Source organism: Nansenia antarctica (assembly GCF_963989245.1).
Source record: "Nansenia antarctica genome assembly, chromosome: 13".
In the NCBI taxonomy this organism is placed as follows: Eukaryota; Metazoa; Chordata; class Actinopteri; order Argentiniformes; family Microstomatidae; genus Nansenia; species Nansenia antarctica.
In genome coordinates, this window is record NC_137683.1 from 4,298,997 (window position 1) to 4,371,085 (window position 72,089).

Here is a 72,089-nt window from a genome sequence, read left to right on the forward strand (position 1 = left end):
CCCACCCTCAAAACTCAAAGGCTTCGGTCACCGTGCCTTTTCACGAGCTGCACCCCGCCTCTGGAACTCTCTCCCTCAACCACTCAGAGACTCACCCTCACTCCTCACTTTTAAATCCCACCTCAAAACCTACCTGTTCTCCCATGCCTACAGCCTCCCCTACCCCATCCCGGCCACCCTACCCCTAGCCATCTCCCCCATCCCGGCCACCCCCCCCCCCCCCTGGACACGCATAGAACCTCCCCTACCCCTACCCATTTCCCATAACCCTGCCACCCCCCTGATATGCATACAGCCTCCCCTACCCCTAACCACCTCCCCCCCCCTGGTGGGTCCTGGTAGGAGGAGGGTCCTGGTAGGAGGAGGGTCCTGGTAGGAGGGAGGAGGGTCCTGGTAGGAGGGAGGAGGGTCCTGGTAGGAGGAGGGTCCTGGTAGGAGGGAGGAGGGTCCTGGTAGGAGGGGGGTCCTGGTAGGAGGGAGGAGGGTCCTGGTAGGAGGGAGGAGGGTCCTGGTAGGAGGAGGGTCCTGGTAGGAGGGAGGAGGGTCCTGGTAGGAGGGAGGAGGGTCCTGGTAGGAGGAGGGTCCTGGTAGGAGGGAGGAGGGTCCTGGTAGGAGGGAGGAGGGTCCTGGTAGGAGGAGGGTCCTGGTAGGAGGGAGGAGGGTCCTGGTAGGAGGAGGGTCCTGGTAGGAGGAGGGTCCTGGTAGGAGGGAGGAGGGTCCTGGTAGGAGGGAGGTCCTGGTAGGAGGGAGGAGGGTCCTGGTAGGAGGGAGGAGGGTCCTGGTAGGAGGGAGGAGGGTCCTGGTAGGAGGGAGGAGGGTCCTGGTAGGAGGAGGGTCCTGGTAGGAGGAGGGTCCTGGTAGGAGGGAGGAGGGTCCTGGTAGGAGGGAGGAGGGTCCTGGTAGGAGGAGGGTCCTGGTAGGAGGGAGGAGGGTCCTGGTAGGAGGAGGGTCCTGGTAGGAGGGAGGAGGGTCCTGGTAGGAGGGAGGAGGGTCCTGGTAGGAGGAGGGTCCTGGTAGGAGGGAGGAGGGTCCTGGTAGGAGGAGGGTCCTGGTAGGAGGGAGGAGGGTCCTGGTAGGAGGGAGGAGGGTCCTGGTAGGAGGGAGGAGGGTCCTGGTAGGAGGGAGGAGGGTCCTGGTAGGAGGGAGGAGGGTCCTGGTAGGAGGGAGGAGGGTCCTGGTAGGAGGAGGGTCCTGGTAGGAGGGAGGAGGGTCCTGGTAGGAGGGAGGAGGGTCCTGGTAGGAGGGAGGAGGGTCCTGGTAGGAGGGAGGAGGGTCCTGGTAGGAGGGAGGAGGGTCCTGGTAGGAGGAGGGTCCTGGTAGGAGGGAGGAGGGTCCTGGTAGGAGGGGGGTCCTGGTAGGAGGATGGTCCTGGTAGGAGCGGGGATGGTCCTGGTAGGAAAGGCAGTAATCCTGGTTGTTTCGGTGTTGGACCAGCTGAGGTCCCTCTGGGCCATGGTGCTGACCTGCCCTGGCCCTGCTACTGCACAACCTAACACACACAGAGGACTAAGAGGTTACATCCTTACGTTTGACATCTAACTCTGTCTAGTCCTGCAGAGCTACAGTACTGGCCTTTTTGTCCAGCCCAGCTTCAACTTACCTAAATATTCAATGTATCATGCTCCAGACTAAAGACCACTGTCATAAATTGAATCTTGAATCAGAAAATGGACTCAGATGGAACAAAAGCCAACACATCTTGCTGTCCATGACCAGACTTGGAGAGCCATGGTATTGTGATACTTGGTAGAGATTCTCCAAACAAGTAATTCAGAATAGCACAATAAATGATGTGAATTATATTTTGGAGCCTATTGAACTTCTGTAAAAGTACCCAACTACGACTACTGTAAAAGTCCCAGATTCCAGAAAAAACCCTAATAACCGTTGTCGCCTTGAGTCAGCGGTAGACTTTACATGGTTATTTTACAGGCATGTCGAGGTCAATGAGAGGTTGACCACTCCCTCCTCCCTTCATCTCCATAATCTGCCCGGTCACACAGCTCAGTCAAAGATGTATGCAAACCTCCATTAACCAGCACTCTGCATGAAACAGTTGAAGATAGGAACATGTATTGGTCATGCGTAGCCTAGCCTGTTCTATGGGTTTACAAGTGTGACCTTTTCCATCCCTCTTTTATTACACAGACCTTAAAGGATCATATGGCGCTTTTCCACTACAGGGCCAGCCCGGGTCAGCCTGGGCTGGCCCTGTTCTTTGGCGCTTTTCCATTTGTCGGCTCGGGTCAGCTCGGCACGGCACGGCACGGTTTTATAGTTCTTGTTCGGGATGGGTAGCGAAAGGTACCTTTTTGCCAGGCTGCGTGTGACGTGTGACGCTGCACACCGTTGATTGGTCAATGGAAATCGTCATCCCATGTTCATAGATTTCTTCGCTAACCGCCATCTTTAAATACCACAACAGATTTAGCTCTCGGAAAATGTCACTTACTGTTTCTGTAATTACTTATTAATAAAGATTAGAAAAATTATGATAACCATCGTATTATCTTAGTTTAATGTAATTTCAATGCATCATAGAACTTTTATTTACAACAAGTATAACAAAAAAATTGCTATTATGGCGATGTGCTGTGCCTATGCTGTTCCTCAGTCCAGCGGCAGTCAAATGCCGGTAGACTTTCCCTGGTTGCGAGATCTAAACTATTAGAACTGAAAGCGGCAGGTAACAGGCACGTAACATCCATATGCTGTATATATAAATAAATATATTTGACAGTGCTGCATTATGTTGATCTATTTATATCGATCTATTCTTGCCAATTCCTTATTACCAGTGGAAAGGGGGAAGACTAAAACACTTTGAATGGGATAGATAGGACTTTCCGTTCAATGGAGGAAGCATGATACTCGCGAGTTCATCTCGCTTTTCCCCCGTTGATGTATTAAACAATCTAAGCAATCTAATCAGAGCAGTTGTTATTATGTAATATTATTGATGGATTGAGATTGAGATTGAGATTGAGATTGAGATTGAGATTGAGATAACGTTTATTGCCACTATGCATTACACATATAGGAATTTGCTTCGTCACCACAGCAAGTGCGTTTATACTTTTTTCATATATCAAAAAACAGGACAACACAACAACAACACAGGACAGACAACAGTGCATTGAATAGTGCGGTATAAAGTAAAGTGCAGTGCAGAGTTTTTTTTACAGTGAGTCCAGTTCAGTCCTGGGCAGACTTGGGGGCGGGGGGGGGGGGAAGCCAGAGTCATTTAACAGCCTGGCGGCTGAGGGGTAGAAGCTGAGCCTGTGGCGGGCCTTAAGTGCCTTAGGCAGCCGCAACCTTCTTCCAGAGGGAAGCAGGGTGAGGAGGCCGTGGCCGGGGTGGAAGGGGTCAGCCATGATCTTCCTTGCCCTCCTCAGAGCCCTGGTGTCATGCAGGGAGTTGAGGGAGGGCAAGGGACAGCCGATCACCCTCTCTGCTGAACGTCGCACCCGCTGCAACTTGGCCTTGTCCTTGGTCGTTGCAGCAGGGAACCAGGTGATGATGGAGTGGGTGAGGATGGATTCTATGATGGCCGTGTAGAACTGGACCATCATGGACCTCGGCAGCCTGAGTTTCCTCAGCTGCCGGAGGAAGAACATCCTCTTCTGGGCCTTCTTTGTGAGGACCTCGGTGTTCTGCTCCCACTTTAGGTCCCGGGAGATGGTCATGCCTAGAAAGCGGCATGACTCCACGGAGGCCACCGGGGTACCTCCCAGCGTGATGGGAGGGGGCAGGGCTGCTTTCCTTCGGAAGTCCACCACCATCTCCACTGTTTTTAGAGCATTTAGCTCCAGATTGTTTAAACTGCACCATCTCTGCAGCCCCTCGATCTCACCCCTGTAGGCAGATTCGTCCCCCCCGGAGATGAGGCCCACCAGGGTGGTGTCGTCTGCAAACTTCAGGAGCTTGACCGAGGGGTGGCGGGAGACACAGCTGTTGGTGTAGAGGGAGAATAGTGCTGGAGACAGGACGCAGCCCTGCGGGGAGCCCGTGCTGGTGGTCCTGGAGCTGGAAATGCTCTTCCCCAGCTTCACCCGCTGAGACCTGTCAGTCAGGAAGTCCGTGATCCACCTGCAGGTGGAGACCGGCACCTGCAGCAGGGATAGCTGGTGCTCCAGGATGTGTGGGAGGATCGTATTGAAGGCCGAGCTGAAGTCCACGAACAGGATCCTGGCGTAGTTGCCTGCAGTGTCTAGGTGTTCTAGTACGTAGTGCAGAGCCATGTTCACGGCGTCCTCCGTGGATCTATTGGCTCTGTACGCGAACTGCAGGGGGTCCAGCACAGGATCCGTGATGAGCTTCAGGTAGGCCAGGACAAGGCGCTCCAGGACCTTCATGACGACGGAGGTCAGAGCGACGGGTCTGTAGTCGTTGAGGCCTGTGACCTTGGCCTTCTTGGGGACGGGGATGATGGTTGATGCCTTGAAGCACGCTGGGACGTGACACAGCTCCAGCGAGGCGTTGAAGATGTTGGTGAACACCGGGGCCAGCTGGTCGGCGCAGTGCTTCAAGACAGAGGGAGAGACGGAATCCGGACCAGCTGCCTTCCGGGGATTCTGCCTCTTAAACAGTCTGTTTACCTCTCGCACTGTGACAGAGAGAGGGGGTGGGGAAAGGGGGGTGGGGGTGGGCGGGGCGGGTGAGGAGGGGGGAGGGAGGGGGGGGGGAGGGGGGAGGGTGGGGGTAGCAGGAGGGACATTGGCCCCCCTGGGGGACGGGGGTGGTGGTTGTAGCCGGAGCATGTATTTGACTAATGCCGATAGATTCGCGTCTTGCTCCGAAACCGGAGCTGTCGGCAGACAGGATTTTACAGCGTTCCTTCAAACTATCGTAATTCATGAACTATATGCCCAATCCAAAAAAATCAAACAGTTTCTGAAAGCAGAGAAGTTGCACTTTTTGAACAGTTGAACTTTTTTAGGCTTATTACGGTAGTTCACCAACAAAAAAAAGCACAGTGCTCAACGTGTCAGGAGAAATAAAAATAAAATCGTGTCGCATTTCATGTCGGCATTTCCCTGGTTGCGAGATCTAAACTAGTCTACTAGAACTGAAAGCGGCAAGTAACAGGCACTTAACGTTACATGTTGTAAGGCTGATCTGTGCACGATAGTGCTGCATTTTGACATAATTCTTATCGCATTTCCCCCGCTGATCTGTATAGCGGGGGGAATCTTATGACACGTAACTCCTCCTACAGTCCCGGGTCGTTCCTGTATAGTGGAAAACGTCTCGTACCCAGAACTGTTCAAAAGCGTGCCGAGGCGAGCCGTGCTGAGCCGTGCCGGTCAATGGAAAAGCGCCAATAGTGTATACAACCCAGACCAAGATAGAAATATCATAGTGTATGCATACAACCCAGACCAAGATAGAAATATCATAGTGTATGCATACAACCCAGACCAAGATAGAAATATCATAGTGTATGCATACAACCCAGACCAAGATAGAAATATCATAGTGTATGCATACAACCCAGACCAAGATAGAAATATCATAGTGTATGCATACAACCCAGACCAAGATAGAAATATCATAGTGTATGCATACAACCCAGACCAAGATAGAGATCGACACAACAGTTTGACAATTAATAATGTCATAATTGCTTTATAAAGTATAAATAAATAAAGTTGTACCATTTATAAAAGCTATTCTCTACCAGCCTGTGAGTGTAAAAATTCAGCAAAGTGGAAACAGGATCAGTGGGTTCAATGTCTCTGGAGGACACAACCTGGCTAGTCCACATTCATTTTCAATTCAGTTTTGAATTATTACATAAGAAATGATACAAGAATATTTTTTTTCAATCTGAAACTCCATGGCCTTGGCTTATTTTCTATGAAAAACATGTATAAGGAAAAGAAAATGTGAGCACATGCTACAATACCCCAACAAATTGATTTGACCCGCATACACAGAGACACACAGAAACATGCACACACTCAAACATTACATTTTCTTGCACTATACAGAACGTATGCAGCAACTGCAAAAAGTACATTTGAGGTACACGCACTGTCACATTCTGTGCTTCATGTGTTGTGTAGACAGGCATACCCATGCACACACAATTGTAACCAGTGTTATTTCAGAATTATTTTGGATTTTTCAGACATAATACTGTATTTCGACAGTGACAGTGAAAACAGTGTACATTCCGTTCATGTTTTGTGATTCATTTGCAGACATTTTTGAGAGATGTTTTTCATAGCTAGTGACAAAAACAATCTTAGTTTGGTTCTTGCATTTCTATTCTATTCCATTCTCATCTGTATTTTCTTTACAGCTTTGATTATAATTACAGTAGATAAATGTGAAAGTCAATTGAAAATATAAGTTGGTGAAAGTCAATGAAAACATTGTTTCATTTAAAGATTTCCTAGATAAGTATGATTTATGACACACAAGTCTTTATTATAGTGGATTTAGCATTTTCAAAGTTAGGAGCATCATGTGCGTAAAAGCGCTTCTACTCATCATGCTGTCGTTCGGCCCCACCTATTCCCAGGGGTCTGACACTTTGTGGGTTGTTACTAAGCATCCCCAAAGGGCAGCCCCCTCGATCCACCAGAACAAAAGATATACCGGTACACTTTTGAATGTGTACCCAGTACCTATTGTGCATTATTGGGTACAGTACCTGTTTGTGCCCACAATTTACTATCATGGGCTATTTTGAGCGCCCTGAGCATCACACAAGGGTTAACTGCCATATAATACTGTTAGAACTGAATCAATTCAAATATAATAAGACTAGATGAGGTGATGATTAAAACTATTACTCCTGGCATTGCTATTCCATGAAGAGATTAACTATGCACACACACGCGCGGACACTGAAAATGGGTTGTGGATGGGTCTGGATCTGCTAAAGAAAATGCACATTAAGGTCATGGAGTGGCCTAGCCAGTTTCCGGACCTTAATCCTATAGCAAATCTGTGGAGGATCTGAAGCTTCGAGTTGCCAAGCGACAACCTCCAAACCTTAAGGATTTGGAGAGGATCTGCAAAGAGGAGTGGGTCAAAATCCTTCCTGGGATCTGCACAAACTTGGTGACCAACTACAGGAAACGTCTGACCTCTGTGCTTGCCAACAAGGGTTTCTCCACCAAGTACTGAGTCATGTTATTTCCCTCGATCAAATGCAAATCAATTTATAACTTTCATATAATGTGTTTTTCTGGATCTTTTTGTTGATATTCAGTCTCTCACTATTAAAATAAACTTACCATTACAATTATAGAGCGTTAATTTCTTGTAAGTGGGCAAACTTACAAAATCAGCAGGGGATCAAATACTTATACTGAAACCACACACACACACACACACACACACACACACACACACACACACACACACCACATAATATAAGAATACTGTGTCATGTACAGTGTTCTCTGTAGCTGTCCTCTGAAGAGTAAATATGACATTGAGAAAGAGAAGTTCCCTTTGATAATCATGTCTGTGTGTGTAGTTCATGTGTGTGTAGTGTGTAGTTCGTGTGTGTGTAGTTCATGTGTGTGTAGTGTGTGTGTAGTTCGTGTGTATGTAGTTCATGTGTGTGTAGTTCATGTGTGTGTGTAGTTCATGTGTGTGTAGTTCCATTTAAGTATTTCTGGGAATTCAAGGGGCAATTTAAGTTATAACGCTGGAACTAACTTTACAATAGAATGGAGATCTGCTTTCTTGGTTAGTTCTTCACAATGTCACAAAAACTACTTAAATTACAGTACCAGTCAAAAGTTTGGACACACTTTCCCATGTTGAATCATACACATTGTCTCATTATGTATTAATATAATAATAATAATAATAACAATAATAATAATCCAAAACCTTTCTTTGTATATAACATGATTAATTGCTGCGCAGAGAGAGGAAGGGAGAAAAGAAGAGAGGAGGGAGGAGAAGGAAAAGAAGAATAAAAGTTTGGCCCCGGGACACTTACAGGAGGTCCTGACCCAGTCTGGCCCAGATTCCCTCCATCAGCACATTTCACCACTAATACACAACAACTAATACACAACAACTGCCCCCAGTGGGAGGCATCTTGGATCAAGATAAATTGTAAATCTGGTGAATTAACAAACAGCAAACCCATCATACAAGACTGAAGACTAATGTTAACGTTCTGTTTCTATTTGGGTCCTGTTCAAAGCTGCTTCTGCAGCGAAGGTCATGTCTTAATAAACTGGATAATCAACAACACAAGCACTGTAGATAGAGTATGGTTCACAATCCACTGCTTAGAATTTAGTTAAATCAAGAGGTGGGTAATTTGAATACTGGATCCACATATTAGACTTCTGCCAGTGGAAAAAACTAAACTATCTCATGACATAGACATGAGCACACTGTAATTCACTCTAGAAACAATTGCATCCATGATTCTTGAAAATAACAAAAAGTTAACGTTGAGGGGTGACTCATGACATTTGCATCCCACATGTCAGGAAGAGGCTAATCAACTCCAAATGTCTCTGGGCTGTCAATGCACTACCACTACCAGGATGATTCTGCATCCAAATTCACGACTAGACACTGAACACTCAGAAGGAAACAGTTCTGACAGTGAGAAATCGTTTTCATACACAACAACAGGTCAGAAGTACAACGATGGACAGGACAAAAGGTATTGGATGCCAAGAACGTCATCCGTATAGGCTCAAAGCAATGACTGGCACAGTGTCCATAAGCCATGATTGACTGTTGTCCTCAGATTCAACATAAAGTTAATCTCAAACATTGTTTTCTAATACCCTCTATTGATGAGAACTTCAGATGTTGAAATGTGTTCGATTTGCAGACAAGACAGATATTCTGTTTTAATCACAAATTGATTCAAATCATGTTTCTATGTATCCAGTGCATACATGCAATCTTTTTCTTAAGAAAAAAGCCCCGTCCTGAAGACAACATAATAGAATAGACAGAATTAATTGAAGTGCTCCATCTAGTGGTGATTTGCGGAAAAGCAGGGCACACCAGGTTGTGGTTTATGACGTGAAAATGAGAACATCTCAGGTTCGATAACAACGAGTATAGAAATGTTTTAGTTTCACCGTGTGTGAGCACTATCAGTAGTTATTAGTAGTAGTCTGATTTTTATAACTACAGAATTATTCTCAGCTGAGTGCACTGTATCAGTTTGATAGTGAATTCAAATAATATTTTACACACTTCTACCAGATCAACCAAACAAGATTTACCATAATATTTTTCAACGAAAAAGCCACTTGTTAATTCAATGTCTTAGCCTGTTCACTCTTATCTACATCCCATCCCAGATCACAGTTACAACACAGAGACTGCTAGAGACAGGATGGGATTTCACTTAACATGGATTTTGGGTATGAAAATGAATGAACCAATATCTCATATCTTACTGAGGACTACTTGGTCAGTCTTTGCATGCTAACAGTTCCACGTGTGACACACAGAGCTGGAACAGAGGAGAGAAGACCAGTGGAAATGATGATTACTCAACACACCATGTCTGAGACAATAAGCTTCGGGGAGCCCCTTCATGCCAACAAACAGAGTAGACGTAGACGTAGGGAATGGAACATCTCTCTCTGTATCCTCTTCTCTGGAACCGGGGCCAACTGGCCCTGTGGCCATGTGGATAATAGTGGCTGACTGTGATAGGAAAACAACACAGTCATGTCCCATTAGACAGAAGGGTGCCAGTGGTTACAGTAAAAGTATCCAGCAGTAATATCCCTTTACTGGGAGAGGGTTGAGGTCATTGTCTGAGAGTCATCATCTAACAGCTGCAAAAGACTGAAAAAATGTGTGTGTCATATTTGTCAGAATGAAAAACGAACTCATCCGCAGATCAATGTGCATGGTTTAATAATGTAAAAGAGCAATTACATTTCTATCATCAGACTAATACGCTACTTTTAAAAATACACAATATAACAATGACCTACAATTTAAAAGTCAGACAGACATTAGTTACACCAGCTACAGAAGGTGACACGCAGTAAAAAATAAAGTAAAACGCAGTAAAATAGCAAAAGACCCCCCCCCCCAAAAAAAATGTTTTTCCCTTTTGCTGTCCTCTCACAAACCAATCAGAATTCCTCCAACATCATCAGTGCATGCTGGTCCGTCTCAACCACAGTCCGTTGGCTTTCATCTGTCACATTCATAAAGACATAGATAGGTCGTATCTCTCACCCTCTCACTCTCCATCTAGTCCTAGATATACCCTACATTGCTTTGTCTCCCTTTACTCTGTTTCTCCCTCCTTACTCCTAGTGTCAGCAGTAGGCATCACTTTGTGACCGCTTTGTGGCCGCACATCACTTTGTGCTCTGTCTGAAAGGAGCAGTGCGCTGGGCGTGGGGTGCGCCGCCAATCACTGTCCCCTTCCACCCTGGCTCCGTAGGGGCGGTCCCCCTGGGGGTGGGTCTCCCTGGGGGGGGGGGGGGGGGGGTCTGGGCTTTAGCTGCAGTGTCCTCCCACACTACCGAGGAGTGCTCTGGGACACTGGCGTCCAGGAGAGTTACCTCACTCACCCTGGGCTAGGGCGACCTCTGACCTCTAGTTTACCTGGAAGTAAAATGAAGTCACATTTCTATAGCACCTATCCCAGACCAGGGGTCACAAAGTGCTTTACATATACAATAACATAATAAAAGAGCGAAAGTCATAGCAGGTTAAAATAGGCAAACAAGTGAAAATAAGAACAAATAACAAAACAACAAGTGTACAACAATATCAACAGGACACAGAAAGACAGGCTTTAGCTGTTTTTTTAAAAGCCTCGACCGAGACTGCTGATCTAAGATCCAAGGGAAGAGCATTCCAAAGCCTGGGAGCCACGGTTTAGAATGCTCTATCACCCTTGGTCTTCAATCTGGCACGGGGGACAACCAACAAACCCTGGTCAGAGGACCTGAGAGACCTAGTTTACCTGTAATGGTCATCCTCCAGCAGCAGCGGGTCACCATCTATTACCTCTTGTTGGAGCTACGCACCTGGTGTCTCACCCAGGCAGTAGGAGCTTTAGAACAGAGAATGAAGTGAATGTTTGAATACCATTGTTGCTAAAGCCTGGTACACACATAAAGATAATCTGGCCGATTTTGGCCCAATTTCCCCCCTTCCGACCAAGGACAGCAAATGCCCGATTATCGGATGGCTCTAAAGATTATCCGACAAGATTATCCTGTGGTGTGAGGTGTGTTAAGAGTCCATTTCTCCCGACAATCTGCTCGGAAAATGGTCGGGGGCCGCCGATCGTAAATATTAAACGTGTTCAATATTTACGATCAAAAGTCCTCTTGTGTGTGGGCAACTCCCGACAACTCCCGACGTGGATGGAATGTAGCCAATCAAGAAACGAGCTGACTTCTTCTTTTCGTTCTTCGGCACTTTATTTGCCATGTAGCACATGGCTGCCTCGTACAGGTCAGTCAGGGTACTACTACCCTGATCACGCGAGATTTCTGGCTTGGGGGACGAGACTCTAGACTGTCATAGGACAGATCTTTATGTATGTGTGCACACCACACACAATACGATCAAAACTGTTCAATCCGTAATTTTTTATCTTCTCTCAGATAAAAAAATCTGTTAAGATTTAGAAAATCTTTATGTGTGTACCAGGCTTAAGACATAGGTTTTGTTAGATTTGAACATGGGTGAGACTGGATTCTGGGTTTCATGAGGACTCACAGCGTGGGTGTCCAGGAGGCCTGGGGTTGCTGGCACTACTCCCAAATGAGGACTGGAAGTTATGGATGGTCTCCTGTAGAATCTGCCTCTCTCTACCCTGTGGGAACAATCACACTGGGTAGGTTTGGATTCCCCTAAATAAATGTTCTTCAATTAATTACATTACATTTACATTTTGGACATTTAGCAGACGCTTTTATCCAAAAGCTTTGTCTTTGACATTTTGTCCAAAATAAGTGAATCATCTCGATCCTGATCATACTGTACATGTGAATACATCTACATGTATTCATCTACATACTGTACATGGAGCACTTTGAGCTGCAACGTTTGCAGGAAAAGCGCTATATAAATAAAAAGTTATTATTATTATTATTATTATTATTATTATCTGATTCTACTGATCCACCAATGATCAAGCCTTTGATTAGGTGAATCGTGTGTTTTTTCTAAAACAGATACACATAAATAGTTGATCCTCCGTAAGGTTTTCAAACATCTAAAAGACACCGGAGAGGCTACACAGGAGGCTACTAGAACAGGTCAAGTCCAGGAGGCTTCTAGAACAGGTCAAGGTGTCAACAGTCTTTGGTGAACTAAATACAACAAAGGCATAGAACAGTAAAAAGTCTATATTGAATAAAGTGTAAAAAACCCACTTTTCCAGCATTCAGTTCAGAGATGGCAGCCAGGATCTGCTGTCTAGGTCCATCTGTCTTGATGCCTAGTTCCTTTAAGTCTCCATCGGTCAGAGTCAGGAACGCCTCCATATCCACCTACAGCAGATGGAGATAGATTGCTTGAGATGACAGAGAGATATTAGAGATATGCATTGTTAAGAGAATGAATACTATTGGATTCAAGTCAGAGTTATGGATATATTACAGGTAGTAAAAGCAGAGTGTAGAACGCACCTCTTGCTCTTCAAATATGGGCTGGTATTTCTCCAGTGAGAGTTTCTTCAGGATGCCTGACAGCTCATCTGTGTGTACGAGACAGAAGGTCAGGTCAGATGGCTCCGTTACGTGGAGGTAAACCAACTCCATACTCGAAATAAAGTTTATTATTGTCAACATGTGACACGTTTTAGTGTTTTGGTCCGCATGCCGGCATCCGATTTAATGTTCTGACTTTCTTTTCGGAAAAATGTGAATCCATTTCCGCGTTGTTGAAAATCAATGACACGTAGCTAGTCAACTAACACAGCTTGTTTTGTGAGCCTGCTAACAATGTAAAGTAGTGTTCTAGTTAGCTAGGTACCAGTGGAGATTACTCACCCAATGCATTGCATTGCAGTATTTTAGCTTGACTAGCGTGTTGTGATTCTTAACAACGTTGAAACGTATTTCCGTGTTTCCAAAATAAAAGTCAGAACATTTTGATTGGTTGCCGACATGCGGACTAAACGCTCGAACGTGCCACATGTCAGAGACCCTTAAGACTCACCCTCATCTGTGATGGTGCCACTGCTGGAGCCTCCACTGCTCTTGGAGCGTGGGTGGGAGGAGGCGGAGGACAGGGAGTCCCCGGGGGGAGGCTTTGGGGTGGGAGACGGTGACGGGGTCAGGGTGGGAGAAGTGCTCTTGGAGGTGGAAGAGTTCCCAGAATGTGGTCTCTTCTTCAGGTCAATCTTCTGTGAGAGAATAGAGAATGTGTTGATCCCTAGCTAAATCAATAATGCTGTGAGGTTTATATACAGTTGCCCTCTAAAAAAAGAAGACAAAACACTTTGAATGGCACTGTTAGTACCACAAGCAAAAACAAAAACAAACAGCCTTTATTTCAGCGTGAGTCTGACCCGTCTGGAGTGGACGTCGCTGGCCACCAGACTGGGGGTGCTGTGGATGTCAGGCAGGCAGATGTCGGGCACAGGAGCGTGTGCAGGAGCAGCAGCAGGAGTGGGGGTCGTGCTAGGCACCTCTGTGGCCTGGGCCTTGGGGTCCAGCAAGCCTGCAGCTCTCTTCCTCTGGGCTGCGATCTGAGACAGGACACTGTCAGCACTGCCCCCTTGAAAGATAGACGGAAGCACAGCCCGGTGGTCAGGGTGTGTGTGTGTGTGTGTGTGTGTACCTGAGCGGTTGTGAGAGTCTGCCCCATGGTGGTCAGGGTGTGTGTGTGTACCTGAGCGGTTGTGAGTGTCTGCTCCATGCCGGTTAACCCCTGCCAGGCCGTTGGAGCCTCCTGAGGAGTGGGGGGAGTGGTAGTTGCCAGAGTTGGAGGGTGAGGAGGACGAGGGGCCTTTGGCGATGCTGGGGAACTTGATGGACCTGCTGACCACCCGGCTGACAGACGTCTGAGACACGGAGCAGAACAAACATGTTCAACATGTTTCAAGACAACCTCCTCACCCTTCCAACTGCACGTGCGCACACACACACACACACACACACACAAACAAACACGCACGCACACACACGCACACGCACGCACACTAACAATGTCAGAGTTGCCGCTGCTGTTGAAGTTGGCCTTGCCAGGTCTTTGTGGAAGACGGGGGGCGTCACTCTTGCCTTCCTTGAGGATGCGGGAGCGGTCCGAGTTCCAGGGCTCAAAGTTAGACGGGGGCAGGAAGGGGGGGATGACCGCCTTCAGCTTGTCATTGGGCAGGCGCGTCAAAGGGGCACCGTTCCTCAGCTGGAGGAGGGACGGAGAAGATTAGTAATAATAATAATAATGATAATTATATTAATAATAATAATAATAATAATAATACATTGGACTTATATAGCGCTTTTCTAGACACTCAAATACGCTTTACAAACTGAAAAGATCGAGTAGTAATAATAAAAAGAAACAAAAAAGAAATAAAAGAAAGTATAGGGGCCTAATTGAGGTAGTGCTGGGGACACATGGGAAGGGGAGGGAGAGAGGGTTAACTGGTGAAGGCGAGCTTGAAGAGGTGGGTTTTGAGGGCCTGTTTAAATGTTGGCAGGGTGTTGGCCTGTCTGATGTGGTTGGGGAGGGCGTTCCAGAGGGGTTAGAGACAGTAGAGGGCCTATAGCTCAAGCTCAATTCTATCAAATCTGCATTCAAGTATTTGAATAACAATAACAATAACATTATCATTTGCTGCAGTTTGCCAATGAACTCAACATTATTATTCAGCCAGCGTGAGACCTTTTGATGTACAGGGCAATTTAGTCACAAACCTTAAAGCTTAGCAGCTTAAGCTGCTGCTTTAAAGCTTACAGGTAAGCTTGAAAACCACTTTTATCCAAATAGTCCTACCATTGTGGTTATTAGAAAGTCATCATTATCTGTGCCGGTTCTGCCAAGACCTATAAAACAGACACAGAAACATTTACATCTCAAATTAAAAAATACAGTACTTAGCTCAGTAAAGTCCTACTCACATTCTCTCATGTCCCTTCATTCTCTCATGTCCCTTCATTCTCTCATGTCCCTTCATTCAAAGGCCAACAGTGTAGATCATTGACCATGGCCACATTTACCACCAAGATGGTCTGCTGAACTCTGTACAGTAAATCCCTCAGATATGGAACCTCAGATATGGCCATTTTGAAATATAGAATGTTACGGTATTTGAGAATATGGTTGCCCTCTAGGAAATACCGCTCACATCCCATTTTGTTGCCATGGTAAAAAGCCTACCTCATTCTATAACCAATAAGACTGAATGTTAATGGACTGTATCTGAATGGTAATTCTGAAGCTTTACACAAGAGAGAAGCTGTATCTGAATCCATTCATATATATAGTAGAGTTTGTGCTTACAATGCATAACATATCATGCTTTGAAGATAGGCACAATGTTTGCCCCTTTAAGAGCTGTGATGGGTCACGGTGACCCTGTGAGTAAAAAAAAAATCTAGCTTTGCACTCGATCAAATATCAGGACCCTCCTTTCATGACTTTTCCTAGATATGTGCGTTCTACCACCCAGTATCTTTACATTTTCAAAAATCACTTCAGGATAAGATAGTATAAAGCTGTTTTGCAGTTTTTCTGTGTAGGAGGCAGGCTAAAAAAAGAAGCGCCCTCTAGTGATCTCTGTGTGTAAATAGCAGATTTACATTCTAAAAAGGGGGTCTATTTGACCCCCAAGGCGGCTCTACTAGTAGGTAAAATAGGCAAGGCTGTTCTAGTGTTAATAGCAGTCTATTTCCTGGCTAGGTCTCACCACTGTCTTTGCTCTTGGCTGTCCAGGCGGTGCTGATGTCCGCGCCCCCCAGGGCAGCAGGGGGAGCCACTGCTCCGTTAGAGGCGGCAGACTTGCGGTCGGCCTTCATGGTGGCGTCCAGCGGCGCCTCGGGCTGGTCTGGGAACGGCCCCAGGCGGTTGGAGGACAGGCCGTGTCTCAGGGTGTGGGTCAGCTTCAGTCTGCGGAACCTGTTGGACATCCTGTTCCACCATGACTGGAAGGGAAAGGAAAAACCAGCCGTGTGATTCATCGCCATGGAAACGAACTGTAGCGGTGTGTCTATGGCTAAGGCGAATGGCTTTGAGGTTTTTTTCACAATATATCACAGGTCCAAACAGGACCAACAGAGAACAAACTGAAATAACCCCCCCATCCCCCAAATACCAGACATATACATATATAAACACTATACACAGCCGGACACCCATAAAAGTAAAATAAATAGTACAAACAAAATGAAATGATATTACATTATCATGCTGTCAGGTTCTTAAAAAAAAGGTTAGGAAAGGTTGCCAAATAGTGAGGAATATCTTAGTGGATCCTCTAACAGTAGGCCTATATCTCATTTTCTCTAACAATTTAATATGGTACATGACCTCCTTGATCCAATGGCTCTACGTAGGTGGAATAGGATCTACGTAGGAGGAATAGGATCTACGTAGGTGGAATAGGATCTACGTAGATGGAATAGGATCTACGTAGATGGAATATGATCTACGTAGGAGGAATAGGATCTACGTAGGTGGAATAGGATCCTTCCATTTAAACAGCCAGGAAGCAGCAGAAGGCCAACATGCTGCTCTATGGATCTGACTTTTGACTTCTTTTCTTCTTCTTTTTTATTGTTATTTGTATACTTCTTTATATACTACACCTCACCTTTACACACCTCACCTTTACACACCTCACCTTTACACCTCACCTTTACGGCCAAGCTCCACCTGCTGCATTGCGTCAACTCGCCATCGGCGTTGCGTCAACTTCCCATTGTCCAAACTCCACCTGCTGCGTTGCGTCAACGTTGCGTCAACGTCAACGTTCTACTCTAGCTCCACTGGCATTTTTTGTATACGGGAGTAATTTCACCCTTGACTGCAATATGTCCACAACAATAACAACATCATACAGAACATTTTCCAATCAGGGTAATATTTTATCTACATATTCCCAAATAGATAGTTGCTAGTTCAGTAGATGTTCAACTAACTGTCAACAACATTTCAACTAACTAACCACTAATCCTAAACCTTGCCCTAACCTTAAATCTAACCCTATCCTTAACCATAAATCTAGTTACATATCAACAGAGTTGCAGTTGATAGTTTGAGCAGCTGTGGATCATCTATAAGGGAATAAAGTGTGACCCCAGTCAAGTATGAATTGTCATACTGTCATATGCTCCACCGAGCGCGAGGAGCCCGCGAAGCGCGAGGTTATTAACAGAGACGTTCATAGCGGGAATTTCTGGATCAGGAGAGCACCTACATTCTCTTACATCATCTCTTTCATCAATTATGGGTACGTATAGCTTAATTTATCCACATCTGCTAGCGGTTTTAATAAACTTATTGAGGACACAAGTTGGGTTGTATTGACATAGAGCTGAATGTCGTACTTGGAGCTGTCCGTGGTACCACGTGGTACAATTGGTCTCATTGTGACGTCTGCGTCCACCGTCAAAAATCTAACTTTTTTGAATGTCTACTTTGGACGCAGCCATCGGACGCAACGTTGACGCAACGCAACGCTGACGCAACGCAGCAGGTGGAGCACCTTTCATTGATTACAATGCATTTGATCCCAATTTCGGACGCAACGCACATTAGACGCAACGCTGACGCAACGCTCGATGGCCATGGTGGAGCTTGGCCGTTACACACCTCACATTTACACATGTCACCTTTACACCCCTCACCTTTACACCTCACCTTTACACACCTCACCTTTACACCTCACCTTTACACACCTCACCTTTACACACCTCACCTTTACACCTCACCTTTACACACCTCACCTTTACACACCTCACCTTTACACCTCACATTTACACACCGTACCTTTACACCTCACCTTTATACACCTCACCTTTACACCTCACCTTTACACACCCCACCTTTACACCCCTCACCTTTACACCTCACCTTTACACCTCACCTTTACACACCTCACCTTTACACCTCACCTTTACACCCCTCACCTTTAGACCTCACCTTTACACATCTCACCTTTACACCCCTCACCTTTACACCCCTCACCTTTACACACCTCACCTTTACACACCTCACCTTTACACACCTCACCTTTACACACCTCACCTTTACACCGCACCTTTACACACGTCACCTTTAAACACGTCACCTTTACACCCCTCACCTTTACACCTCACCTTTACACCTCACCTTTACACACCTCACCTTTACACACCTCACCTTTACACCTCACCTTTACACACCTCACCTTTACACACCTCACCTTTACACCTCACCTTTAAACCTCACCTTTACACCCCTCACCTTTACACACCTCACCTTTACACCGCACCTTTACACACGTCACCTTTAAACACGTCACCTTTACACCCCTCACCTTTACACCTCACCTTTACACCTCACCTTTACACACCTCACCTTTACACCTCACCTTTACACACCTCACCTTTACACCTCACCTTTACACCTCACCTTTACACACCTCACCTTTACACCTCACCTTTAAACCTCACCTTTACACCCCTCACCTTTACACCCCTCACCTTTACACACCTCACCTTTACACCTCACCTTTACCTCACCTTTACACTAGGGCTGCAACAACGAATCGATGAAATCGATAAAAATCGATAATGAAATTCGTTGGCGACGAATGCCATTATCGATTTGTGGTTTATTTATTTATTTATTTTTTGTCGGGTTTTGTTTCCATAACAAACCTACTTCCTGTTGACGCACGCCACGCTGTCTTGCGGCCGGTGTAGGCATCGCGAATCATAGCGAATCATAGCGCTACCTATGGCCGGAAAGGGCAGAACCTATGACCGGAACCGGAAAAGTGGGAAAATCCGGTACCTACACCGGCGGGGCGGCTACATTTAAATCATGCTACTCAAAAGCCTTGAGAGTGAAGCTGTCTGCTGTCTGCTGTCAGGACATGCTAGTGAGTTAGCTAGCAGGGTTAGCTCGCTGCTGCCGCTAGCTGACTGTCACTACGCTGCTCGTCCAGCTGTAGTCTGCGTAGCTGTGCTGAGAACCAGAGCACTAACTATGTTTCTATAGAGGAGGGTTACACTAACTATGTTTCTATAGAGGAGGGTTACACTAACTATGTTTCTATAGAGGAGGGTTACACTAACTATGTTTCTATAGAGGAGGGTTACACTAACTATGTTTCTATAGAGGAGGGTTACAGCTAACTACGTATGTTTCTATAGAGGAGGGTTACACTAACTATGTTTCTATAGAGGAGGGTTACACTAACTATGTTCCTATAGAGGAGGGTTACACTAACTATGTTTCTATAGAGGAGGGTTATACTAACTATGTTTCTATAGAGGAGGGTTACACTAACTATGTTTCTATAGAGGAGGGTTACACTAACTATGTTTCTATAGAGGAGGGTTACACTAACTATGTTTCTATAGAGGAGGGTTACAGCTAACTTCCTATTGTTTTATTATAAGTCCTGCTGGGCTCAGCCCTTCCATGGTCTCCTGCTCTCCATGCAAATGCGTTAGTGTGAGTTCTGGCGAAGCGTCAGCTAAATGACTAATGTAATGCGATAGCCAGTGAGTGTTTGCTCGCATTCATGAATTCAATATTGCATGACAAGTGTGACGATCCACACTGGTACCACCAGTGGGCGCCAATCATCTGTTGTCTTGTTGACCCTCTCTCTTGGTTCCTGATGGGCACAGGTGAAGGTGATCATCCTGATTGTCCCAGGAACTTTAAGAGGGGGTCAACTTGATGGACTCGCTCTCTTCCTTGTCGACCAGCAGCCTTTTTGTTTGTTGTTACTATTTACTTTATCATTATTTCCATTTAACATATTATTCTTTAATAAATCTCCTATTATTGTTCTCCATGTGTCGTCTCCCTTTTTGTCACCTTGTCCTGAGCCAGGCAAGCGTAACAAATTGGGGGCTCGTCCGGGATTGAATTTGGTGAGAGCAATATTCTCTCCCTTTTCATAGTTGATATTCGGGATTGGATTGTTGGATTTGTCCAACTCTATATTGGGAGACCCGCATGGTTATTGTTTATAGTTATTGGGTTTTTGTTGGATTGGATGTAATGTATTGTTTAGTATATTTGGTACGTTGGTTTGGGTGCTGGTGACGAGGGGGAGCTGGCCGTCCGACTGTGCTGACAAGGACGTAACTCTTGGTATTGGCTGTGATCTTCGGCTGGAGTTTGGTGAGTGCTGTGTTCTATGCAAAGCAGAGAAGGATAGGTAGGGCGGGTGGTTTAGATACCATCAGAGCTATACGTGAACCCCCGTGCTAGGAGTAGAAGCGCTTAACGCTTGTTTATTGTTTTCGTTTGTTATTTTTGGTGTGTTGAACGCGGGGGCGCCACCAGGCATTTGCTTGGTGGAAGAGTTGCATGTGAACGCACTGAAGACTAGCTGAGTGGTTAGTCAGTCATTACTGAGTTAGATGCGGGGCAGCTCTTACGAAGTATGTTAGTTACTTTTCTGTTTTGTATGTGTGCACAGTTACTCGCTTTAAATGGGCTGAAGATTATGGCTGATATGGGAGTAGTTTATAGGAGGAGTTTGTAATAGGAGGGGAGATTCCCGTTTGTTAGGGTTGGTTAATATTGGTTATTTGATTATATTGAGTTATGGATGTTTTTGAGGAGTTTGTGGCAGCTCCGTCGGTCGATGGATTGTTACAGTTAACGAAGGAACAACTGTGGAAGGTTGTGGAACATTATGAGGTTAAGCTTGAGGTGGTGAAAGGCCGAGCAAAGAAACAGGACGTAGTGGAGGCTTTACAGACTACGTTAATTAATAGGGGCATACTAAAGGGTAAATTGTCTGTCCCTAAAATATCCGTTGGGGTTGCATCTGGGTCCACTGAGTTAACATTTGATCAACAGAAGGAATTGTTAGCATTACAGATGGAATCACAGACGCGAGAGCGTGAATTTCAGATGCAAGAGCGTGAATTTCAGACGCGAGAGCAGACGCGAGAGCGTGAGTTTCAGGCACAAGAGCGTGCGAGGGACAGGGAATTGGAGTTGGATAAATTGGCTCTTGAACGGGAGCGCCTTAGGTTGATTGCTGAGGGAAAGTTATCTGACGGTGGAGGTGGCGATTCGAGTAATTCAAAGAGGGATAATATGTCTGTCATGGTTAGACTGTTGCCAAAGTTTAATGAAAAAGATCCTGATATATTCTTTTCACTGTTTGAGAGTGTTGCCGACGATAGGGACTGGTCTACTTCAGACCGCACCGCATTACTACAGAGTGTGCTTATTGGCCGAGCTCAGGAAGCTTATATTGCTCTTAATGGTAGAGAGAGGAAAGATTATGATACAGTTAAGGCCGCTATCCTTAGGGCATATGAACTTGTTCCTGAAGCTTACAGACAGCGGTTTAGACAATGGAAGAAACATGACAAACAAACTCATGTTGAGGTTGTAAGAGAACTAACCAGCCATTTCAATCGTTGGTGCGTGGCGGTAGAGGTGAATACTCTGGAGGATCTGTCAAATTTGATTATTCTGGAACAGTTTAAAACCATTGTCCCTGATCGCATTGCCACTTACGTTAACGAACACAAGGTGAAAACAGCAGGTCAAGCCGCGGTGTTGGCAGATGAATTTGTACTGACTAATAAGAGTCAGTTTGGTGAACATCGTTTTCGTAGCGAGGGGAGCCGTAGACAAAATCCGACCGTGACTGACCTATTGGTAAATCGTACACAATTCCCTAACGAAGGTCCTGGTTATTCTGTCCCCTTTTCAAAGTCGGAGCATGGCAGTCAGAGTAGAGTAGATCCTAACTCGACATGCAATTATTGCCTTGAGAAGGGTCACTGGAAACAGGAGTGTCCTGTCCTAAAAGGAAAGAAAACCTACAGTGGGAAGGGGGGCTCTGTTAGACCGTTGGCTCTTGCAGTGCATGCTTGTGGGGCAGGAGTAAGAGTGTCTGGGGTTGCCGAGGGGTCTCCCTTTAAACCAGGGGTGATGGCATCCTCAGTATCCAGCCCACCTGCGGCTACTGAGTTGACGGGGGCATTACAGGGCTCTGCCTCCATACAGATTAGCGAGGAGGATCCTGATTTTGGCCCGTTTATTACTACAGGTTTCGTTTCTCTGGTGGGAAGCCCACAGAAAGTGCCTGTCCAGATACTTCGTGATACAGGGGCTTCAGAATCGTTTATATTGGAATCGGTTTTAACATTCTCTCAGGAGTCAAGTGTGGGGACCAGCGTTTTGATTAGAGGGATGGGGATGCAGACTTTGTCTGTCCCCTTGCATGAAATTGAGCTTTGCTCTGATCTGGTCCAGGGGGTAGTGACCATTGGTGTTCGACCCTCTCTGCCTGTGGTGGGTGTGGCAGTCATTTTAGGAAATAACCTGGCTGGAGGAAGAGTGTGGAGTGATGTGCCCCCACCTCTGGTAGTTAGTTCTGGGTTTACACGACCAACAGGACCCGACCTAAGTGTGAAGGAGTTTCCTGAGGTTTTTACTGCCTGCGCCATGACTCGTGCTATGAGTTGCATGGACCCTAAAATTGATGATGGTAAAGAGTCTGATAAGTTCACTCCTGACAATTCTGTTTTTCAGTTTCCTGACCTGCCGCCGCCTTTGTCTCGGAGTGAGTTGATTTTAGCCCAACAGGAGGATCCTGAGCTGAAGCTACTGCTCAGTGGGATTCAGCCTAAGAATGAGCTGGAGAGCTCTGAAAGTGGTTGTTTTCTCTGGGAGGATGTGTTGGTTCGTCAATGGCTTCCTCATAATGATTGTTCTGTGAGTGACCCAGTTTTCCAGGCAAAATTTACTGGTCCCTACTCTGTTGTACGACAGGTGTCCAGACAGAATTATTTGATCGATGCCCCTAGCCGTAGAGGGTCTACACAGACCACAGTGCATGGGGTGTCTCCATCTCCGTCCACTCCTGTGGTGGCAGCAGGGGGGGAGGAGGATGTGAGTGGGCCTGGAGACGGTGTTTTGCGTCCTCGGCTTAAGACCATGAGACATTGGCTGAGTTATGTGTTATTGTTTGAGAACTGTTTGGTTTCTGTTTGGCACTGGTTTGGGCTCTGCAGCACTTTGATGTTTATGTGGGAAGGGGGGGGTCTCATCCAGTGGTTGTTTGTTCAGATCATAACCCCCTGACCTTTTTGCATACTTTGCAGAGTCCGAGCCAGCGCCTTACCAGGTGAATCAATGCTGCCGGTCTAAAATTCTTGTCCTTAATCTCTCTTTCTCTTGCTCCTCCCTCCTTAAATAGAGCTTTTCCAGGTACCAGGAATTGCTGGAGGGTGGGCAGGTTGTAGGGGAGGTTGGGATTTGACGTTTAGGCTGTGTGTGGCAGAGATCACCGTTTTTTTGTTGCCATAGACTCTTGTTATTATTTGTATTATTTGTAATCTGGGAAACAAATTAGCAGAGACCTTTTTAGTAGGCCTCTGTTTTAAGGGGGGGGATGTGACGATCCACACTGGTACCACCAGTGGGCGCCAATCATCTGTTGTCTTGTTGACCCTCTCTCTTGGTTCCTGATGGGCACAGGTGAAGGTGATCATCCTGATTGTCCCAGGAACTTTAAGAGGGGGTCAACTTGATGGACTCGCTCTCTTCCTTGTCGACCAGCAGCCTTTTTGTTTGTTGTTACTATTTACTTTATCATTATTTCCATTTAACATATTATTCTTTAATAAATCTCCTATTATTGTTCTCCATGTGTCGTCTCCCTTTTTGTCACCTTGTCCTGAGCCAGGCAAGCGTAACACAAGTGTATTTAGCTAGCTGGCTAACGTCAGTGGTAGAGCAGAGGTGCTAAGCTAAAGGCTAGCTAGTGGTAGCCTACCAAGCTACCCGTGAGTTAGAGTGAGGCACTGACTGTCGCCTAGCCTATTGTATGGAGTGAGAGGACACATTGCATTGTTTTGGAGCATATCTGTTATATAAAAACATTAGTGTCTTGTCTGTAGCCTATATTGCACTTTGGGTTACTGACCTTTACATTAAGCAAAGTTATTACCTAAAACAATGCATGTATTGAGCTAGAGTTCAACTACTTTATTGAAACAATCTACCGCCATAGTCCATGGCCTGTTGTTAAACCTATTTGATGTAGCAACGCCTTTTTTATTTATATTATTTTTTATTTTTTATTAATACTTATTCATTTTGCACATGTATATGTATAGGCCTGGCTGATTTAGAAAACATAAAATAACATTTGCAAAAGAAATCTTTTTTAATAAAAATAAAATAAATCCAAATTATTATTCTTTTAATCTTTTCCCCCCGCTTTTTTGTATCCGATTAATCGATTAATATCAAAATAATCGTTAGTTGCAGCCCTACTTTACACACCTCACCTTTACACACCTCACCTTTACACACCTCACCTTTACACCTCACCTTTACACCCCTCACCTTTACACCCCTCACCTTTACACCCCTCACCTTTACACACCTCACCTTTACACTAGGGCTGCAACTAACGATTATTTTGGTAGTCGACTAATCTGACGATTATTTTTTCGGTTAGTCGCGATTAGTCGTGTGGCTTTTCGCTGCGCGTAAATGGCGACGCAGAAGCATAAATCCGGCTTAACTAGCTATCTAACCTAACGTTACGCCAAGCTACAGCTGCTCACAGAGCTAGTTGATTGGCTAGCTAGCATTGCTGGCTAGACTACAGACAGCTCACGTTAGTAGGCTACGCTTGGCGCTGTTTATCTTACAGACAGCTCGCTGGTGGACTCAACATAATTGAAATAGCATTCACTTATCAAGCATCATTCATGATCATCCACCATGACTACCTGGTATTTTAATAGCGACCACCCCTCACTTCATTTCATCTCGCGTTCTCCTGGCTTCAACATGGAAAACCCCTGCTACGTAACGTTACATACAAGCGCCTCTGTCTGTCACACGCGTGCCACAGGGCAAATAAATTAATAGCACAAACGCTCATAGCATGTACAGCCCTGTCCATGAGACGTTGTTTTCCAACATGTAACAGTAAAGCTAACATAAACATTACGACCCTAACAATATAACGTTAGCCAGTTGGCTAACAACGTTAGCTAAAACTTACCCAGCTGATTCTTGCATGGCTCCCGTATTTTATTTTTATTTATTTTTTTCGGTTTTTTGGGGGGGTTTTTCCCCGTTTTTAAATTTTTTATACGATGCGTTGACATTAAAATTCCACGTCGACAAGTTTTTATGATCGACGTCGCCGATTATGTCGACTAATCGTTGCAGCCCTACTTTACACACCTCACCTTTACACCCCTCACCTTTACACACCTCACCTTTACACCTCACCTTTACACCTCACCTTTACACACCTCACCTTTACACACCGGTCACACCTCACCTTTAGCCCTCCCTTGTCATCTGGTGGCACAGGGACGTTGTTGAGGGACTGTCTGCTCTTGGAGCGTGTGAGGGGGGGTCTACCGCGGTGTTTCCCCTTCTCTTTGTCCACCTGCATGCAGACAGACGCCAGCAGCCTCACCAGCTCTGTATCTGAGGGAACATGAAGACATAGACTACATGTATAGTAGGACAATAGAATATGTATACATATATAATAATAATAATAATAATAATAATAATAATAATAATAATAATAATAATAATACATTTTATTTATGGGCGCCTTTCAAGGCTCTCAAGGACACCTTACAAGACAGTTTAAAACCACATATCAAAACATTAAAATCAACAAAGCAAAATGAGATAAAAACAGCTAAATCAGATATAACAACAAACAAAATACAGGAGATCAAACCAAGTAAGCCATTGTGAAAAGGTGTGTTTTAAGACTGGATTTGAAAGTGGTGAGAGTGTCAATATTGCGTATGTTAGGTGGCAGAGAGTTCCAGAATGTTAGGTGGCAGAGAGTTCCAGAGGCGGAGAGCAGAACGGCTGAAGGCTCTAGATCCCATAGTAGTCAGGCGGGCAGAAGGGATGACAAGTTGGTTGGCAAAGGAGGATCTGAGACTACGGGAGGGAGTGTGAGTAAGAAGGAGTTCAGAGAGGTATGAGGGTGCTAGGTTATGGAGAGCCTTAAAGGTGAGAAGGAGAATCTTGTGAATACGGAATTTGATGGGGAGCCAATGAAGTTGTTGGAGAACTGGAGTGAATGGAGGGAGTTCTAGTAATGAGTGTGCAGCTGAGTTCTGGACCAGTTGGAGTTTATGGAGACATTTGTGTGGGAGACCAAAGAGGATGGCATTACAATAGTCTAAACGGGATGTGACCAGGGCATGGACAAGAATGGCGATGCTGGAGGGTGTAAGTGATGGACGGAGACGATTAATGTTGCGTAGGTGGAAATATGCAGACAGAGTGACATTGTTGATGTGAGATTGGAAGGATAATGTGCTGTCCAGGATGACACCCAGACTCTTAACCTGAGGGGAAGGGAAGACTGGAGTTGTCAATGGTAAGTGAGAAGCTGTGAGGTTTAGCCAAGGTGGATTTAGTGCCAACGAAGAGAACCTCTGTTTTATCACTGTTTAGTTTTAGGAAGTTGATTGAGAACCAGGATTTAATTACCAGCAAACAGTCGGAGAGGGCAGTGGGTGGGAGGGTGGAATTTGGCTTAGTGGAGAGGTAGAGCTGGGTGTCATCTGCGTAGCAATGAAACTGAAGTCCACATTTCCTGAAGATATTGCCAAGGGGTAGGAGGTAGATTATGAATAGGAGGGGGCCCAGAACAGATCCCTGGGGAACACCGGTGGTGACGGGAGTGAGCTGTGATTTTAGATTTTTGAGCTGGACAAACTGAGTGCGGCCAGAGAGGTATGATGTAAACCAGTCGTGGGGGGTGCCAGTGATTCCAATGGAAGCTAATCTATCTAGGAGGATGTTATGTGAGATGGTTCAAAGGCTGCAGACAGATCGAGAAGCACACGTATGGTTAGGAGCCAGGAGTCGGCTGCTATATAGGACCTGGGGTGATGGGGCCTTTTCAGCCGCAGCCCCGTCCCTCTGGAACACCCTCCCCAACCACATCAGACAGGCCAACACCCTCCCAACATTTAAACAGGCCCTCAAAACCCACCTCTTCAAGCTCGCCTTCACCAGTTAACCCTCTCCCCCTCCCCTTCCCATGTGTCCCCAGCACTACCTTAATTTGGCCCCTATACTTTCTTTCTCTATTTATTTGTTGTTTCTTTTCATTATTACTACTCGATCTTTTCAGTTTGTAAAGCGTTTTGAGTGTCTAGAAAAGCGCTATATAAGTCTATTGTATTATTATTATTATTATTATTATTATTATTATTATTATTATTACATGAATGAAGACACATCTCGTCACTTGTCTGAGCGATGGTGACCATCAAGGTTTGGGTCAGCTCCATGTTAAATAGGATAATCATGAATTGAAAACTGATGTTTATTATTTTCAATGAAGATGTTTTGCTTCCTCTCTGAATGTGGGTGTTACCTGGGTCGTTCAGCAGCATGACGAGGTCGAAGGCTGTGTATCCGTTCTTCGCTCGCAGGTTGACGTCTGCCCCCTGGTTCAGCAGATACTTCACTACGTCTTTATTCCTGTAAGAGAAACTTACTTCACTTAGCACAGTCCACGTCTGTGTTGACTGTTTCAGTCCATATGTCCTGTGTTGACTGTTACAGCCCATGTGTCTGTGTTGACTGTTTCAGCCCATGTGTCCTGTGTTGACTGTTTCAGCCCATGTGTCTGTGTTGACTGTTTCAGTCCATATGTCCTGTGTTGACTGTTTCAGTCCATATGTCCTGTGTTGACTGTTTCAGCCCATGTGTCCTGTGTTGACTGTTACAGCCCATGTGTCCTGTGTTGACTGTTTCAGCCCATGCGTCTGTGTTGACTGTTTCAGTCCATGTGTCCTGTGTTGACTGTTTCAGCCCATGTGTCTGTGTTGACTGTTTCAGTCCATGTGTCCTGTGTTGACTGTTTCAGTACATGTGTCTGTGTTGACTGTTTCAGTCCATGTGTCTGTGTTGACTGTTTCAGTCCATATGTCCTGTGTTGACTGTTTCAGTACATGTGTCTGTGTTGACTGTTTCAGTCCATGTGTCTGTGTTGACTGTTTCAGTCCATATGTCCTGTGTTGACTGTTTCAGTCCATATGTCCTGTGTTGACTGTTTCAGTCCATGTGTCTGTGTTGACTGTTTCAGTCCATGTGTCCTGTGTTGACTGTTTCAGTACATGTGTCTGTGTTGACTGTTTCAGTCCATATGTCCTGTGTTGACTGTTTCAGTACATGTGTCTGTGTTGACTGTTTCAGTCCATGTGTCCTGTGTTGACTGTTTCAGCCCATGTGTCCTGTGTTGACTGTTTCAGTCCATGTGTCCTGTGTTGACTGTTTCAGCCCATATGTCCTGTGTTGACTGTTTCAGTCCATATGTCCTGTGTTGACTGTTTCAGTCCATATGTCCTGTGTTGACTGTTTCAGTCCATGTGTCCTGTGTTGACTGTTTCAGTCCATGTGTCCTGTGTTGACTGTTTCAGTCCATATGTCCTGTGTTGACTGTTTCAGCCCATGTGTCCTGTGTTGACTGTTTCAGTCCATGTGTCCTGTGTTGACTGTTTCAGTCCATGTGTCCTGTGTTGACTGTTTCAGTCCATATGTCCTGTGTTGACTGTTTCAGCCCATGTGTCCTGTGTTGACTGTTACAGCCCATGTGTCTGTGTTGACTGTTTCAGTACATGTGTCCTGTGTTGACTGTTTCAGTCCATGTGTCCTGTGTTGACTGTTTCAGCCCATGTGTCTGTGTTGACTGTTTCAGTCCATGTGTCCTGTGTTGACTGTTTCAGCCCATGTGTCCTGTGTTGACTGTTACAGCCCATGTGTCTGTGTTGACTGTTTCAGCCCATGTGTCTGTGTTGACTGTTTCAGCCCATGTGTCCTGTGTTGACTGTTTCAGTCCATGTGTCCTGTGTTGACTGTTTCAGCCCATGTGTCTGTGTTGACTGTTTCAGTCCATGTGTCTGTGTTGACTGTTTCAGCCCATGTGTCTGTGTTGACTGTTTCAGTCCATGTGTCTGTGTTGACTGTTTCAGTCCATGTGTCTGTGTTGACTGTTTCAGTCCATGTGTCTGTGTTGACTGTTTCAGCCCATGTGTCCTGTGTTGACTGTTTCAGCCCATGTGTCTGTGTTGACTGTTTCAGTACATGTGTCTGTGTTGACTGTTTCAGCCCATGTGTCTGTGTTGACTGTTTCAGTCCATGTGTCTGTGTTGACTGTTTCAGCCCATGTGTCCTGTGTTGACTGTTTCAGCCCATGTGTCTGTGTTGACTGTTTCAGTACATGTGTCTGTGTTGACTGTTTCAGTCCATGTGTCCTGTGTTGACTGTTTCAGTCCATGTGTCCTGTGTTGACTGTTTCAGTCCATATGTCCTGTGTTGACTGTTACAGTCCATGTGTCCTGTGTTGACTGTTTCAGTCCATGTGTCCTGTGTTGACTGTTTCAGTCCATGTGTCCTGTGTTGACTGTTTCAGTCCATATGTCCTGTGTTGACTGTTTCAGTCCATGTGTCCTGTGTTGACTGTTACAGTCCATGTGTCCTGTGTTGACTGTTTCAGTCCATGTGTCCTGTGTTGACTGTTTCAGTACATGTGTCCTGTGTTGACTGTTACAGTCCATGTGTCCTGTGTTGACTGTTTCAGTCCATGTGTCCTGTGTTGACTGTTTCAGCCCATGTGTCCTGTGTTGACTGTTTCAGTACATGTGTCCTGTGTTGACTGTTTCAGTCCATGTGTCCTGTGTTGACTGTTACAGCCCATGTGTCCTGTGTTGACTGTTTCAGTCCATGTGTCCTGTGTTGACTGTTTCAGTACATATGTCCTGTGTTGACTGTTACAGCCCATGTGTCTGTGTTGACTGTTTCAGTCCATGTGTCCTGTGTTGACTGTTACAGCCCATGTGTCTGTGTTGACTGTTTCAGTCCATGTGTCTGTGTTGACTGTTACAGTCCATGTGTCTATGTTGACTGTTACAGTCACTGTGGGTTTTGTGAAGGTGTGGGAGCGAAAGTCCCCATTTGAGTGCCAACCCATTTAGACAGACAGCCAGATACAAAGTCATTAATGTGGTTATTACATAAATGAAAACCCCCCAAAAGACAGCATAGGCGTAGCCAGAACACCCATCATACAGCGTTTACCCATGGTATGTGGCCTGCATGAGAGCGGTCCAGCCATGGACTCCATCTTGTTTGTCTACATCAGCACTCTTCTCCACCAATAACTGCACCACCTCCAGCTGTCCACTCACAGCCGCAATCATCAGAGGAGACGCTCCGTCCTGATTGGCCATGTTCACCTGGACAGGATCCTCCTCCAGGATCTCCTTCACTAGCTGAGAGTTACCTGGACGGACACACGGACACGCACACACACACGGACACACACACGGACACAAACACACACACACACACACACACACACCTTCAGAATGTGCATCAGCCAGACAGCATGGAGCAACCATGACAACTGCACATCCCATGGTAGATTCTGTACTGGAATCATTGAGAAAGAATGCAAGTCAATCTGTAGTTTTGTTAAGATTACAATACTGTACATCAACAACAACAGTTTTTTCTCTAGAGAATAGAGTCTATAGAGTATGTCCCTTCAAGGCACACAACACCAAAGATCATGTATGTTGATAATAATGTATGTTCGGTCAGAGACAGGTAAACTTACCTAACTTCAGGGCACTGAAGACATCTGGTCTTCTTTTCTCATCATCTGTGAAGGGTTGAAATAACATCAAGTGAGTGTACAGTACACAAGAAGAACTGGATGAGAACACTTCCTGTGGAGGGAGCGACCTATCTGACTAGGGGGCGGCTGTGTCTCAGGAGGTAGAGGCTGTGTCTCAGGAGGTAGAGGCTGTGTCTCAGGAGGTAGAGTGCCGCCTAATGATCACAAGGTTGGCAGATCAGCGGTTCGAGCCCCGGCTGGCCACATGTCGAAGTGTCCTTGGGCAAGACACTGAACCCCAAAATTGCTCCCAGTGAGCGGGCCGGTGCCTTGCATGGTAGCTTGCCGCTAGCCAGGGCTCGAACCGCTGATCTGCCAACCTTGCGATCATTAGATGGCGGCTCTACCTCCTGAGACACAGCCACCACTAGTATGGAGCTTCGTGCGCCATTCACTTGGCGTTGCAGCAGGACAGATGAAGCAGGACAGAGGCGTTGCAGCAGGACAGATCGACACCACAGGTTGGTGCGGAAGGTGGACACAACTTCAGACCATTTTTGAGTTGTGAAAGTATCTGACAAACTGTTGGGCGAGCTTCTCTCTCTCTCTCTCTCTCTCTCCTTTTAAGATGGCATCCTGAGCTTTCCTTTTAAGATGGCATCGCATTCCTGCTGCTATAATAACAACAGTTCAAGAAAATCTGAGATTACACTTGACGGAGGGCCAAGTTTCAAACCACAGTTCTCTCCTGTGCTTCTTGTACAAACAATAGAAACACATCAAAGAGAGAAGAGGGAGGAAGCCAGGGGTAACAATACCTGTTTCACCTGAGTGTCAATTGCAGAGCAACAAAGAGACTTTGAACCCAGCTGTGGCTTAGAAAACATGTACACCCACCAGGACGAGAACTAACTAATAAGTATCAGATGTTTTGGTAAACAGTTAAAATAACACAAATTCTGTCTGTGTCCAAATACTGTATATGGACCTACGGTAACTGTATTTGGACACAGACAGAATTTCTGTTATTTTAGCTGTTTACCAAAACATCTTCAAGTTACAGTTATATAATGAATATGGGCTTAAAGTGCAGACTCTCAGCTTTAGGGTAAGGGCAGTGTTTCCTCTACATGCATTTCATCGTGGCGGACCGCCACGATGGAATTTCCTCCGCCACCATTCAGATTTCTCAACGCAAAAAAAAAAAAAAGATTTAGGCCGCTTTTCAGACCTTTACAGCGCTAGACACACCCACAAGCGCTGAAACTGGACCAGTCCGTGTGTGTCGCGAGTATTGAACTTGAGGCTGCGTTCGTAAATTCGCTCTGAGAGCCCCGGAGCGCACACTGGGTTCAACGTCATAAAGGGACCAAGTCATTTGATTGGACAAGAGGCATTCCGTGAGTGCTGATCAGATTTCCAGAGCGTATTTACGAACGCGCCCTGGCTGTCACCCGAACACCGCGAGCTAGCGTAGTGTAGTGTAGTATAAGATGCGTAGTGTAGTGTAGTGTAGGATGGAGAGAGAGAGGAGAAGCCTCTCTATGTGTTACCTATGTCCAGTGTACTAGAACCACTCTAACAGGAGTGTTTGTCCGTGAATAACACCGGCTATGCCCGGGGTAGAAACACAAGACTATAGCTGGATAAGGTCTACAGGTCTACACGGTCATTTTAAGCCGTCGACCAGCCCTCTACGACCACGGGAAGTCATGTTAAAAGTGAAGATACTTCTGTTAAACTAAGCTAAGCTAAACATCGCTAATCGCTAACTCCCTCCTGGGCTTAAAGTGACAAGTAATAACGTTGTGGAAAAAAACGTCAGATCAGTGTTTTTGTTTTTATTGACAACGGAATTACATGCTGGAAAAACATGCAGACACAGACAATAAGAGACACACGGGAGAAGTACAGGAAAACATTTTATTTTTTTGGGCCATCCTCGAGTTTTGGCTGGCTGAAATTACGTCGTTGTTTTGAGCGCGCGTGCGCGTTTCATGCGCGTGCACGCGGAAAAATCGCGAGCGGTCAGCACTACCCGCCACCATTGTAAAAATTCCTGGAGGAAACACTGTAAGGGTATTCACATCCAAATTGAAGGAAGGGTTTAGGAATTACAGCTCTTTAATATGTAGCTCCCTCTTTTTCAAGGGACCAAAAGTAATTGGACAATTGATTCAAAAGCTGTTTCATGGGCCAGTGTGGGCTATTCCTTCATTATGTCTATCAATTAAACAGGTAAAAGGTCTGAGTGGATTCCAAGTGTGGCATTTGCATTTGGAAGCTGTTGCTGTATACACACAACATGCAGTCAACGGAGCTCTCAATGCAAGTGAAACAGGCCATCCCTAGGCTGCAAAAACAACAAAGAAATCCATCAGAGAGGTAGCGGGAACATTAATGGTGGCCAAATTAACTGTTTGGTACATTCTGTTAAGTTGAGTGGTGGATGATCACAGGATCCTTTACATGCAGGGTTTTTCCTGCATAGAGAATTATGAGGCGGCCGCCTCCGTCATATTTCTAGCCGCCTCCAGCTCTCTACAAAACTCTGACGGTCGTATTTTCTACAAGCGTTGCACTCGGTGGATTTCTGTCATTTCTGACTGCAATTGCGGCATTGCACAGACGTGGTGGCGGGGGCGATGTTTCGCAAATAAGTTAGCTTTCGTTTTTGCTAGCGAAATAGCTGATAGTTGATGTTGACTGCTCAAGCCGGAGAATACATATTTGAATGTACAGAATGCCTGAGAGCCTTATATTGCATTATATTTTGATTGGTCATCTGGTGCCTGAATATTGTGTTTTCCTTTACATAAATAATGACATTTCCACCAGGGGCGGGGCTAAGGGGTGGCTACTTGGGCTCAAGCCCCGGATGTTTTCTGAAAAGCCCCGAATGTTTTACTTTCAAAAAAATAAAAAAATAAAAATAAAGCTCTCGTGAGTAACGTGCAGTACCGGAGTCCAACAGAGAGGCAGCAGCTGCGCGACATTAGCCTGTGTACTGCGTAGCCTGCCCTGCCCTGAAGAAGAAGTGATCTCAATCAGTGCCTGACTTGCAAAATTGTAAGGATGGATATCCGAAAGTTTTTTTCAACAAAACAAGCGCCAAGAACTGTTGCAGCAGCAGTATCAGCAGCTGACAACAATGACATCACCAGCAGTGATGACATAGATGATGTTTCAGGTTTGTGAATCTTATTAGAAAGGTGACTGACTCACTGACACTACTTTTCCGGTTTGCTAATGCTAGCTGGGTATCATAACATAACGTTATGTTATAATGAAAATGAAACATAGCAAGGTACTGTTACGGTACATGATAAGAAATCAAACAAAGGATAATACTTATACAAATAAAGTGAATAACAGGCTGATAGTCTTTGATATCTGCACTCTTGTTGACTGAGTAACAAGTGAAAAAGAATGATGTAACGTTAATGTTACAGCTAGTAAACATGGAGTAACCACATTAAGTATGCCCTTATGGTAGTATGTATGTATACAGAACATGACTCAAATCTATCCTAAGATGTAACGCTAACTAACTAAGTTTGTTTAATGTCCCAGGGGGAATTTGATTTCACAGTACTATACATACACAGGCCAACAATACATGTAATATATCGTCATATAACACAGGACAAGACTCTAAATACAATATAAGTGGTGAGCACAGTGTCTGCCCTGATATACATACTGTAACATAACTAGCCTCAGCCCATCACAGTGTTTCCTCTATATGCATTTATTGGTGGCGGGCCGCCACGAATGAATTTCCTCCGCCACCAAATGATTCAGACAGTCCACTTTGATTCAGGCTGCGCAGAAAGGCAGCGAGTTATTATGACCAGAGAACAGATAAAAAGCATGTGTCCCTGAACGCTCCGCCAATCACTATGAGTAAACTGACTCTGGGAATGTCCTCACGTCACATTTTACCGTAATACCCTATATGTTGGTTGAAGTGCAACATCTCAGCTTTCAGGGAAAGTTGGATTTTTTTCGATAGCACAAACCGTTTAGAAATTACGGTAATTACAATGTCGGGTGCGGATTTGTGCCGCGGGCGGTACATTCGGCGCAGAAGTGGTATCTATACCAGATAAATAATAACCATTTGCTTACGTAATTTTTCGTTTGTTTACATAGTCTGAAACTACAGATGGTAAGCTTTCAAATGATGCGTCAAACATTGAAATCGGAAAAAAAATCAAGACGACACGAGTATTTGAATGTTTGTTTGTATCATGTTTTGCTCAAGAATGGTGACTGCTAAAAACGCTGCTAGCGGCTAACGTTTCGTTCTAAAACGAAAGTATTGTAACGTCCCCACTTGGACAGTGGTTGAAATAATGACAGATAGCTTCTCTCATGTAATCTGTGGGTTAAAAAAACGTATAAATCGTATAAAAAAACGATTCTTATGTGCCGTCACTTTAGCAACGACACAGTATTGTCAAGGGGAAAAGAAGGGGAGACAATTTTTTAATTGACAACGGAATTACATGCTGGAAAAACATGCAGCTAAAATTCAGGGAACATTTGGACAATAAGAGACACACGGGAGAAATACGGGAAAACAGGGCTCATGTATGTGTCATCAAAGGTAAGAGTTTGTTTTCTTTAACTCAGCTGATACTCAGCTGTTTACCGAATGCTCCATCTGACTGTGATTTTACTTCTGTAATGTGGTGGGTTGACATAATTCACGCACGGAACTATAGGTTGAGAGTATTGTTCCATCCGCAGTTGAGTGCGTAGTACCCAAGTTGTTTAGTCTGTTCTATTTACTGCTTGAGTGTGTTGTTGACAATCGTTCATGTCCTTCATTAAACATTTAGCTTTGTCATTTGATACGCCGCCTACGACTACCATCTCTCTGCACTACAGTAAACAGTTAATCAGTAACGTTAGCCGCTTTTGTGCTCATGTAGGCCTACTTCGTATTATATTATAGCTGATGATCTTTGTGTGTGTGTATGTGACTGTCAGTCACAAGTTTATATTCTGTATATTATTTTTTATTTTTTTGGCCATCCTCTAGTTTTGGCTGAAATTAGGTCGTTGTTTTGAGCGAGCGTGCGCGTTTCATGCGCGTGCACGCGGGAAAAAAAATGCGCGCACTGCGCGCGGCGGTCAGGGCTATCCGCCGCCAATGTAAAAATTCCTGGAGGAAACACTGCATTATGTAATTCTATACAAATATAAATGATGGTGACTGACGTGTGTGTGTGTGTGTGTGTTTACTGTCTATTTTGTAATACAGGTCAGCTGCTATCCAATGGCGCGTTCTGGCCTGCAGGGGGAGCTACGTGTGCTGACCTCCCTCTGTGCCCAGAACCACCACAATTAGTTTGCTTCATAAAAGGGTGTGAATGTATATGTGTTCTCCAGTGCCTTTTGTCCGCTTTAAGGTGGTGGTAAGTTGAAGGTTGAAGGCAAATTTTTCCACCGCGCTCCGCGCACACATTATATTCTCCCTCTGGGCTAAACCCCGGATCTCCTACAATCCTATATCCGCCCTTGATTTCCACCATAAATTGATGCAGAAAGGGCACAAATTGGTGCATAAAAATTCACCAGAATTGACAGCCCTGCTTCATGGGTCCCCCCCAATGTCAAACACCACTGGTACCACCTCCGCCTCATTTTGAGCCAGGAAAAACCCTGACATGGTAAAGAAAAACCCCTTCCCAAATCCAGCCAAGTGAAGAACAGTCTCCAGGAGGTAGGCATATCATTATCGTTGCAATTCCTAAACGTTTCATACAATATTTTTTGTTCAACCCCTTGAATTAATGCCGAAAGCCTGCACTTCAATTACTTCTTGATTGTTTCATTTCAAATCCATTGTGGTGGTATACAGAGACAGAATTATGGAAATTGTGTCACTGTCCAAATACTTCCGGACCTAACTGTATATGGACCTAACTGTATATAGATTTTTAGAGAGAGAGAGAGAGAGAGAGAGAGAGAGAGAGAGAGAGAGAGAGAGAGAGAGAGAGAGAGAGAGAGAGAGAGAGAGGGGAATTCAAGCACTTTCAATGACCCATGTCTATTTTCTAAAACTTTTAAGACCTTGATTTTTTTTCTCAAATTCACAAACTGTCAAGGGCCCGTGGGAACACTGGTAGTAATACAACGTTAATACCTGGCTGAGGTCTCACAGTAGTGATGGAGTCCAAGTAGGCCTTGACCTCTCTCTGTTTGAGTTGCAGGGCTAGCTCGAAGGCTGTCTTAGCAAGGACGTTCACCTGGTCCGGGTCCGCCCCCCGCTCGACCAGCTGCTGGGCTATGCCCACCTTCCCGCTCAGCGTGGCTAGCATCAGGGCGCCCCACCCCGTGGTCTTTTGGGAGAAGTTCACCTCCGCCCCCCACTCTAGCAGCAGACGCACAGCCCCTTCATGTCCGTGCTGGGACGCCACAAGGAGCGCTGTGATGTCCATGAACTCCCTCCCACCGCAGCACTCGCCCCCGCCGACACCGCCACCAAAGCTGTTGTGGTTGGAAAGTAAGATACTTACATACTGTCATCACACACTTATTTAGATGATCTCAGATAGTTCCTTGGTTAGATGACGTTGCTCACTTTTCATTGCCCTCGTCCTATGTGCTGCAGTCATAGATTCAGAACACATAGAACTTGTTCTATCCCTGTGGCTGAACCTACGCAACTATGCTGGGTGTCAGTGGCGTACACAGCACTCGAGTTGAGGGGGGATGAGCATCCCCCCTGAAATAAAAACGGTCAAAATCATCCCCCTTCTAAAACTGCCATCCCCCCTTTTCCATCCCATTTTTGTCATTTTAGGGTTAGGGTTAGGGCTATTTCAACATTGAGTTTTGCGCATATTGAGTAAAATACTGTGGGCGAGGGGAGGGGGGGCACGCACACACGCAATGACATTTTTACCAAGTCACTGACACTGAAGACACTGACGCTGTGGGGATGCTAAAATTGTCCCCATATGATGAAATCCACCACCTCCCCCGATTTTCTTTTACAACTTGAGTACTGGGCGTACACTACCTGCAGCGGTTATTGTTGTTGCCGTTGGCAACGCCCTCGGAAATGGCGAGGTGGTCGTAGTCGTCCACGAAGGCACCGCTCTCCAGGAGGAGCTTGGCCACGTGGGTGTGGCCTCCCCTGGCGGCCATGGTCAGCACGCTGGCCCCCATCCTGTTCCTGCCGTTGATCTCTGCTCCGTTCTCCAGCAGGATGTGAGCAACACTCAGGTGACCAAACCTGGGGGGATACAAGGTGGATCAGAGATGGCAAATGTGGCTTGGGGCTCGAAGACCTCCGCTTAATTACTGGTGTGTTTACAGGGGAATTAGTGGGTTAGCTTCAGCAAGTCCAACTATTGTTCTTCCTATGACGTATTATTATGAGTGGGCTAGCTTCAGCAATCTACAACCAATGAACACTTTATTAGGAACACTACACTAATCCATTTGCTCTCAAAACAGCCTCAATTCTTCAGGGCACTGATTCCATAAGATGTTGGAAACATTCCTTTGAGATGCTGGTCCATGATGACATGATTGCATCATGCAATTCCTGATTTTTCAGGTGCACTTTCAGGTTGTAAATCTCCCATTCTGCCATATCCCAATTCCCAAATGTGTTCTATTGGATTCCGATCGGGTGACTGGGAAGGCCACTGAAGAACATTGTCCTGTTCATGAAACAAGTTTGAGACGACTTTTGCTTTGTGACATGGCGCATTATCATGCTGGAAGTAGCCATTAGAAAGTGTGCCCAGAAAACATTCCCCACACCCTGACATCACCTGAATGAATGAGAAGGTGTACAGGTCTTCCTAATAAAGTGCTTAGTGCACACACACACACACACACACACACACACACACACAACAAATTAAATTAAATGTATATTAAACAATTCTGCCTGTTCTCCATCACTACAAAAAGACACTTACACCCATATAACAGCATACAGTGTAAACTACCCACACCTCGCAGCCTGCATGAGCGGGGTCCAGCCATAGTTGTTACAGCTGATAGACAGACAGACAGACAGACAGACAGACAGACAGACAGACAGACAGATAGATAGATAGATAGATAGATAGATAGATAGATAGATAGATAGATAGATAGACACCTCGCAGCCTGCATTAGAGGGGTCCAGCCATAGTTGTTGCGGCTGTCCACCGAAGCCCCCTTCCGCAGTAGGAACCGGACCAGGTTCTCATGTCCACTCGCAGAGGCGAACTGTAGCGCAGTGTTGCCCTCTTCGTCTGTGCAGTCCACGGGCACCAGAGACAGAGACAGAGATAGTCCTGGGTTATAACCCAGTCTGTTGATGTCCACCACGGTGCATTCCGAGCCCGCCTCTGACCGCAGCCTGCTCTGCCTCCCGGACTCTCTCTCTCTCCCTGGCTCCAGCCTGCTCTGCCTCCCGGACTCTCTCTCTCTCCCCGGCTCCAGAACCCCTCTGGCGGTCTCCAGGTCTCTCTGCCTCCCGGACTCTCTCTCTCTCCCCGGCTCCAGGATCCCTCTGGCGGACTCTCTCTCTCTCCCTGGCTCCAGGATCCCTCTGGCGGTCTCCAGGTCTCTCTGCCTCCCGGACTCTCTCTCTCTCCCCGGCTCCAGGATCCCTCTGGCCCCGGACTCTCTCTCTCTCCCCGGCTCCAGAATCCCTCTGGCGGTCTCCAGGTCTCCCTCCTCACAGGCTCGGAACAACAGCAGCGAGTTGGCTGGAACACCCAAATTCATTTTGCCAATTGTTCTAGTCTGCTATTGTGTTGTTCTAAAAGTTGACCCCTACTTTTTATATAAGCATGACGTAGCCCTACTTTAGACAATGGTCAAATTCAGCCCTCGTATGATATTATGATAACATTTCAACTCTATTGAAGTCCTATTCCTAACTGTCCCATTTTCAACCTCTGAAAGAAATCTTTTCTCCAGTACCCAATCTGCGCGTGCGCAACATGAAGCGGCGGCCCTTCTACAGACCTTCCAGGACCTTCTACAGACCTTCCAGGACCTTCTACAGACCTTCCAGGATGTCCAGATACAGCCGGAGACTTTATTAAAGTAGTTTCAAGCCGTTTCAAGGACCATATTTGGATCGTGACGTCACCATACCGCGCTTTACTACGGTGGCCGAGGAAGACAAAGATTCACGTAAATCGCCGCCCACTATGCGTTTACTATGCATTTCGAGATAAATATTTTTCGTATTTATGGATAGCTATGTATCATTTTCGTCCTATTCGCTTAACTATGTGTTTCCAGATATGAGATCATTTTCGTATTTCAAGACAGTGTTCATGGATATGACAGATAATTTTCATCCTATTCGCTTAACCCTAGCTCCAGCCCTAACCCTAGCTCCAGCCCTAACCCTAGCTCCAGCCTTAACCCTAGCTCCAGCCCTAACCCTAGCTCCAGCCCTAACCCTAGCTCCAGCCCTAACCCTAGCTCCAGACTTAACCCTAGCTCCAGCCCTAACCCTAGCTCCAGACCTAACCCTAGCTCCAGCCTTAACCCTAGCTCCAGCCTTAACCCTAGCTCCAGACTTAACCCTAGCTCCAGCCCTAACCCTAGCTCCAGACCTAACCCTAGCTCCAGCCTTAACCCTAGCTCCAGCCTTAACCCTAGCTCCAGCCCTAACCCTAGCTCCAGACCTAACCCTAGCTCCAGACCTAACCCTAGCTCCAGCCCTAACCCTAGCTCCAGCCTTAACCCTAGCTCCAGTCCTAACCCTAGCTCCAGTCCTAACCCTAGCTCCAGACCTAACCCTAGCTCCAGACCTAACCCTAGCTCCAGCCTTAACCCTAGCTCCAGCCCTAACCCTAGCTCCAGTCCTAACCCTAGCTCCAGACCTAGTCCTAGCTCCAGACCTAGTCCTAGCTCCAGACTTAACCCTAGCTCCAGACTTAACCCTTGCTCCAGCCCCAACCCTAGCTCCAGACCTAACCCTAGCTCCAGACTTAACCCTAGCTCCAGACCTAACCCTAGCTCCAGCCCTAACCCTAGCTCCAGCCTGCCCGGTTCTAGCTCCTCCCATCCGCCAGACGTCTCTACATCCAGTCCCCACACCATAGCCAAAGCACAGCCCCAGCAACAACAATATCACCCCACCATATATAAGGCCCGTCCGCAAAAGAAGGTGCTGGATTGGACATTTACAGCCACGAAACCAATACTCATCCTAGGAGACTCCAATGTAGCACGCATCCCCCTCCACACACTCACGCAGACATACAGATTGACAGTTTCCCTGGAGCCAACTTTTATCACTTCCGTAAAGTCCTTGAAAAATCCCCACCAACACACACACACACAGACAGTCATACTTTCTGTCAGAATAAATAACATAAATCATGACCTCTATAGGACCTCCCTGAAACAAATAACACCAATGTACAGGGAGGCCCAGAACACATTCCCCAACGCCACCCTTTACATGCCCATCATTAGTTTCTCCCCATATCTCACTGGGAGCCAACAACAAAATCTCAAAACAATTAACAAATACATTGCCACACACTGCACCCCTCTGTTAGAAATTCACAGAGATTATTTCAACACCCACCCAGACAATACACTGGACAACAAGCACAGCACATAGAATATTCACACACTGGTGTGAACAGTTACATTTATAAATACACACAGCCACAATCTGGACCCCCTTCCCCCCACTCTAACAGACACCCTCACTTCATCCAACATAATAAACCTCTCAAAAACCTTCAAACCCACCCCAGCACAAACAACACTCTTAGAGAGAGGGTTGACTTTTATTCCACAGCCCACCACTTTTCATGTAGAACACTTCAGAAGGGACATACACCAGTATCACCGCCGTTTAAAACTTTTAGATTGTTTTGATTTCGTAGCCAATCCCAACCCCATTCCATTTACCCTCCCCTCTAAATGGGAACCCAAGTTGGAGGACACTCATCCCAAAATACAGGCACTCATCACACAGGACAATAGGACCATCAGTAATTTCACACACACATACAATACAAATAAAAACAACATCACCACAGCAGAAAGACAGGCAATTAAGGAACTCAAACATAACAACAACATTATAATAAAGGAAGCCGATAAAGGAGGCAAAATTGTAATACTCAACACATATCAATACTTACATGAGGCAAACAGACAATTATCAGACACCAAAACATACAAACCCAGATCAATCATGGATAACAATCCTGACCCCACCAGACCAGACGCAGAACTGTTAGACCTTTTAGAGATCTCCCTCACACACAACGATTTCACCTTCGACAATAAATACTACAGGCAGGATATGGGGGTTGCGATGGGGAAAAGTTTGCCCCGGCGTATGCCAACATTTACATGGCTCTGTGGGAAAAGACAGTATTAACCAAATGCCCACAGAAACCTTTACTGTACCGGAGGTTTTTAGATGACATGTTTGGGGTGTGGACTCACAATTGCACAGATTTTCACCATTTCATTGATATGCTCAACACTCACCACCCTTCCATCACGGTCAAAAATATCCTTCATCCCATAGAGGTGAACTTCCTGGACACAACAGTGTTTTTCTCCCCCCCACATCAGAACCAGAAAGTTTTCTTTAAACCCACAGACAGTCACACCCTCCTACACAAACACAGTTACCACCCCAAGCACACATTTACAGGCATAGTCAAGTCCCAACACCTTAGGTACCACAGACTGTGCACATACCCCCCAGGATGCGGAGGATGCCACTCGGATCCTTTCGGGGCCCTCAGAAAGAGGGGTTAACCCTAACCCTAAGCCTAATCACAGTCCTAACCCCAACCCCAAGCCTAGCCCTAACCCTAACCCCAGCCCTAACCCTAAACCCAACCCTAACCCCAACCTTAACCCCACTTCTAACACTAATCCCAACTTTTCTTCCTTGCCTAACCTCAACCCTAACCTTCCTTGTGTGCCTAAACTTAACCCTAACCTGAAGCCTCCAGGCCTGGGCCTTAAGCCTAGCCCTGGTCCTGTCCATAACACCAAACCTAAGCCTAATCACAGTCCTAACCCCAACCCCATGCCTAGCCCTAACCCTAACCCCAACCTTAACCCCAAGCCTAGCCCTAACCCTAACCCCAGCCCTAACCCTAACCCTAACCCTAACCTTAACCCTAACCCCAACCTTAACCCCACTTCTAACCCTAACCCTTACCCTAACCCTAATCTTAACCCTAACCCTAACCTTAAGCTTCCAGGTCTGGGCCCTAACCCTAACCTTAGCCCTGACCCTGCCACTAACCTTAAGCCTAACCCCAACCCTAGCCCCAATCATAGCCCCAACCCTGGCCCTATCCCTGATCCGGACCCCAACCCTAACCCTAACACTAGCCCCAACACTACTTTCAACCCTCTTTCTATCCCCAATACTAACCCTGCTTCTAGTCCTAATCCAACCCTCATTCACAGCCACACTCCAAAGACATCATCCCTATAATCAGCACCTTTTCCCACAGCACCAGGAACCTGCATTTCACCTTAAAACGCCATTTCACTGATACCCAACAGCCCTATCCCCCTCTTCAACCGTACAGAATTATTTCAGCATTTAGACGGAATAAAAATCTCAAAGATCTTCTCATAAATTCACAATTCACCAGAACTCCCCTAGAAGCAGCCCCCCTCCACACCACCCACTTAAGGTCCAGGAAGTTCATCTCAAATCCTCACAGTCACACTTGGCCATTTCAGACACCTTCACCATCCAGTCTTCCAACATCATTTACATCATCACCTGCACACTCTGTCATCACCATTACATAGGGGAAACAGGGCACACATTACAAACACGGTTAAAACAACACATATACAATATAAAACGGGCACACTGATGTGGCATACAGACATTTTAGATACCTAGTCGTAACACAGTAATAACTGTTTGACAACGCCACCCTCACACTGTAGGGGTGAGGGACCCTCAAGTTCGTTAAGGCTAAGTTCCCCACTAGGACGGGTCCGGAATTAACTGAACCAGAGGCTGGTGTACCCAAAATACAATTAGTTTATTACAAGATTATAACAATAAACCAAGGCACAATAATCACTCTCAAATGGTGAAGGCCTATAAAAATAGGGCTACTAAAAAGGGGAAGGGGGGGGGGACCTGTGGGTGGACTCTATCCTTAAAGGCAGACAAACATGAACCGTTGCTTAAAAGGTGCATGCAAACACAGCAAATAGTGTAGGCTAGGAATTCTTAGTGGGCAATACACGGCACACAGTGAGTTCAAAAGACAACCATAAAATGAGGGCTCTAAGTATCACGGCACACAAGCAACCTTTAGTATAAAAGCACAGCAAACTGGGAAAAGTAGATAAGGGAACACGTCCGCTCTACACTCCAACAGGTCAGGGATAGTTCAATATCAAACTGCTCTAAAACCACTGCAAGACTAAAAACATAATGGCACAAGGGTAGGAAAAAAACTATGGATTGGACAAGGTAGCGTGGACCTCAGTGGCGGGCGGTGCATTTCACACCTAGGCCTTCAGTGATGTCCGACACATTCCTACCTGAATTATTCTACCTCTTAATACCATCGTTATGACGCCATGGCTCTAGAAACTAGACAGAAACACAGTATAACCGGGCGTTGCATCACCTTAACATAGTCAGACAAGTACAACAGAGTTATATTAATATTTCCGAAGCATTTTTAATCAATAAATCCGCATTTACAATGAAGAGTGTTAAACTAACATCTTTAAGATCGCTACATTACCCACGTCTGTCGTCTCGTCCACCATAATAGCGACAAAGGGTGCCTTTTTAATCTCCATTTTGATCTCTTCTTCCATCACTTCAGCAATAGCAAAAATCAGGTCGTTTTGTATTTTGCCTGACGTCCCAGTAAACACTTTGTTTGTGGACAGGTGGTAATGTAAATCTGGGTTGTTTTCAGCCAGAAAAGAAAGAAGCTCAACGTAGTTTCCTCTGTTTGTGGACTTGGCGCTTTCATTGTGTCCCCTAAATGAAAGTTATTGTTTACCCAAAAACAGGACACAATCGATCAGTATTATCGATCAGTCAACGAAAGCTTTCGTTGTGAGGCTCCGTTTCCCTGCGCCCTTTCAAAAGTTTCACATCTACCGGCATAGTTCCGCATCTCAATAGTGAATATCAATAGTGCGTAGCAATAGTGCGTAGCAATAGTGCGTATCCAATCAAAAGACGTGCTGGGTGCTGACATCATTGAGCCTTACAGCAGGCGCCGTTGTTGCGTTTGCTCGCATCTACGTAGGTTTACTAGGTACGCCACAGGTTTTCTCGTTCCAATGTTAAGTTACAGGTCGAATCCGCAGCACCGTTTAATGTGAAGGCGGGCAGATTTTTGAGCCCCCTAGCAACACATTTTGATTGGATAAAAGCTCTAACATAAAGGCCAGCCCTCCAAATCTCAATCGGAGACTGGAAGCAGCGCAACCAAGAGGAAAGCTATGAAATGAAGAGAATAGACTATGGGGAATCATTAATACATATTTGTGGAAAATATATATTAAAATAAAATGTATATTCTGATGATGTTTAGGCCAGCAGAGAAGGCCTTGCTGGCCCTGACGGCACACCACTGGTGGACCTCCTATAGAAAGCATAATATTACATTAGTCACATTAGTTAAACCCACAGAATATTACAATAACAATGGACTATAATTATACCTTTGAATTTAAACATACCTTGATACTCTGAGGCTCTATGCCTGAAGCATCAATAAAAGTTTGGCTGAGTGACCATGTGGCTTCCAAACAAATGGGTGCAGAGAATCCTTCCTCACCAACCACGACTAGGTCTGTGGGAAATACATTAGCACTTTAGACAGGATTCCTCCTCTAGTCATCAAACATTGTGTGAAAGGTTTGGATTAAAACATACCGCAATAATCTGGAAACAATGCTTGAAGCAGTGACCATGTGGCTTCCAAACAACAGGTGCAGAGAATGGAATGGAATGGACTTTATTTGTCATTGCTACAGTACAGGTACCAAACAACGAAATTTAGGAGGGGTGGCTCCCCTGGTGTTAGGAAAGGAAAAAGAAAACACATTTTAGAAAAAGCATAGATGCATAAAATCACAAGAAGGTAAGGAGCTGGTTTACATCAATAAAGGCTATGTACACAATCCACTGTACTATACTGCACAGATAGTCAACTAGGGTTGTCATTATTGCACAAAGAGTATTTTTTCACATTATTTTAAAGTGTCACAGTTTGCAGGCTTGAAAATGTACATGTTTGTGCCTCAGCACTAGCTGCCATACAATCCGTCCGGACTGTCCTGGGCCCAGAACTTAGGCCTTTTCTGTGTTCAGGGCCTTGACGGCCCTGTGGTAGAAGCAGTCCTTCAGTCTGTTTGTCTTAGCGGCCGGGGTCCTGTACCTCCTGTTCGAGGGCAGCTTGACAAAGTGTACGTGCCCAGGGTGGGTCGGGTCCCTGGAGATCTTGGAGGCCCTCCTGAGACAGCGTGTGTTGTACAGCTCCTCCAGAGAGGGGAGGGGGGCGCCGGTGATCTTCTGTGCTGTTCTCACGACTGTCTGTAGCTCGTTTCTCTCCGCTGTTGTGCAGCTGTGGAACCAGTTGGAGATGCCGAAGGTGAGGATGCTCTCCACTGCGCCGTGGTAGAAGGCCACCAGTATCTCCTGCTTGTTGTGTTGTTTCCTGAGGCATCTCAGGGTGTATAGCCGCTGTTGTGCCCTCTTGATGGTGCCTTTAGTGTTGTCCTTCCAGGCCAGGTCATCCCGCATGTTGTGTCCCAGGAATCGGAGGGTTGAGACTCTCTCCACGCTCTCTCCGTCGATGAGCAGGGGCTGGATCTCGGACTTTTTCCTCCTGAAGTCTACGATGAATTCCTGGGTCTTTGACTTGTTTAGCAGCAGGTTGTTAACCTTGCACAGCTTGCTCAGTTGCTCTACCTCATCCCTGTACGCCGCCTCGTCCCCCCCCGAGATACATCCCACCACGGTGGTGTCGTCTGCAAACTTTACGATGTAGTTGCTGGGGTGGACGGGGGTGAAGTCGTGGGTGTAGAGGTTGTAGAGGATGGGGCTTAGCACGCAGCCCTGGGGTGACCCAGTGCTGAGGCTGAGGGCTGTGGAGGTGTGGGGGCCCACCCGCACCCTCTGGGGGCGGTCGGTCAGGAAGTCCTTGATCCACGCACATATAGAGTGTGATAGACCCAGGTCTAGTAGTTTGGTCACTAGCCTGTCTGGAAGGATGGTGTTGAAGGCGGAGCTGAAGTCCACGAAGAGCAGTCTCGCGTAGCTGTTTCCCCTCTCCAGGTGGGATAGAGTGGCGTGGAGAGTCGTCGCTATGGCGTCCTCTGTGGACCTGTGGGCTCTGTAGGCGAACTGGTATGGATCCAGGTTGGGCGGGAGGCGTGTGAGTATGTGGGCCCGGACTAGTTTCTCGAAGCACTTCATGATGATTGGTGTGAGTGCCACCGGGCGGTAGTCGTTTAGGCAGCTCACCGTGCTTTTCTTCGGGACTGGGATGATAGTTGAGGTTTTCAGGCAGGGTGGGACGGTGGCCTGGGACAGGGACTGGTTAAAGATGTTGGTGAAAACCCCGGCCAGCTGGTCGGCGCAGTCTCTCAGCACCCGTCCCAGGACGCCATCCGGCCCCGAGGCTTTCCTGGGGTCCACCGCCTTCAGTACGCGTCTCACCTCATGCTCTGTGAGGGTGAGGCTGCTAAGAGCTGGAGAGAGTGGTGTTTGTGTTGTGGTTACCTCCGTTCGCCCCTCGTCGAACCGGGCGTAGAAGGTGTTCAGCTTTCCCGCCAGCAGGGGGTCGTCCTCTGCGGCTGTGAGCCTGTTGGCTCTGAAGTTTGTCATCTGCTGAACCCCCTGCCACATCCGCCTGGAGTCGTTGCTCAGGAGGCATTCCTCAATCTTCTCTCTGTGCTCTGCCTTGGCCGCTTTGATGCCGCGCTTTAGGTTGGCCCTGGTGGAGCTGTACAGCGGTGTGCGCTTCCCTGCGAAGAAGGCGTTTGAATGAGTCTGAGGTACCCACCCCCCTATATCTCCTTCCAGTCACCACTGGTGCTGGGTCCTAGTGCTATACCTGTCACACTCGCCCCCACTTTCTAAAGGTTACCGTCCCGGTAACCTGTAAATCTCCCTCCTCCAATCAGCTCCAGGGCCTGAACACTGCCTGCACTGACTGGGTTGACACCGTTTCCCTACCAGAAACTTGAGTTATGGTTCTAGGCAAGTTAAAGGGGTTGGGATGGTGGCCTGCTGTACTCCTAATGGTGCGTCGCACACCCAAGTGTGCATTTGAAGGCAAGGTACAAGTTTGTCTGGGGAGATGGTCTGTGTTGGTTCCCTGCGCTGATCGCATGAGACTGGCTGCAGGGGGAGCACCAGGCACCTGGGGGTCATTTGCTGGAGTGTTAGCATTTGAGTGGTGGGTTAACGACTCCAACATGTACACGCTATCAGAGTCACTGTCATCTTCATTGACATTAAGCTTGTTAGCTGGTGGGCTTGGAGGTTCGTGGCCAGCCAAGGGCTGCTTGGCCAATGACGGGAGATCGGTTGCCGCACTGTCTGGGATTACTCTTAATTCTGACCTATGAATGTTCTTCTCTGGCCCCATTCCATCCCTAAGACGGAGTGTGTAAACTCGGCCATGGTCATCCAGTGTCTTCACCACCTCATAAACTGTTGAGTCCCAGACATCATGGATCTTATGACGTCCTAAGGGGTGACTTCTTCTGTAAACAAGGGTTCCGGGTGCCAGTATATCCGTTACTGTGGGATGGTGTTGATTGTTCCGCCGGTCTGCTGCTGCTTTCAGCTGCTCCCTTGCATGAAGGTACACAGAGTTCAGATGGTCCTGATGTTCGTTGACCCAGTCCTGCATTGGTCGGGAGCTAGGGTCCTCATCAGCAGTGCCTAGAAGAAGATCCACTGGTAGCTGGGCCTTTTGCCCAAACATCAACTCATATGGTGAATGGCCGGTTGACTGGTGTTCTGTGGTGTTGTAGGCAAATAACACCTGGGGTAGATGCTGTGGCCATTTCTTCTTCCTCTCTGGTGGGAGGGTACGCAGCAGGTCATGTAGGGTTCTGTTGAATCTTTCACATTGCCCATTGCCCTCCGGGTGATATGGTGTTGTTCGACTCTTCTCGATACCATACAACTGGCACAGCCGCTTCAACAGATCTCCCTCAAAATTCCTTCCCTGGTCACTATGAATGTGCTTTGGGACACCATAGGTGTAGAACCACCTCTCTGTAAGTACCCGTGCAACAGTGCTGGCCTTTTGGTCTGGGGTAGGGTAGGCCTGGGTAAATTTGGAGAACACGTCTGTGACCACAAGCACGTTTTCTCTCCCATCACTGGCCTTGTCAAGTACTGTGAAATCTATGGCCACCACTTCCAGTGGTCTGGAGGCCATGAGGTTTCCCAGGAAGGTTCTGACCTTTGGCTGGACAGCTTTTGCGACGACACAGCGGTCACACTTTTGACAGTACTGTTCTATGTCACGTCTCATGTGTGACCAAAAACATCTTTCTTTGACCAGGTTCGTTGTTCGTTCAATGCCTTGATGGCCATGGTCATCATGAAGGCTCTTTAGCACTTCAGCTTGCAGGGACTGTGGTAGTAAAAGTTGTAAGATCTCCCTGCCCTCACCAGGAGGATGTATGCGGCGATACAAAACACCCTCTTTCGACTGGATCTTTTTTTTTTTTTTTTTTTTTTTTTCACCCAATTTAGTATCCAATTATACCCAACCTAGTGTCCAATTATCCCCTGTCGCCTATTGCAAAGGATCGGCCGCACGCGCAACCCGTGGCCGGCAGCCCAGATGAGAGAGCCGATAGACTAGCTACCGGCCCCTCGAGCCCAACACTGTTATTCCGGCACCAGACGGGGGCGGTGTTGCGCGACGGATCCTTATCCGGAAATAGCCTATACCACCCTCGGGAGTGGCCGTCCAATATGCTGCTCCCCGTGGGCCCCGGCCATATCCGGATCTGGCGAGACCGGGTTTCGATCCCAGTCCCCAGTGGGCAGCTTGCACCAGAGACTGATGCTTAGACCGCTGCGCCACCGCGGGGCCCTTTCGACTGGATCTTGGCCCATTGTTGGACCAGCTTGCGAACGTCTAGACGCTCCATGGCCTGTTCTTGTTTTGAAGGGGGCCTCCCTCTCCTCCAATATTGCAGGAAGGAATGGATGATGGGGTCTGCATTCTGCAGAGCTTTCAGATCAGCCTTTTCTCGTGCTGGAAGGGCATCAATGGCATGGCTAGTGACTGGGGGCTGATTGAGTCTTGCAGTCTCTCTCTCCCCTCGTAAGACTGTGTCACCTGGGATAGTGATACCAGATGACACTGCAGAGATGGAGAGTGGGGTTGGCAACCGGGAGAGTGCATCGGCATTGCGGTTAGCCGAGCCTGGGCGGTACTTGATTTCAAAATCAAAGAGAGCCAATTCTGAGGCCCAGCGTTGCTCCACAGCCCCAAGTTTTGCCGTCTGTAGGTAACTGAGCGGGTTATTATCTGTGTACACAGCAAACTTGGCTCCAAGCAAGTACTCTCTGAACTTTTCTGTTATTGACCATTTCAGTGCTAGTAATTCAAGCTTCCTTGAGCTGTAGTTAGACATGTTCTTCTCTGTGGGCCGAAGACCTCTGCTCGCAAAAGCAATGGGTTTGCGCTGTCCCTCCTGGTCTTGTGATAATACTGCCCCCAGACCTGCATTGCTTGCATCTATCTCTAAGATGAATGTCTTCAAAAAATTTGCATATCCCAGAACTGGGGAGCTGACCAGTAGACTTCTAAGGGTTTGAAACCCTTGTTCGCAGTGTTCACTCCAACGGTCACCCAGCACTCCCTTCCCAAAGATCTTGGGCTTCTTCCGGCTGCCCTCAACTTCTGCGACTAGGTGATGCAATGGGGCTGCATGTTTTGCAAAGCCTTTGACAAAGCGGCGATAGTATGAAGCAAACCCAAGAAAGGACCGAAGCTCCTTGGTGGTGGTAGGTCGTTTCCATTCAGCCACTGCGCTGATCTTGTCTGGGTCAGTGGCTACCCCTGCTGCAGAGATGACATGGCCCAGGTACTTCACCTCTTGCTGAAAGAAATGACATTTCTTGAACTTCAACTTTAAGTTCTGCTGTTGGAGGCGTGTAAAGACTAATTCAAGGCGCTGCAGGTGTTCTTCGAAGGAGGATGAAAAGATGACTATGTCGTCCAGGTACAGAAGCAGGGACTGGAAGCTTTGATCTCCAAAGATGCGCTCCATCAGCCTCTGGAAGGTGCCAGGCGCATTACAAAGGCCAAACGGCATGCGATTGAACTCAAATAGTCCAAAAGGAGTACAGAAAGCCGTCTTTGCCTTGTCCTTTTCAGCCATAGGTACTTGATTGTACCCACTGGCAAGGTCAAGGGTTGTGAACCATTGTGCGCCACTAAGAGCATCCAGTGACTCTTCAATCCGTGGAAGGGGATATGCATCTTTCCTCGTCTTAGCATTCAGCAGGCGGTAATCAATGCACAGTCGCATCTCCCCATCCTTCTTCTGTACCACAACGATCGGAGAAGAATAAGGGCTACAACTCTGCCTAACAATACCCCTATCCGACAGTTCCTGAATATGTGCCTTGACTTGTTCATACTGGGAGGGGGGAAGGTGCCGGTATCGTTGCCTGACAGGGATATCATCCAGTAAAGGAATCTCATGTTGCACTAATGTGGCACAGCCCAAGTCTCCCTCGTCTTGACTAAACACTGTCCTGTACTTTTCAAGGAGATCTTTACTTTGCTGCTCCTGGCCTGGAAGGAGGTCAGGCCAAAAAAGAGGAAAGGCCTATTGAGGCCGCCTTGCTTGCTTTTATAGCTTGCACCAGGGCTACTTTACTCCTACCCTCTACTTCTTCAACGACGACTGCACAGGCATTGGGTCTTAGCTCTACTACATGTAGCTCCCCCAATGCCGTGTGAGGTGTGAGCCATGCGTCCTGGCAACCAACATTAACAACTGGTATTTCAACTATTCCCTCTTTAACGGCGAGTAGGGCCTTTGAGACCAGCAACCCTACTGCAAGGTGATTGCCATCGGTTAGGGGTTCCAGTAGTACTGCGGGCAAGGACATCTTGGATGAATTGGGGCAAAGAGTGCGAATTTGTTTCAGAGAACCAGCAGGGACCCTGACTGTTGGGCCTAAAACTTTGGCTTTGCCCAAGTAACCTTGATCAAGGAGGTTATCGATGGTTTGACATTCCGATAAGGCCTGCTTCCAACTCTTACTTATAGTCTTCGTCGGGGGCTGAAAGGGCGTAGGACCAAGTTGGCCAAAGAGTTCATTGTAGCAGCTGCGGATGATGTTCATCCCTACTAAACCAGGTACAGCGCTTTTTGTTTGTTTGGTGGATGGATCGAGAGCATTTTTTACAACTAAGACGCCCATCTTTGGGAGGCTCTTGCCCAAAACCTTCACATCAAGCTCTAGGTATCCAGCATAGGGAATTGCCAATCCATTAGCGGCTTTTAGCTGTAACCAGCTGCACTGCTGAAGCTGTTCTGCACCCTGAGACTGAAAATGTTCAATAAAGAAATCTTCTGTGATTGTGGTCACCATTGACCCGGTGTCTAATAAACAGGGGACGGTGATGCCCCCCGTACACACCTCCACTACAGGATAATTCCCTATAAGCTGGGATGGGTATTCTGGTTTGCTGTCACTTGAGCTCGAGAGATCCCCGCCTGGTGTCTGGCTCCCTACACCAGAGGGTGCTAGTTTCCCGCCGGCTCACTGAAATTTGCTGCAGCTCCTATTGTCTGGCTATGAGCAGGGGCCCTGAATCCTGACCCCCTAGATTGATTCTGCGTTGTTCCTGTGTCCCCCCGACAAAACCTAGCAATATGACCAGCCTTATTGCACCGTAAACAGATTGGTGTACCATCGGGGAGGCAACGATAGGGTCTTGAGGAGTTTGTTTGCTCCCTAGGCTGGGTAGCAGGCTGGTGTGATGTGCCCAAATGCTTCAAAATGGCATCCAGTTGTGCCTGTTGTTTACGGAAACACTCTTTCAACTCTGACATTTCGTCTGTGGTTTTAACACTGACTGCATTTACATCCACATCACACCCGCCTACTGCTTGAATGTAGGTATCACAGGAATAAGCTCTGGCCCTAGCCTTCCCCCCATGCTTTCCCTCCTCCCCCCATTTGATGGCAATACTACGAAGGGACACAAAGGACATGTTGGGGTCAGAGCACACCCGCTGCTTTAGTTCTCTACGTAATGTATCATCAAGAGCATGTTCAATGAACTGATCACGAAGTACCCTGTCTGAATTTGGAACACCACCCGGTGTTTTACGTATGACTACATCCATTAATAACTTTAGCGCATAGGAGTAATCTCGCAAGGATTCTCCCTCTTTCTGGCTACGCTGATAAAGTCGTAACTGGGCAGCGACATAGGACTGTGTACAGCTAAAGTTTTCAATCAAGGTAGCAAAGATCTTCTCAGGGGTATTTCTAGTTTCAAAGGAATGAAAGTCAAGTTCTGATTTAGCTCCTCCCTCCACATGGTCCATCAAAAACAACAGCTGTTCGGCTAGCGGCATACGTCTAACCTCCAGGCATCTACGAGCCTCTTCTACCCATTGTTCTACTGTCAATAAGTCAACAGATAGTTTACCAGTGAACTTTGGGCATTTACGTTCCCTCGGGACATGAACGTAGCGTGTGATAACTGACTCGCTCTCTGCTGTGGTGACTGCAGTGCCAGCCCGATGGGCGTCAGCGGATGGGCCCGCTATGGGTACAGCAGCTAAAGTGTTAACCTGTCCTTGCAATTGTTCATTGTCAGCCTTAAGCTGACGTATCTGCTCCATCAGAGCTTGTAGTTCCTCCATGCCTTCAGGAGAGCCTTGGCTGTGGGTTGTGTAGACCAGGTAGGTGCTGGTGTCCCGTCCGTCGCAGCTCCCTTGCTTCAGATGCCCACCACTGTTTTTTTCCTACCCTACCCCTGTGCCTCCTTTAACTCAACAAACCAAACCAAAAAAAACTGAAACATACACCAGCCTCAAATCCTGCCGACAACGCCAGATGTGGCATACAGAAATGTTAGATACCTAGTCGTAACACAGTAATAACTGTTTGACAACGCCACCCTCACACTGTAGGGGTGAGGGACCCTCATGTTCGTTAAGGCTAAGTTCCCTACTAGGACGGGTCCGGAATTAACTGAACCAGAGGCTGGTGTACCCAAAATACATTAGTTTATTACAAGATTATAACAATAAACCAAGGCACAATAATCACTCTCAAATGGTGAAGGCCTATAAAAACAGGGCTACTAAAAAGGGGAAGGGGGGGGGACCTGTGGGTGGACTCTATCCTTAAAGGCAGACAAACGTGAACCGTTGCTTAAAAGGTGCATGCAAACACAGCAAATAGTGTAGGCTAGGAATTCTTAGTGGGCAATACACGGCACACAGTGAGTTCAAAAGACAACCATAAAATGAGGGCTCTAAGTATCACGGCACACAAGCAACCTTTAGTATAAAAGCACAGCAAACTGGGAAAAGTAGATAAGGGAACACGTCCGCTCTACACTCCAACAGGTCAGGGATAGTTCAATATCAAACTGCTCTAAAACCACTGCAAGACTAAAAACATAATGGCACACGGGTAGGAAAAAAACAATGGATAGGACAAGGTAGCGTGGACCTCCTATAGAAAGCATAATATTACATTAGTCACATTAGTTAAACCCACAGAATATTACAATAACAATGGACTATAAATATACCTTTGAATTTAAACATACCTTGATACTCTGAGGCTCTATGCCTGAAGCATCAATAAAAGTTTGGCTGAGTGACCATGTGGCTTCCAAACAAATGGGTGCAGAGAATCCTTCCTCACCAACCACGACTAGGTCTGTGGGAAATACATTAGCACTTTAGACAGGATTCCTCCTCTAGTCATCAAACATTGTGTGAAAGGTTTGGATTAAAACATACCGCAATAATCTGGAAACAATGCTTGAAGCAGTGACCATGTGGCTTCCAAACAACAGGTGCAGAGAATGAGTCTGAGGTACCCACCCCCCTATATCTCCTTCCAGTCACCACTGGTTCTGGGTCCTAGTGCTATACCCGTCACACAACACTAGTCACACATTTTCAAGAGCACTCCATCACACACCTCACCATTGCAGGGCTACAGGCCAATCAGGGGTGGACTGTGGCGCAGCGGAGGGGCAGGGAGAGATATTTTATCAAGGCCCTACAGACAGTGACGCCGGGAGGTTTGCATGAAAAAAAGATTTTAGAATGTTAATTTATCCTACAGGCCACAGGGTAATATGAGGACATTATTATACTAATGCTATAATTGGATGGGGATGTTTTAATGATGATTTATCCTTTAATAAACAATTAAAGACATATATTTATTTATTTATCTTCTGTGTGGTTATGTATACTGTAAGGACTAGGAGTAAGCTGCTGTCCATCAGGGACAACCCCAACCACCCCCTCCATCATGTCCTCGCTGGGCAAACCAGCAGCCGCCGCAGAGGGCGGTTCATTTCGGTACGCTCCCGGACGGAGCGATATAAAAAATCATTTATCCCGGCTGCACTAAGACTGTTCAATGGCAACTAAAGTAGTAGTCGGGGTCAAGGCTCCTGAATTTGTATTTATTATTTATTTTAATAATCATCATCACTTTTTAGTATTTTAATATAATAACTATAGCCATCTTTTTATCCACTTTTCTATCATGATCTCACTGTTTTTTATATACTATACATGGCTGACCCAGTATTGTTGTCTGTCCTTTATGTTGTGTTGTCAAGTGTTGTTTTTAGAGAGTGGCGTGGCAAAATGAATTTCCCCACGGGGATAAATAAAGTATAATTGAATTGAATTGAATTGAATGTGTATATAGAGGTATGAATATGTACATATAGATATAAGTGGGTGGGGGTGTGTGTATATATATATATATATAGGGGTGTGTGTGTGTGTGGGGGGGGGATATTTATCATGTACATGGTCATGTACATGGTTGAGGGCTCCATGATTGCACTTTACTTTAGCACTTATTCATTTCCTTTTCCAAATATGGAGGAGTGATTTTATTATATGGATGTGTGATTTTCTCTTTTTAAAGCACTTATTACTTAACTTATTATCCCTATTTAGAGCACTTACACAAACGTTTTTAATTATTTATTTTATTAATATTTATGGTGGCATTAGCCTAGAGATATAGAGACCTAACACCCCTTACAGCGACCTCTACCCTGGCATTTTAATACCCTTGGCCTAGTTCATTCAGCCTCCTGGTGATCGCTGTCGCTTGCAGTATTTTATTACTTTTATTTTATGGTTTTAACAGGGGGGTAGCAGAACAGTGTGCCTGAGCACAAAGGACAATTTCGTCTTTTTTAAACCTTACAAACACAAAACCTAACCCCTAACCCGGCCTCCCCAGGCGGCACCTCAAGCCCACTAGGAACACTTGGGCAGGGGAACATAGGAGCAGGCGCCCTCCCTCCTAAGGGGCGCCCTCCCTCCTAAGGGGCCTCCTTAATATTACCTAACCCTCTGTTCTCCAACCCTAACATTAGGGTTGCATGTTATTTTTCATCATAACCACTGCTGTTTAATGCTCAGGAAGGCGGGGGGGGGACTACAAATCCCCCCCCCCCCCCCCCCCCCCCGGGGGATCTTCCCCCAGTATCTCCGGCCTTGTCCGCTCACTCACCACACCACTTCACACTCACACTACCTGGATGGTCCTGGATGGTGCTGGATGGTCCAGGGGCAACGGCCCCCCTCTGTCTAAGCATTGTCCGCAACTTCCTTCTCTTCAGAACCTGCTTTCCAAGGTTCTGATGCTGGCAGCACGGGGAATCTCTCTCTTGTTGATCCCAGCCTTGTCCGCACATTATTGTTCCACAGCCGTTCCCCCGGGGATTTGATCCCTCAACCCCTGAATCTTGTCCAGAGACTTGAAGTGTCTCTCTTAACATTTTGGAAGAAAAAAAAGCTCAGAGAAAAAAAAACTGTGCATATAATATCTCACATTGTATTTACAACTTTTAATTTCATTACAAATGTTAACCTGTAGTAGAAATTCACCCTAAAAGAAACGTTTTATATACAATTTATACATAATTGGTATTTAAATAGAAACATGCAAGTGTTAAACCTCTTAACCATTGAGCTACGACTGTTTCACACTCTTCATTGTTCATTTCTCGTATACTGATTGGTGAAGTTTGAGAGTACATAGTCAAAATCTGAAACTAGATTTAGAGCCATCACCAGGACTTGAACTTGCAACCCTGTGATGTTGGGTTAAAGGTCTTAACCATTCACCTGCGACTGCTTCACAGGTTTCCTCTGTTTGGAAGTTAGTGGTAACATATTCATGCATTAGATCAGACTAAGGGGAGACACCAAACATTTGAACATTGTATGTTTAAATATGCAAATGAGGGATTGTCTAAGCCAATTTATTGTTTCATCTTGTTGACATATTAGCCCACATCTTTTACACAGGGGATTTGGGATATAACAATAATAGAACAGCTTGGATCCTGTGATCCCCAGCGACCTCAGGAGCCGCTGTGTAGCTGTTCCTGTGTAGCCTCTGCACCCAACTTCCACTGGATAGGTGACTGCCTTCCACCCTGCTTGCGAGCACTCAGCTGCCAAATCTGTGTACTTTTCCTTCTTTCGCTCGAAGGCAGCCTCTTTCCCCTCTTCCCATGAAACGGTCAGCTCCACCATGATGACTGTCCTCATCGGGGTGGACCAGAGTACGACGTCTGGCCGAAGGGAGGTTGATGTGATCTCATGTGGGAACTTCAGCTGTCGCTCGAGGTCAGCTCTCATGTTCCACTCTCCTCCAGGAGACAGGAGGGACCACTGCTTTGTGCTGCTGCCCTGACTTTCTCCCCCTTGCCGGACAAACTGGATCCTGTTTGCTTCCAGTCTGCGTGCTTCCAGAATTTCAGCTAGCTTGCGCAGCACCCGGTCGTGCCGCCATCTGTACCGACGATGTGCCGCAACTTTGGGTTGTTGGGTTGGGTTATTCAATAAGACTATGCTTCTGAATTGGCTGATGTTATGGGAGTCTTTCTCTTTCGGGATGAAGGTAGTGACTGCTCTGCTCCATGCTGAAGGGATGGATTTGGTCCGGGTGTAGATGCAACTCTCGCATGCTCCACCACCTGCTTAACTTCAGACCATCTGGGGGGAGGGGTGTCAAACTGAGAAGAGGGCTCGTGCCCTGGGGAACCAAGGGGACTCTCCTTTTGGCTGTCACTGAGCTGGTCCTTGATGTGTTCCTCCAGCTCCTGCTCGGTGGTCTGCAACTTCCCCGATTTATTCTCCTCAAGCAAACCCCGGGCGTACTTGAACAGGTCCCGGAAGAAGTTCGTCCTTGCCTGTTCTTTGTCTTTTGCCGTCTGTAGGTAACTGAGCGGGTTATTATCTGTGTACACAGCAAACTTGGCTCCAAGCAAGTACTCTCTGAACTTTTCTGTTATTGACCATTTCAGTGCTAGTAATTCAAGCTTCCTTGAGCTGTAGTTAGACATGTTCTTCTCTGTGGGCCGAAGACCTCTGCTCGCAAAAGCAATGGGTTTGCGCTGTCCCTCCTGGTCTTGTGATAATACTGCCCCCAGACCTGCATTGCTTGCATCTATCTCTAAGATGAATGTCTTCAAAAAATTAGCATATCCCAGAACTGGGGAGCTGACCAGTAGACTTCTAAGGGTTTGAAACCCTTGTTCGCAGTGTTCACTCCAACGGTCACCCAGCACTCCCTTCCCAAAGATCTTGGGCTTCTTCCGGCTGCCCTCAACTTCTGCGACTAGGTGATGCAATGGGGCTGCATGTTTTGCAAAGCCTTTGACAAAGCGGCGATAGTATGAAGCAAACCCAAGAAAGGACCGAAGCTCCTTGGTGGTGGTAGGTCGTTTCCATTCAGCCACTGCGCTGATCTTGTCTGGGTCAGTGGCTACCCCTGCTGCAGAGATGACATGGCCCAGGTACTTCACCTCTTGCTGAAAGAAATGACATTTCTTGAACTTCAACTTTAAGTTCTGCTGTTGGAGGCGTGTAAAGACTAATTCAAGGCGCTGCAGGTGTTCTTCGAAGGAGGATGAAAAGATGACTATGTCGTCCAGGTACAGAAGCAGGGACTGGAAGCTTTGATCTCCAAAGATGCGCTCCATCAGCCTCTGGAAGGTGCCAGGCGCATTACAAAGGCCAAACGGCATGCGATTGAACTCAAATAGTCCAAAAGGAGTACAGAAAGCCGTCTTTGCCTTGTCCTTTTCAGCCATAGGTACTTGATTGTACCCACTGGCAAGGTCAAGGGTTGTGAACCATTGTGCGCCACTAAGAGCATCCAGTGACTCTTCAATCCGTGGAAGGGGATATGCATCTTTCCTCGTCTTAGCATTCAGCAGGCGGTAATCAATGCACAGTCGCATCTCCCCATCCTTCTTCTGTACCACAACGATCGGAGAAGAATAAGGGCTACAACTCTGCCTAACAATACCCCTATCCGACAGTTCCTGAATATGTGCCTTGACTTGTTCATACTGGGAGGGGGGAAGGTGCCGGTATCGTTGCCTGACAGGGATATCATCCAGTAAAGGAATCTCATGTTGCACTAATGTGGCACAGCCCAAGTCTCCCTCGTCTTGACTAAACACTGTCCTGTACTTTTCAAGGAGATCTTTACTTTGCTGCTCCTGGCCTGGAAGGAGGTCAGGCCAAAAAAGAGGAAAGGCCTATTGAGGCCGCCTTGCTTGCTTTTATAGCTTGCACCAGGGCTACTTTACTCCTACCCTCTACTTCTTCAACGACGACTGCACAGGCATTGGGTCTTAGCTCTACTACATGTAGCTCCCCCAATGCCGTGTGAGGTGTGAGCCATGCGTCCTGGCAACCAACATTAACAACTGGTATTTCAACTATTCCCTCTTTAACGGCGAGTAGGGCCTTTGAGACCAGCAACCCTACTGCAAGGTGATTGCCATCGGTTAGGGGTTCCAGTAGTACTGCGGGCAAGGACATCTTGGATGAATTGGGGCAAAGAGTGCGAATTTGTTTCAGAGAACCAGCAGGGACCCTGACTGTTGGGCCTAAAACTTTGGCTTTGCCCAAGTAACCTTGATCAAGGAGGTTATCGATGGTTTGACATTCCGATAAGGCCTGCTTCCAACTCTTACTTATAGTCTTCGTCGGGGGCTGAAAGGGCGTAGGACCAAGTTGGCCAAAGAGTTCATTGTAGCAGCTGCGGATGATGTTCATCCCTACTAAACCAGGTACAGCGCTTTTTGTTTGTTTGGTGGATGGATCGAGAGCATTTTTTACAACTAAGACGCCCATCTTTGGGAGGCTCTTGCCCAAAACCTTCACATCAAGCTCTAGGTATCCAGCATAGGGAATTGCCAATCCATTAGCGGCTTTTAGCTGTAACCAGCTGCACTGCTGAAGCTGTTCTGCACCCTGAGACTGAAAATGTTCAATAAAGAAATCTTCTGTGATTGTGGTCACCATTGACCCGGTGTCTAATAAACAGGGGACGGTGATGCCCCCCGTACACACCTCCACTACAGGATAATTCCCTATAAGCTGGGATGGGTATTCTGGTTTGCTGTCACTTGAGCTCGAGAGATCCCCGCCTGGTGTCTGGCTCCCTACACCAGAGGGTGCTAGTTTCCCGCCGGCTCACTGAAATTTGCTGCAGCTCCTATTGTCTGGCTATGAGCAGGGGCCCTGAATCCTGACCCCCTAGATTGATTCTGCGTTGTTCCTGTGTCCCCCCGACAAAACCTAGCAATATGACCAGCCTTATTGCACCGTAAACAGATTGGTGTACCATCGGGGAGGCAACGATAGGGTCTTGAGGAGTTTGTTTGCTCCCTAGGCTGGGTAGCAGGCTGGTGTGATGTGCCCAAATGCTTCAAAATGGCATCCAGTTGTGCCTGTTGTTTACGGAAACACTCTTTCAACTCTGACATTTCGTCTGTGGTTTTAACACTGACTGCATTTACATCCACATCACACCCGCCTACTGCTTGAATGTAGGTATCACAGGAATAAGCTCTGGCCCTAGCCTTCCCCCCATGCTTTCCCTCCTCCCCCCATTTGATGGCAATACTACGAAGGGACACAAAGGACATGTTGGGGTCAGAGCACACCCGCTGCTTTAGTTCTCTACGTAATGTATCATCAAGAGCATGTTCAATGAACTGATCACGAAGTACCCTGTCTGAATTTGGAACACCACCCGGTGTTTTACGTATGACTACATCCATTAATAACTTTAGCGCATAGGAGTAATCTCGCAAGGATTCTCCCTCTTTCTGGCTACGCTGATAAAGTCGTAACTGGGCAGCGACATAGGACTGTGTACAGCTAAAGTTTTCAATCAAGGTAGCAAAGATCTTTTCAGGGGTATTTCTAGTTTCAAAGGAATGAAAGTCAAGTTCTGATTTAGCTCCTCCCTCCACATGGTCCATCAAAAACAACAGCTGTTCGGCTAGCGGCATACGTCTAACCTCCAGGCATCTACGAGCCTCTTCTACCCATTGTTCTACTGTCAATAAGTCAACAGATAGTTTACCAGTGAACTTTGGGCATTTACGTTCCCTCGGGACATGAACGTAGCGTGTGATAACTGACTCGCTCTCTGCTGTGGTGACTGCAGTGCCAGCCCGATGGGCGTCAGCGGATGGGCCCGCTATGGGTACAGCAGCTAAAGTGTTAACCTGTCCTTGCAATTGTTCATTGTCAGCCTTAAGCTGACGTATCTGCTCCATCAGAGCTTGTAGTTCCTCCATGCCTTCAGGAGAGCCTTGGCTGTGGGTTGTGTAGACCAGGTAGGTGCTGGTGTCCCGTCCGTCCCAGCTCCCTTGCTTTAGATGCCCACCACTGTTTTTTTCCTACCCTACCCCTGTGCCTCCTTTAACTCAACAAACCAAACCAAAAAAAACTGAAACATACACCAGCCTCAAATCCTGCCGACAACGCCAGATGTGGCATACAGAAATTTTAGATACCTAGTCGTAACACAGTAATAACTGTTTGACAACGCCACCCTCACACTGTAGGGGTGAGGGACCCTCATGTTCGTTAAGGCTAAGTTCCCTACTAGGACGGGTCCGGAATTAACTGAACCAGAGGCTGGTGTACCCAAAATACAATTAGTTTATTACAAGATTATAACAATAAACCAAGGCACAATAATCACTCTCAAATGGTGAAGGCCTATAAAAACAGGGCTACTAAAAAGGGGAAGGGGGGGGGACCTGTGGGTGGACTCTATCCTTAAAGGCAGACAAACGTGAACCGTTGCTTAAAAGGTGCATGCAAACACAGCAAATAGTGTAGGCTAGGAATTCTTAGTGGGCAATACACGGCACACAGTGAGTTCAAAAGACAACCATAAAATGAGGGCTCTAAGTATCACGGCACACAAGCAACCTTTAGTATAAAAGCACAGCAAACTGGGAAAAGTAGATAAGGGAACACGTCCGCTCTACACTCCAACAGGTCAGGGATAGTTCAATATCAAACTGCTCTAAAACCACTGCAAGACTAAAAACATAATGGCACACGGGTAGGAAAAAAACAATGGATAGGACAAGGTAGCGTGGACCTCCTATAGAAAGCATAATATTACATTAGTCACAGAATATTACAATAACAATGGACTATAAATATACCTTTGAATTTAAACATACCTTGATACTCTGAGGCTCTATGCCTGAAGCATCAATAAAAGTTTGACTGAGTGACCATGTGGCTTCCAAACAAATGGGTGCAGAGAATCCTTCCTCACCAACCACGACTAGGTCTGTGGGAAATACATTAGCACTTTAGACAGGATTCCTCCTCTAGTCATCAAACATTGTGTGAAAGGTTTGGATTAAAACATACCGCAATAATCTGGAAACAATGCTTGAAGCAGTGACCATGTGGCTTCCAAACAACAGGTGCAGAGAATGAGTCTGAGGTACCCACCCCCCTATATCTCCTTCCAGTCACCACTGGTGCTGGGTCCTAGTGCTATACCCGTCACACAACACTAGTCACACATTTTCAAGAGCACTCCATCACACACCTCACCATTGCAGGGCTACAGGCCAATCAGGGGTGGACTGTGGCGCAGCGGAGGGGCAGGGAGATATTTTATCAAGGCCCTACAGACAGTGACGCCGGGAGGTTTGAATGAAAAAAAGGTTTTAGAATGTTAATTTATCCTACAGGCCACAGGGTAATATGAGGACATTATTATACTAATGCTATAATTGGATGGGGATGTTTTAATGATGATTTATCCTTTAATAAACAATTAAAGACATATATGTATTTATTTATCTTCTGTGTGGTTATGTATACTGTAAGGACTAGGAGTAAGCTGCTGTCCATCAGGGACAACCCCAACCACCCCCTCCATCATGTCCTCGCTGGGCAAACCAGCAGCCGCCGCAGAGGGCGGTTCATTTCGGTACGCTCCCGGACGGAGCGATATAAAAAATCATTTATCCCGGCTGCACTAAGACTGTTCAATGGCAACTAAAGTAGTAGTCGGGGTCAAGGCTCCTGAATTTGTATTTATTATTTATTTTAATCATCATCATCACTTTTAGTATTTTAATATAATAACTATAGCCATCTTTTTATCCACTTTTCTATCATGATCTCACTGTTTTTTATATACTATACATGGCTGACCCAGTATTGTTGTCTGTCCTTTATGTTGTGTTGTCAAGTGTTGTTTTTAGAGAGTGGCGTGGCAAAATGAATTTCCCCACGGGGATAAATAAAGTATAATTGAATTGAATTGAATGTGTATATAGAGGTATGAATATGTACATATAGATATAAGTGGGTGGGGGTGTGTGTGTGGGGTGGGATATTTATCATGTACATGGTCATGTACATGGTTGAGGGCTCCATGATTGCACTTTACTTTAGCACTTATTCATTTCCTTTTCCAAATATGGAGGAGTGATTTTATTATATGGATGTGTGATTTTCTCTTTTTAAAGCACTTATTACTTAACTTATTATCCCTATTTAGAGCACTTACACAAACGTTTTTAATTATTTATTTTATTAATATTTATGGTGGCATTAGCCTAGAGATATAGAGACCTAACACCCCTTACAGCAACCTCTACCCTGGCATTTTAATACCCTTGGCCTAGTTCATTCAGCCTCCTGGTGATCGCTGTCGCTTGCAGTATTTTATTACTTTTATTTTATGGTTTTAACAGGGGGGTAGCAGAACAGTGTGCCTGAGCACAAAGGACAATTTCGTCTTTTTTAAACCTTACAAACACAAAACCTAACCCCTAACCCGGCCTCCCCAGGCGGCACCTCAAGCCCACTAGGAACACTTGGGCAGGGGAACATAGGAGCAGGCGCCCTCCCTCCTAAGGGGCGCCCTCCCTCCTAAGGGGCCTCCTTAATATTACCTAACCCTCTGTTCTCCAACCCTAACATTAGGGTTGCATGTTATTTTTCATCATAACCACTGCTGTTTAATGCTCAGGAAGGCGGGGGGGGGACTACAAATCCCCCCCCCCCCCCCCCCCCCCCCCGGGGGATCTTCCCCCAGTATCTCCGGCCTTGTCCGCTCACTCACCACACCACTTCACACTCACACTACCTGGATGGTCCTGGATGGTGCTGGATGGTCCAGGGGCAACGGCCCCCCTCTGTCTAAGCATTGTCCGCAACTTCCTTCTCTTCAGAACCTGCTTTCCAAGGTTCTGATGCTGGCAGCACGGGGAATCTCTCTCTTGTTGATCCCAGCCTTGTCCGCACATTATTGTTCCACAGCCGTTCCCCCGGGGATTTGATCCCTCAACCCCTGAATCTTGTCCAGAGACTTGAAGTGTCTCTCTTAACATTTTGGAAGAAAAAAAAGCTCAGAGAAAAAAAAACTGTGCATATAATATCTCACATTGTATTTACAACTTTTAATTTCATTACAAATGTTAACCTGTAGTAGAAATTCACCCTAAAAGAAACGTTTTATATACAATTTATACATAATTGGTATTTAAATAGAAACATGCAAGTGTTAAACCTCTTAACCATTGAGCTACGACTGTTTCACACTCTTCATTGTTCATTTCTCGTATACTGATTGGTGAAGTTTGAGAGTACATAGTCAAAATCTGAAACTAGATTTAGAGCCATCACCAGGACTTGAACTTGCAACCCTGTGATGTTGGGTTAAAGGTCTTAACCATTCACCTGCGACTGCTTCACAGGTTTCCTCTGTTTGGAAGTTAGTGGTAACATATTCATGCATTAGATCAGACTAAGGGGAGACACCAAACATTTGAACATTGTATGTTTAAATATGCAAATGAGGGATTGTCTAAGCCAATTTATTGTTTCATCTTGTTGACATAATAGCCCACATCTTTTACACAGGGGATTTGGGATATAACAATAATAGAACAGCTTGGATCCTGTGATCCCCAGCGACCTCAGGAGCCGCTGTGTAGCTGTTCCTGTGTAGCCTCTGCACCCAACTTCCACTGGATAGGTGACTGCCTTCCACCCTGCTTGCGAGCACTCAGCTGCCAAATCTGTGTACTTTTCCTTCTTTCGCTCGAAGGCAGCCTCTTTCCCCTCTTCCCATGGAACGGTCAGCTCCACCATGATGACTGTCCTCATCGGGGTGGACCAGAGTACGACGTCTGGCCGAAGGGAGGTTGATGTGATCTCATGTGGGAACTTCAGCTGTCGCTCGAGGTCAGCTCTCATGTTCCACTCTCCTCCAGGAGACAGGAGGGACCACTGCTTTGTGCTGCTGCCCTGACTTTCTCCCCCTTGCCGGACAAACTGGATCCTGTTTGCTTCCAGTCTGCGTGCTTCCAGAATTTCAGCTAGCTTGCGCAGCACCTGGTCGTGCCGCCATCTGTACCGACGATGTGCCGCAACTTTGGGTTGTTGGGTTGGGTTATTCAATAAGACTATGCTTCTGAATTGGCTGATGTTATGGGAGTCTTTCTCTTTCGGGATGAAGGTAGTGACTGCTCTGCTCCATGCTGAAGGGATGGATTTGGTCCGGGTGTAGATGCAACTCTCGCATGCTCCACCACCTGCTTAACTTCAGACCATCTGGGGGGAGGGGTGTCAAACTGAGAAGAGGACTCGTGCCCTGGGTTACCAAGGGGACTCTCCTTTTGGCTGTCACTGAGCTGGTCCTTGATGTGTTCCTCCAGCTCCTGCTCGGTGGTCTGCAACTTCCCCGATTTCTTCTCCTCAAGCAAACCCCGGGCGTACTTGAACAGGTCCTGGAAGAAGTTCGTCCTTGCCTTTTCTTTGTTGCTTCTACGTTTCCTGATCCGTTCAGCTCGCCTCAGGTGGGTGAGTCTGGTTCTGATCTGGGGCATCTCTCCAAATCTTCCCTTGCCTTCCTCATAGATGATATGGCCTTGGAGATGATGTTCAGCTTGGACGTTGTGCTGCCTCTTAAACTGTTCTGGAGGGTGGTATGTAAGCTTTCGTCGAAGCTTCTCCATGAATCCTTGTCGCTGGCCTTTGGCCACTTGATCTTGGGTTTCCGGTCTGGCTTCTCTGGGGTTTCTTTGGTCGATTCTCTACCTGACGTTCTGCTCTGATGCTCCTGTTGTGGGTCGTGCAGATGTGGTTGCAAATCCTGCTGGGGAGGCTGTTCTTGCTCTCTCTCACCGGATGCAATGGTGGGATCAGTAGCACTATGGTGCTCAACCTGACCTTGTCTGACCTGCTGGAGCAGTGCAAGCTTGCATCTGGTAGCTGCCGCCGCATTTTTTCCTCCCCTGGTGGATCCGCAGGCCCAAGTAGGTTGTTACTTTGGACCACCCACAGCTGCATTCTCTCAGGATCCTTTGATCATTAGTCGTTGCCGATCTGTCCTGATTGGTAAAATATAATAATAATAATAACATAATAATATAAAACAAGAATAAACCATACAATGAATTAATTAATTAATCTTTTATTTCAAACATGATTTAAAATAATAAAAGAACAAATAACTAATATGAAGAGTACAGGCCTATCAATGCTCGAAAGGGAGTAGGATGAAGCCTAGGCTTATCATGTCACATTCAGTGAGAGTTTATTCATGTAAAACCATCGTTTTAATTTGGACAATTCAGTTGAAATAATCTCCAAGAGTTTGTTTAAATTATCTCCAGAACAGAAGATGTTGGTGTCATCCATAAAAAGAATACATTTAAACATAGTTGAAACCTTACAGATGTCATTTATGTACAAAATAAATAATAACGGGCCCAACACTGACCCCTGTCGGACTCCACAGGTAATGTCAAGGCATGATGAAGTATGATCACTATAAATGTTCAATAATTTCCTGCATAGTTTTCTTCACTTGCTCTGGTCCCTACCAATGTTGAGACCAAACCTACTCCCTTGATTTATAAAAAATAAAAATAAATCGTTTCTGATTGTTAACCCCAGATTCAGACAGTTGTTAAAACATTTAGTTATAAAAGACATTAAAATTTAAAAAAATAGAGAGAGATGAAAAGTACAGTATGACCATGTGGAAATATATTTAATAATTAATTATATGCCAATATGAAATCAATTTGAAGTGGTGTGGTTGCCATTGACTCTGGTGTGGTTGCCTTGGACTCTGGTGTGGTTGCCATGGACTCTGGTGTGGTTGCCATGGACTGTGGGGCGGTTGCCATGGACTGTGGGGCTGTTGCCATGGACTCTAGGGCGGTTGCCAAGGACTCTGGGGCGGTTGCCATGCACTCTGGGGCGGTTGCCAAGGACTCTGGTGTGATTGCCAAGGACTGTGGTGTGGTTGCCATGGACTCTGGGGCGGTTGCCATGGACTCTGGTGTGGTTGCCATGGACTGTGGGGCGGTTGCCATGGACTCTGGTGCGGTTGCCATGGACTGTCGGGCAGTTGCCATGGACTCTGGGGTGGACTCTTGGGTGGTTGCCTTGGACTCTGGTGTGGTTGACATGGACTTTGGTGTGGTTGCCATGGACTCTGGTGTGGTTGCTATGGACTCTGGTGTGGTTGCCATGGACTGTGGGGCAGTTGCCATGGACTGTGGGGCTGTTGCCATGGACTCTGGGGCGGTTGCCATGGACTGTGGGGCTGTTGCCATGGACTCTGGGGCGGTTGCCAAGGACTATGGGGCGGTTGCCATGCACTCTGGGGCGGTTGCCGAGGACTCTGGTGTGATTGCCAAGGACTCTGGTGTGGTTGCCGTGGACTCTGGTGTGGTTGCCAAGGACTCTGGTGTGGTTGCCGTGGACTCTGGTGTGGTTGCCATGGACTCTGGTGTGGTTGCCATGGAGAGTGGGGCGGTTGCCATGGACTCTGGCGCGGTTGTCAATGACAGAGTCCATGGGGCGGTTGCCATGGACTATGGTGTGGTTGCCATGGACTATGGTGTGGTTGCCATGGACTCTAGTGTGGTTGCCATGGACTGTGAGGCGGTTGCCATGGACTCTGGGGTGGTTGCCATGGACTCTGGGGTGGTTGCCATGCACTCTGGGGCGGTTGCCATGGACTGTGGGGCGGTTGCCATGGACTCTGGTGTGGTTGACGTGGACTCTGGTGTGGTTGCCGTGGACTATGGTGTGGTTGCCATGGACTATGGTGTGGTTGCCATGGACTATGGTGTGGTTGCCATGGACTCTAGTGTGGTTGCCATGGACTGTGAGGCGGTTGCCATGGACTCTGGTGTGGTTAACATGGACTCTGGTGTGGTTGACATGGACTATGGTGTGGTTGCCATGGACTATGGTGTGGTTGCCATGGACTATGGTGTGGTTGCCATGGACTCTAGTGTGGTTGCCATGGACTGTGAGGCGGTTGCCATGGACTCTGGGGTGGTTGCCATGGACTCTGGGGCGGTTGCCATGCACTCTGGGGCGGTTGCCATGGACTGTGGGGCGGTTGCCATGGACTCTGGTGTGGTTGACGTGGACTCTGGTGTGGTTGCCAAGGACCCTGGTGTGGTTTCCATGGACTCTGGTGTGGTTGCCATGGAGAGTGGGGCGGTTGCCATGGACTCTGGGGCGGTTGCCATGGACTCTGGGGCAGTTGCCATGGACTCTGGCGCGGTTGCCATGGACTCTGGGGCGGTTGCCATTGACACTGGGGCTGTTGCCATGGACTCTGGTGTGGTTGCCATGGACTCTGGTGTGGTTGCCAAGGACTCTGGTGTGGTTGCCATGGACTCTGGAGCGGTTGCCATGGACTCTGGTGTGGTTGCCATGGACTGTGGGGCGGTTGCCATGGACTATGGTGTGGTTGCCATCGACTATGGTGTGGTTGCCATGGACTCTAGTGTGGTTGCCATGGACTGTGAGGCGGTTGCCTTGGACTCTGGTGTGGTTGCCATGGACTGTGGGGCGGTTGCCATGGACTCTGGGGTGGACTCTTGGGCGGTTGCCTTGGACTCTGGTGTGGTTGCCATGGACTTTGGTGTGGTTGCCATGGACTTTGGTGTGGTTGCCATGGACTCTGGTGTGGTTGCTATGGCCTCTGGTGTGGTTGCCATGGACTCCCGCTCCAACCTACGGACCTTTGGGGACAGAGCCTTCAGCGTGGCCGCACCTACTCTCTGAAACTCCCTCCCCATAGTGATCCGCAACGCCCCCACCCTGGACTCCTTCAAACTAGCCCTCAAAACCCATCTGTTCTCCAAGACATTTGGCCCCTAGTCATTGTTTTAGTTTTTGCTTTGTTTGTTTTCTGTTTTGTCTGTCCATTTCATCCCCATGTACAACGTCCTTGGGTTTTTTGAAAGGCGCTATATAAATTCAAGTTATTATTATTATAGTCAGAGAAACACACACAGAGGCAGATAGAGAGAGATACATACACATAGTCAGAGAGACACACACAGAGGCAGATAGAGAGACATACATACACACATAGTCAGAGTGAGAGACATAGAGGCAGATAGAGACATACATGCACAGTCAGAGAGAGAGACATGAGGCAGAGCAACACACTCAGAGTGAGAGAGGTGAGAGACACATACACGCAGAGAGAGAGAGAGAGAGAGAGAGAGACACACACACACACACTCACAGAGTGAGAGGCAGAGTGACACACTCACAGAGGTGAGAGAGGCAGAGCGACACACTGAGAGAGACTAGAGGGACAGACACAGAGTGAGAGAGGCAGAGTGACACACTGAGAGAGACTAGAGGGACAGACACAGAGGTGAGAGAGGCAGAGCGACACACAGAGAGACTAGAGGGACAGACACATAGGTGAGAGAGGCAGAGCGACACACTGAGAGAGACTAGGGAGACAGACACAGAGTGAGAGAGGCAGAGTGACACACTGAGAGAGACTAGAGGGACAGACACAGAGGTGAGAGAGGCAGAGCGACACACAGAGAGACTAGAGGGACAGACACAGAGGTGAGAGAGGCAGAGCGACACACTGAAAGAGACTAGGGAGACAGACACAGAGTGAGAGAGGCAGAGCGACACACTGAGAGAGACTAGGGAGACAGACACAGAGTGAGAGAGGCAGAGTGACACACTGAGAGAGACTAGAGGGACAGACACAGAGGTGAGAGAGGCAGAGTGACACACTGAGAGAGACTAGAGGGACAGACACAGAGGTGAGAGAGGCAGAGCGACACACTGAGAGAGACTAGGGAGACAGACACAGAGTGAGAGAGGCAGAGCGACACACTGAGAGAGACTAGGGAGACAGACACAGAGTGAGAGAGGCAGAGCGACACACTGAGAGAGACTAGAGGGACAGACACAGAGGTGAGAGAGGCAGAGCGACACACTGAGAGAGACTAGGGAGACAGACACAGAGGTGAGAGAGGCAGAGCGACACACTGAGAGAGACTAGAGGGACAGACACAGAGGTGAGAGAGGCAGAGCGACACACTGAGAGAGACTAGAGGGACAGACACAGAGGTGAGAGAGGCAGAGCGACACACTGAGAGAGACTAGAGGGACAGACACAGAGGTGAGAGAGGCAGAGCGACACACTGAGAGAGACTAGGGAGACAGACAGAGTGAGAGAGGCAGAGCGACACACTTTTTTTCCCCCATCTTTATTTATACAGGTAAAAACACATTGAGCCCCAAGGGCTCATTTTCAAGTGTGACCTGTTCACAGGCATACAACAACAACATCCACCACAAACAAATACAATACAAAACCTGGCCTATATACCGTATTTTCCGGACTATAAGTCGCACCCGAGTATAAGTCGCAGCAGGCCAAAAATGGGTCATGAAGAGGAAAAAAGCACATATAAGTCGCACTGGACTATAAGTAGCATGGTTCAAGGGAACGGGCTTGGCGGAATCAGCGGGGAAAGAAGACCCTGTTGAGCTTGACTCTAGTCTGGCACTGTGAAGAGACATGAGAGGATTTGTAAGCCCAGGAAGGACATAATTCACGTTAAAACTTCTTCTGAAAGGTTAGAAATACTTAAATTATCGAGTGTAAAGCCAGGGCTAGCTAGCGCGTTGCTAACGAAGGTTAGCAAAATGGCGTCGCGGGAGCAAGCAAACAGGATGGAACAGCCTCTGAAAGGTAATAAATGACTTTAATATCGTGTATAACGTTCATAATAGCGTGTATAACGTTCATAATATAGTGCTTAATGTCCACATTGTCGAGTGTAACGACTATTTATCGTGTATAAGGCCATGACAAAGATAGCTTGGTGGAAAACGGAAGTAGTTAGGATGAAGGGCGGCCTACAAACAATGCAACATTGAACAGCCTCTGAAAGGTAATAAATTACTTTAATATCGTGTATAACGTTCATAATATCGTGTAAGGTCCATAATATCATGTTTAATGTCCACATTGTCGTGTTTAATGTCCACATTGTCGAGTATAATGGCTATTCTATCGCGTATGTGGCGCTAGCGGAAGTAGCAAAATAGCCTCGCGGGGGTAACTTAGCAACATAGAACAGTCTCTGGAAGGAATAAATGACTTTAATATCGTTTATAACGTCCATAACATTGTGTATAAGGTCCATAACATCATGTTTAATGTCCACATTGTCGTGTTTAATGTCCACATTGTCAAGTATAATGGCTATTCTATCGTGTATGAGGCGCTAGCGGAAGTTACTCCTTGGTTCATGTCAGTCAGAGATTACCGTATGTCAGTTCATGTCAGTCAGAGATTATGAATTATTGATATATAAGTCGCACCTGACTATAAGTCGCAGGACCAGCCAAAGTATGAAAAAAAACGCGACTTATAGCCCGGAAA

General features: G+C 46.7%; 1 protein-coding gene across 1 annotated transcript; it reads right to left on the reverse strand.

The window, feature by feature from the left end:
- Positions 1-10,229: 10,229 nt before the first annotated feature.
- Positions 10,230-39,520, reverse strand: anks6 (ankyrin repeat and sterile alpha motif domain containing 6; the record flags this gene model as incomplete). The annotated part of the gene is made up of 19 exons (XM_080543798.1): positions 10,230-10,572; positions 10,937-11,035; positions 11,710-11,806; positions 12,369-12,485; positions 12,624-12,691; positions 13,156-13,342; positions 13,508-13,716; positions 13,831-14,002; positions 14,146-14,343; positions 14,938-14,987; positions 15,851-16,085; positions 25,445-25,596; positions 27,527-27,633; positions 30,232-30,436; positions 30,773-30,817; positions 36,930-37,273; positions 37,806-38,024; positions 38,907-39,101; positions 39,417-39,520. 18 exons carry the CDS (start codon positions 39,518-39,520, stop codon positions 10,986-10,988), a joined length of 2,754 nt encoding a protein of 917 aa, XP_080399924.1. The 3' UTR covers positions 10,230-10,572; positions 10,937-10,985.
- Between the last annotated feature and the right edge of the window lie 32,569 nt (positions 39,521-72,089).